This window comes from Mytilus edulis, chromosome 4 (assembly GCF_963676685.1).
Source record: "Mytilus edulis chromosome 4, xbMytEdul2.2, whole genome shotgun sequence".
Classification (NCBI taxonomy): Eukaryota; Metazoa; Mollusca; class Bivalvia; order Mytilida; family Mytilidae; genus Mytilus; species Mytilus edulis.
The window spans coordinates 80,412,945-80,473,892 of NC_092347.1; the positions used below are offsets into that span (position 1 = coordinate 80,412,945).

General features: G+C 31.6%; 1 protein-coding gene across 1 annotated transcript; it reads left to right on the forward strand.

Moving 5' to 3' along the window:
• The first annotated feature begins 18,067 nt into the window (after positions 1-18,067).
• On the forward strand, positions 18,068-60,731 carry LOC139520675 (zwei Ig domain protein zig-8-like). The gene is made up of 9 exons (XM_071313532.1): positions 18,068-18,503; positions 37,450-37,574; positions 42,291-42,501; positions 44,129-44,152; positions 47,921-48,223; positions 49,114-49,137; positions 52,994-53,150; positions 58,945-59,010; positions 59,613-60,731. Exons 1-7 carry the CDS (start codon positions 18,407-18,409, stop codon positions 53,137-53,139), a joined length of 930 nt encoding a protein of 309 aa, XP_071169633.1. The 5' UTR covers positions 18,068-18,406; the 3' UTR covers positions 53,140-53,150; positions 58,945-59,010; positions 59,613-60,731.
• Positions 60,732-60,948: the final 217 nt, after the last annotated feature.

The window sequence follows — 60,948 nt, forward strand, 5'->3', positions numbered from 1 at the left end:
ATGTTTACGTTAATTTATTTGGTTTGAATGTTCCTGATATAAGTAAAGCTAAAACAGTTATTCGACCGTAAAGAATGTAATTTTTTTTTATGTTGGAGAGTTCTTTTTAAACATGGCGTCATTATTGTAGTCATCGAATTTGTTACTCAAATATGAATTCATAAGGGTGGATTTTTTTTTAATAACACTACGTTACTGTGCTGGATTATAACCAGTTTAACTTTAGCAATTAGTAAACATGTTTAATTGTAAACATTCCAGCTACTCAACTTTGTGTTATCAAAATGTAATAACTTGCAACCCTAGTTTCTTAAAATTTCTCCCGAGTTATTTTTGATACATATGGTATTACTGCCATTTTGAAATATTCATTCTGGAATGGAGACACTACCAGTATACCAGTTAATAGATTGTAAGCAAGCAAGATATAGATACGGATGCATATCCCTATCTCTAATAGATTTCTAGAATTTTTAAAACAAAACCTCGGTTTTTATTTCAACAAATGACTAACCTTCGATGATTGTTTGTGAGATTTATGGAGTCCGACGTATTATATCAAAGCGGAAGTGGAAAAGACTGTAACAAATGAAAAATCATTGAACGTTATTGTGTATACAATGAATTATACCAGAATTAATGTCACTGATTCTTTATGACCTGATGCATCATAGAAAAAAATGAAGCTCGACCTTTAATTGCACAGTAATTCATCTGTAATTAAATGATGATTTCAGTAAATTGAAACTTTGAATGGTTTCCATTTCAATGATAAATTTTGAATGCGTCATATAAAACGTTTAGTCTTCTAAACAATAAAACAGTTTTAATTTCGTGATCTTTATCAGTACCTTTTATTTACATAATTACAGAAATAGAATTAAGAGTAGATTTCACAGCTTGAGTAATTAATTTAAAGAGAAAGATTTGCATACTAAGCAGTAAAAGTATACTATAGAACTTTGAAACTTGGTATAAGTTATAATGTTTACAATACACAGCAGTAAGGGATCATCTGCAGGCGTCAGGGATCATCATTACTTTATAACAAGCATTTAGCGCACCAGTACATATAAAGGCAATTAAGTGGAATTTTGTAATATAACTTTACTTTCTACTTGTCACATAATAGATACCACAAAAAGGAAGATGTAGGCCAGAGTAAAGGTAAAGGAGACTGGACATTTGTTATGGGTTATCCTTGCATGTGTGTTAGCAATTGTGTGTTTAAAAGTAGCATAACTAGTAACGGTTGTGGTCCTAATGTTGCGAACAATACTTCTTTGCTAATGTGTTCGGGAAAAATTAAAATAAAAAACAAATACCGATCGCAGAGAAAATTCGAAACGGAAAAACCTTAGCAAATGGCAGATTGGAAAGCTCAAACACATCAAACAAATGGATAACACTTGTAATATTCCTTACTTAATAAAGACATTTTCTTATGATGCCACTGCTGGTGGAGATTTATTTCCCCGAGGGTATCACCAGCCCAGTAGTCAGCACTTTAGTGCTGACATGAATTATCATTGATATGGTTATATTTATAAATTAACTGTTTACAAAACTTTGCATTTTTGAAAAACTAAGGCTTTTCTACCTCAGGCATAGATTACCTTAGCTGTATTTGGCAAAACTTTTAGGATTTTTGGTCCTTAATGCTCTTCATCTTTGTACTTTATTTGGCCATTTTTAACTTTTTTGGATTCGAGCGTTACTGATGAGTCTTTTGTAGACGAAACGCGCGTCTGGCGTATATACAAAATTTAGTCCTGGTATCTATGATGAGTTTATTTATGTGAAAGAGCATAATATAATGAACAATGACAAAGGGAAAACATAACAACGAATAAGGAAAAGCTCTGCCCAAAAACAGTGGTTGATATACACAGTAGAAATAACAACACATTAACTTCCTTGCTACATCGGTATTCAAACACCCAATTGTTGCTAAAAGTTGTAATTCTTTTATGAGAAAGACTTAAACAATAATACGTCTGTTTGATTATCATATTATTCAACTATTTACTACGGGTATTATGTATTTAATATGGAATTTGAATCAAAACATATACTTCCAAGACTTTACCAAACATGTCCGTTTTATAATCTTTTGTAATTTCAACCAACAATTCTCAACTTTTGTAAGGCTACATATAATATGATTCCCTCTCCTCATGATCTGGTATAAAAAAAACTCTTGAACTTACACAAGTAGTCCTGATTCTAAACTTAGATATATTTAACGTTGTGAAATACACTTCATGAAAAATGGGAAGAAGCTAGCATTATCCTTAATTTACAACAATACAATGACCTTAAAAAATAAAGGATACCAGATATGCAAAAATGTCTTTTCTAATATTGAATCATATATAAGTATTTGCAGAGAACATCGTTCGAGAAATTAAAATTTGCAAAAGAAACTAAAGTTCAGATTTTCTATTTGTTAACTTAAGTTTGAGTGTAACAATATTCAAGCAACGACTGCAAATAGGTTAATAACTCGCAGCTGCTAAAATGATCCAGCAAAAATATTTTTTCCAATCTAGCAATCCTTTACAAGAGTTCGATATATAAAATGAAATTCAAAACAGTGTGGCTGTGGCCATTGATTGACACATTAAATTCATCCATTGACTGGGACAATTTACGTGAACGTTTGTCTGTAACGACCACTGTTCACGACGTACCTACGATAGACATTTAAACTCAGGGGTCACCAAGGTTTCTTAACGCCTTTTATTATAAAATAATTCGAAAAATTAATCAGAAATAACCTTTATGTTTTGATTTATATAATTGATATAAATCAAAACGTCGTACCATTTAAGATTAATTTTTTCGAATTACTTTATTAAGGTGTTGAGAACCTTTGGTGACCCAATAGTTTAAGTGTCTTTAAAAAGTACATAGTGAGCAGTGGTCGTTACATACAAACGTTCACCTAAATTGTCCCAGTTAATGGATGAATTTAATGTGTCAATCAATGGCCACAGCCACACTGTTTTGAATTTAATTCTATGTAAGTAATGCTCAATTTAAAGTAATCCCCTCGAAAAGTTTGCAGGAGCCAAAATGATTCATTTGGACGTTATGTTATATTTATGAAAAGCATTTCAAATATGTAATAGAAATATACTTTCATGTGCTAAAGATCAAAGAAGTCAAAATTTTAGACATTTACTTTTCATTTTCGCTTCTTGTTTTTTTTTTTTAAACATTTCCATCTTTTGGATAGACGCACTTAACTTTTTTTTCAACAGATGAACACAAACAGATTTTTGTAAACATTATGAAAATCTTCTTTACATAAATATGCTCTTAGTGTATACAACAATTCTTTCGAAATAATTACTTTTTGACAAAGTTTCAAGAGTTCAGGGGAAAATCCAGCATTTTTGCGGTATGTTTTTTAAATTAAAAAAAAAAAGTCAACATGCATGTTGACTTTTTCATTTAAATTGGTACACATTATCTCTATACGTAATCAAACCTTATGCTATTTTTAAAAAGAGGGTCCTTGTACTCGTTTTCAAGATCTTCAGTTAAAAGCATAAACAAACCAGGAAGTTTTTACAAGTCATCAGTACCTGAGATTACATTGGTTCGTAGTGGGAAGTGTGTTGTTAGGTCTTTTTTCCTGTGTAGTGACCTTTTAGTTCCATCGTTTTTCTTTTGGCTTGGTGCTGCCTGTTTTTTTTCAACGTTGGTTTCTGGTTGTCTCGTTAATGCTCTTCAAGTTCGAACTTTATTCGGTCTTTTTAACATTTTGTTTATTCGAGCGTCACTGATGAGTCTTTTGTAGACGAAACGCGCGTCTAGCGTAAATATAAAATTTCAATCCTGGTATCTATGTATTCGTTGTTATTCTATAGTTAGTCACAACTTCAGTTTAATCATGTATATCTATTATATAGTCATTTTATATAATTTACTGTTTGCAAAACTATGTATTATTCTTGATAATAATGATTTTATTGTCCCAGGCGGAAAACCCCGGCCTCACAACTTTTTGAAACTTTTGGCCCTCGGCGATCTTCAACTTTGTAGTTGTCATGCTTTCAAACTTTTTACAACTGAGCATAGTTTTGTGTGGACGTAGCGCGCGTCTGGCGTATACAAATATTTTTTAACCTGTTACCTTTTGATGGCTATTATTCGTTTGTTTCTCTGTCCTATATTTGCTCCCATTTATCTCTTTATTTATTGTAACCCTGTCGTGTAATGTTGACATTTTAATGTTATAATTAACACTGCCATTTAAGCGGGAGGTTTGGCATGCCACAATACCAGGTTCAACCCACCATTTTTTCATAAAATGCCCTCTACCAAGTCAGGAAAAAGGCCATTGTTACATTATAATTCGTTTCTGTGTGTTACATTTCGGTGTTGTGTCGTAGTTCTCTTATATTTGATACGTTTCCCTCAGTTTTAGTTTGTAACCCGGATTTTTTTTTCTATCGATTTATGAATTTTGAACATCGGTATACAACTGTTGCCTTTATCTATGATGAGTTTGTTTGTTATGATATTTTCCCTTTTATTGACTCACTGCAATTTTATAGGAGGGACCCATGTGGTTGGTTCTGTTTTGAGATTAAGCCACAGTCGATATCAGGCTTTAACATTTTAATTCTTTTGAATGTATTACTTTGTTAAATCACCGACTTTATCCCCGAAAATGTGAACCTTTTATGGATCAAAAACGGTTTTAATGAAATGAATTATCATTAAAATTGATGTAAAAATTTATTATCATAAAAATGGTATCGACATTAAAAAGTCATTTACAATCTTTTCGTTTTTAAGTTTAATAATCTGACCATACTTTTTACTTTATATACAAAGGGTGAGATACGACAGGCCATTAAAAGGATGGTTAGAAGTAATCAAAATAAAAAAAATATTTGTCTAGACATATTTATTAATAGTTTATTGTGTAACTGATACAATTTGACCAGTGACACATAGTTTGAGAGCACAGCAACCTATTCATTATCCACAGGTTACAGACGCAATGTGGGATACTTTGTTTCATTTTATAGATTTTGTATTTAGGGTATATCGAACACTTCTATATTTTTCAAGTAATCGTTTCTCCCATTTCATGGCTCATACGTAAATACAGATCTTTTTATATATTTAGAAATAAACAATAATGTTCCTCATGACATCTTTTAAGAATCATTTCATAAATCATTATGGATAACTAAGTCAATTACAAGTATTTTTAACAGTGATTATAATGATTTTTGTACCGAAAAGTCAAGAAAGGGATAACCTGAATACACCGGCAGTAAGCCAATGTTTCAGGTTGTCAGTGTTAACGATTGTTGTTAGCAACATTTTGATAGTAATGGATTTGTCGTTCCAATAAACGACATCTAATACAAATACCAAAGTGTAATTTGACATGCCTTGACTACCGCCGGGTTGAACAAAATGTAAGAAACTCGTCCCCAATTTTAGTTGGCACACAATCAAAGCGTTTGTTTTATACCCCACAAAATAAGTTTGAAATCTGTATTACAATTTAGATAGCTATCAATATGTTTATACAAGTTACAGTATAGAAACAATATTAGGTCAATGTCAGAAAAAAAAGCAACGTTTTTGTACTCGGCGCAAAACTGGGGAAGAGCTCGGTAGAACCTCGCCCGTCTCCAGTTTCTCAGCCTCATACAAAAAAGTTAATATTTTTCTGACATTGACCTAATATTGTATATTTATACTGCAATTAGTTGTGTTTATTTCCTAAATATAGTAACAGAGCTATATTTTGTGCAATGTCAATTTCATCATGAGACACTTTCGCCACAATCAGGGGTTCATTAAGGGATGAAAATAAGTTTGACATTTGTGTTACAATTTTAAAAGCTATCAATGTATTAATTCAAGTTGCCGTATAAAAAAAAAATTAGGTCAATGTCAGAAAAATACAAACTTTTTTGTACTCGGCACAAAACTGGGAAAGGGCTCGGTAGAGTTTACATTGGTTTGTGGTGGAGATTGTAATGTTTAGTCTCTTTTTTCTGTGCTATGACTTTTGGTTTATTTTGTTCTTTTAGTCTTGGTGTTGCCTGTTGTTTTCTAACTTTGGTTACTGATTGTCTCTTGGAATATGCTCCTTTCTATTGACGCACTGCGCCTTTAGAAGGAATCCTTGTGGTACTATTTTGAGTTTAAACAACAGTAGAAGTCGACTCGATTAACTATTTTCCCTCGTAAATGTGAACCTTTAATGGATCAAAAATGGTTTGAATGAATTTATTCATCGTTAAAATTGATGTAAAAATCTATTTTCATAAAATGGTATCAACAACAAAAAATCTTTACAATATTTTTTTATTTTCTATAAGTTCTATAATCTGACCATACATTTTCCTTTCTAAACAAAGGGTGAGATATGATGGTTCATCAAAAAGATGGTTAGAAATGATCGTGAAACATATTTTGAGAAACCAATTTCTTATCCGCAGGTTACAGACTTAATGTGGGATACTTTGTTTCTCTTTATAGATTTCGTATTTTGGGAATACCGAACACTTCTATATGTTTCAAGTAATTGTATCTCCCGTTTCATGGCTCATACGTAAATACAGTCTGAGCTATTGTTATATGTTTAGAAATGAACAAAATTGTTTCTTATGACATTTTTAGAACCATTTCATAAATCATTCTAGATAACTAAGTCAATAACAAGTATCTTTATCAGTGATTATATATAGTTGTATATTGTATATCAAAACTTGTTTATAATCGTAACTGAAATAGGAATCTAATCTGTTAATGATAGGAAGACATTATGTTTTTTTGTACCAAAGAGTCAAGAAAGTTATAACTTGAATACAACGGCAGTAGGCCAATTTTTCAAGTAGTCAGGTGTTTTGACGAGGTGCTAACGAGTGTTGTGATAGTAATGGGTTTGTCGTTCCAATAAACGACATCTAATACAAATACAAAAGTGTAATTTGACATGCCTTGACTACCGCCGGGTTGAACAAAATGTAAGAAACTCGTCCCAATTGTAATTGGCTAACATTCAAAATGTTTGTTTTATACCCATTGCAACAACGATGCGGTACAATGTTTTTACCTGTCCGTCTGTACCTCAGTCCATGTGTCATCACAACTCCTCTGAAACCAAACTACAGAACTTACTAGTAACTGGCTTTTAATCAAACTTAGTCATGTTATTAGAAACCTGTAGCCGACAAATCGTTGTGTTCTTGATAGTTTTATATTTGTGTAGTTTTATTGCCATGTTTGCCTCATCTTTTGAGTTGTTTTGTATTTTTTAACGAGGCCCTTCGATAGATTACTTTACGGTAATGGATATTGCACATTGGTGGTTGACCGTTTTTTTTCAAGCCTGAGACTATTGTTTTTTCTCGATTTAAAAAAAATATTAATATCAATTTACCTTGTCTGTTAATATTGACATCAATATCTTCACAAATAAAATCTTGTGTAAACTTTGAATCTTTTACGTCAATATTATTTATTGTATGCTCCATTAACTGATTGTATAACTTGTTAAATTCCTGCAGAATGTTAACATAGATATATTGTGCATGTTTATTAGGTACTCAACAGTCCTCGTAATAAGACATTATAAGCTTTAAAAATATTGCATGAATTTTCGGCTCTTTAGATCTGGAGACAAACATTTGTACCAAAAATTAAGATAATTTTGTCTAAGTTAAACTTTTGCCAACCAACAGATAAGGCCATTGGAATAAGAAATCACATATGGCTAAATGATATGATGAGATAGCAACCAAACGGTAAAAAAAACCAAGACATGTATATATATATTTATATTAACTTATTTCTTCTGTTTGTCGTCGTGAATTTCATAACAGGCTTCATTGAAAATGATTTAGTTAAGGTTTAATTATAAAATTACTTCGTTACATGTACCTATAGCTGGCTTATATATATATATTTGTTTAAAGTATACTAACGAAGTTCAATTTTGTACATAATTATAAATATTGTTTAAATAGGAATCTCCCAAAACATTCATGGGTTCGCATTTCCTTCGTAATATTGACAATAAATTGTTATCACATTCTTTCTGACAGTGACATCATAGTCACAAACAAGCTGTAATAAAATCGGATGTAATAAAGAAATATCGTACACAGATGTTATGAATCAAGACATCAAAATAACACAGTAACTTGTCATATTTATGTATTTATTATGCATTACAGTGGGTCTGATAAAGTTCTCCGCTAATTAACCAATAAATTGCACCTCATAGGAACGATAATGTAGTATGACATAGGCAATACACACTGTATCCCTAGCCAATTAGAATCGATCCTATAAACAAGGTCAGTTACCCTGGTGCTATCCTATCTCAATGTCAAATCATTGTAAGGTGTTTGGTGTTTGGTGCTAGCTAGCAGCCTGTTCTATCATCGATGTCCGACAACCATGCATGTCCAGACCAATTACGCCTTCAAAATAAAATGAAGTTATGCGAGAAAGTCTTTTTGTACAATTTGCTCTTATTTGAGTTTTTGTTTATGCTCGAATCCTGTTTTTTTCTTCTAATAATTAGAGACTACAAGTAATCATTTAAAGATACAGCGCTTTGAACTCCTATTACATATAAATTCAGAGATTCGTATACATATTCTATGATCATGAGTTCCTGTAATAATAGTTTCGTTGAAATTCAAGACTGACCGAATTTAATTGCGATTAAATTATGCATCCTTCTGCATAATCTTTGTTTTACTAGTAGACATTGCACAGTATTGTGTTTTGTTTTTATTAGAATGTTAAAGTTATATTTCTTTGGTCAACTTGATCCAAAGCACTGCAGCTCCTACTAAAAATCGATAAGGATCTCAGGTTTATCTAATTTACAACACCAAATGAATGACGATGAGATTTTGAAATAAAATGGGGGAAAACACATTTAAAATTGTGTCACAAGGTTGGTCATAATAATGTTAAAAAATAGAAATCAATAAAATGAAAATTATTGATGACTTTAATATTTGAGTCTATTAAATATGTATCTTTGATATTGTAATTACGATATTTTTTTTTACTGTTCTACTAATATTTTCAACATTGTTGCTTTGTTTATTGCATTGATGTTCAGGAATACTCTCTATATTTCTTTTTTTCAAATCGTAGAACAAACTTTAACATGGACTGGCAACTTTAATATGTTGTCTTGATTCGAATGACATTGCTAAATACTATGCTTGTTACATTTGAATTAAAAACAACAGTTCTTTAATTATGACCATTAGAAATTTAAGGAAACATAGCTGTACTGTTTTAAAGGAAAAGCGTTATTAAACAAAAAAATTAATCATCTATTCAACCATTTCGTCATTATTAAATTTGATTAAATTTCGATTGCATCCGATTTCAATTCAAACGACTCAATATTAGTTGCCATCTATTACATCTATATCATCTCTTCTCTCATACAACATCATATTACCGATCACACAGAAAACACTAAACAACAAAAGACATATTGTATTATAGGATAACGAGCATTGCAAATGACAAAGAAATTCAATATTGAGGTTTATAGATGTTTCTATGCTAAGAACCGTGTCAATAAATAGAAGAATGACAGGACAGATTTTATTGCATTAGATGACTTATCAATACTTTATCTTCTTCTAATACCTCGACTTGTTAGTTAATGGATCATTTTCTGCGACATCGGCTGTAAAACACAATCTGTAATGAGCCTCGAATTGATTAATTAATTTAAAGATTCTTCAATGGATTGATATTTTACAACGTATAAAATAAAAATGGGAATTAAATTTAGTTTATAGGTTAATTATCTTAAGTTTTGCTCCTTGAACATAATGGTTTATGTCGTATACAAAAAGACCTTATTTTCTATTACAATGCTTTCTATAATTCCGTAAACAAATTACCGGTATCAGTTACCGCGCGAATGTTATTTGAAACGATAACATATATTATTTGTCGTAAACTTGGTATCAAAATTAACACTAAATGTACAATACATACGTCAACGGGGACAGAAACATGTTTAGAACTGTTATTTCAGCTATATACAAGGAACTAATTTAGATAATCATATTTATCTATTTTAGTTTTGTGAAGCGAGAGTTTGTTTTTTTTTGCTCAGTGTTAAACCTCATTGTGACTTTGAAATGAAGAACCGCAACACAAGCGCTGTTCCTTAGCCTATTAAGTTTTTGCTGTGCATTTACTTATATTGTGTAATGAATGGATACCCAATATCATTTTTTTTTAATTCTGTTTAGTATTTATCTCATTAGCTATCATGACACATCTCTATAAACTTACTTCTTGCATCCCTGTCTTCAGAATTTATTTTAAAGATCACAAAATATCGGACAGCGTAGTCCTTATTTGTTATATGATTTCAACTTTTCCCACTAGGTTCTCTTTGCATAATACCCCAGTCCACTAGGCCACGATCGCACTACGATCTGTGAAAAAAAATGCAAATTTTGATGATCGTAGTGCGATCGTGTAGATCGCAGTAAGGTCGTATCACGGTCGTGGTGAGGTCTTCAAGATCGTGAAGAGCGTAGCCAATTTTGAACATGTTCAAAACAATCGTGGCGCGGTCGTGGCGAAATCAGGTCGTAGTAGAAGCGTAGTATTAGCGCACTAAGATCGTAGTAAGATAGCAAAGGTCGCTGTACAATCGTAGCGAGAGCGTAGCGAAATCGTGATTCTATTCGGAGAGACTGCGCTACGATCGTAGAGCGACGTTATCACGACCTCACTACGACCATCATGTTCTCACTGCGACCGAACTACGCTTCCACTACGACTAAACCACGCTGTTCACGATCATAGTACGATTCTTGCACGCCCTTGTCGTCCTTATCACGCTCTTCTTACGACCTGACTACGTTCACACTACGACCATCATTCTCATTGTCATTTTCACTTATAATATATAAAAAAGCTCCCTAGATTTTGTTTGTTTGAATGTAATTATCCATTTGCTCTAACGGCTCAACCATGCTTCTCGTTTTTATATAGATTAGACCGTTGGTTTTCCCGTTTAAATGGTTTAACACTAGTAATATTTTGGGTCCTTTAAAGCGTGCTGATTGATGTGAGCCAAGGCTCCGTGTTACTTTTATAAATTGTTACTTGGATGGAGAGTTGTCTCATTGGCCCTCATACCATATCTTCCTATATATATTGATACATCTATGTCATCTCTGCTATCGTTCACTAAAATATCGTCATTGAGCTTTATGGACCAGCAATAGGTTCTAATTTAGGTTGGACTGGTCTGTCCGACATCTCTGCTTGATCAGGATTCGTTACTTTGCTACCTCTGCCTCTACATCAACTCCTACCACCATGCCCACGTGTTCTAGTAGATTTTGGTGGCATGACTGTATTGTTTCCGAGAAACCTACGATTAAATCAGAAATAGAAGGAATTAAACTGTATTGATATGGAACACGATGTTGACGTTATTGCTGAGAACGTAGTAAGATCGCGCTATGAACGTAACTATAATCGTGGTAAGAACGTGTTATAATCGCAGTAAGATCGTGTTGCAATCTGATAACTCGTGGTATGGTCGTAGCGAGAACGTGAAGAGCGTAGAAAGATCTTGATAAGCGTAATGAGGTTGCAGAATAAGCGCGGTGAGAATGTGGTATAATCGTAGCGGGATCTTTGTAAAGCGTAGAGAGGACGTACATAGTAGCATCGTGAAAGCAACGAAAATTTACATTTTCATGCCGCTCATACCGCGACCTCACTACGATCTAAATTTATTTTAGATCGCGGTGAGCGTGGTGCGATCGTGGTCTAGTGGGACTAGGGCTTAATAAAGGCTTACTTACAATCTTTTAAATTTGAATTACAACTCAGTGACATCGTTATATAGAAGAATTAGTAGAAATCAAACAGTAATCATTTCCTGGCAACGAGTCCTGAAAAGTTTGAAAAAATATTAATGTACGCACAAAACGTGTTTTAAATAACCACCAACAAGTACGCTCGTGACAATATGTTTGAACAGGCAATAAAAAACGTTTGAGATCATAAAACCATAAGTGTCTAGATAGAACTAGTACCAATCGAAACAGTTATCTTTGATGCCGTAGTGTCCGTGAAACAATCACTTCAACATGTTCACGAGGATTTATTTGAGAGAGTGCATACTTAACCGTATGACTTACTTTTTTTTATATCTATGTTATCAATTAACCATCAGGGCCGTAGCGTAATGGAGGCAAATGAGGCAAATGCCTCACTTTTGAAACGACGATCAAACTTTAGAAGTGTCATTTTTTTTTAATTTCATGTATTTTACATTATCAATATGCGAGTTTCGAGTTTCAAACTATCTACCGGCACACTTCATACAGTGTTTCCAATCTGCAGCAGCGATTTTGAATATAATTATTTTACCATAGCGGTGACGGTAAAAAAAAATAAGTGTCCCGATTACAAATCAAAATACAAAAATTGAAACAGATCTTATTTATGTCGTTACAAAACTGGTTGAAGACGGGTTCTTTAAAGAGAAAAAAGATGAAAAGGGAAACTCATGAGTATGCTGGCTTATAACTTTCTTGGTTTATTTTTTAATCTACCAATGTTTACACACTGAACAACAAACATGCTGCAAATGCAAATCGATAAAATAATTCATTGACCCAAAAATATAATGATTATTTATAATTGATTTACTGAACAAAATCATGAAGCGCCGTTTTCATAAATATGGAAGTCTTTAATGTATAAGGCAATTCATGATTTTTATTTATCTTTAATAAAAGTATGAAATATATTTTTGGTATTGTTTGAAAATATTTTTTTCGTGTTTCTTTTTTTCTATTATTATTATTAACATTGTCTGGTTGTATGCTAGCGTGTTCCATTGATTCTATTGTAGTAGGCCGTGGGTTCGAACCCCGAAACGGTAGGTCAGACCAATGACTTAAAAATTGGTAGAATAATGTGTCCAGGTAGGTTGACATGTGTTCCAGCGGAATGTTTACATTTTTACAGATAACTTTTGATCACTTGTGACATTAGAACGTCAAACATCTGGTTGAGTAACAATGTTGGTCTAGTCTTCTCTGTACCTATTCTTATGGTTAATGATTATGTATAATAAATGTATCCTAATTGATGCTTATAATATGTTCTGGTCTTTTAGAAGCTTATAACTTGCTGTTGGAGATAAATATATATGTATATACATCAGAAGGTGCGTTGAAGCTTTTTAATAGTACAAATCACAGGAGAATCGTAAAGTTTTGGTTGACCAACAGAGATTAAGTTTAATATTGAAACTCGTTTTGTTGCTTACTAAGTTAGCTAATAAAAAAAATCCGCATTTCTGTTATATTTTTATTTTTTTTATTTATTATAGATAGTAATGCTGAAATAAGCTTCTTCCGTTTCATGCATCCGACCCCCCCTAAAAAAAAGGCCAAAAAATGCCTCACTTTAAAAGGACATGCGCTACGGCCTTGACCATATTTATAAAAAGAGTGATACCAGGATTTAAAGACTTGTCAGTAAATCATAACTTTAAAACTACATCAGGTCAAAATGGAGAGTAGAACATAATGCCTCGTGTAAAGAGAGTGTCACACCATGCAAATTATTATTGGAATGTTCAGTTATATTAGAGGCGCCTGTAGTTGACTTGATGCTCCTATCTGGCATAGTTAAAATTGTTTACATATCCCATCCGTCGTCCCTGTCGACCCCTAGGCAGAACCTACATATTGTATTGTATTGTATTACTTGTAATCCGTTTCTGGCCCTATATAAACATGAAATAATTGCCACTGGGTGTCATGTCAGCAACAATCAGCCACTGGGTGTCATGTCAGCAACAATCAAACAACAATTTAAAGCTTTCCGATTAGAATGAAGAGTTTTGTGAGGCAAGAGGTTTTTTTTTGCTCAGTGTTAAACCCCATTGTGACTTTGAAATGAAGAACCGCAATACAAGCGCTGTTCCTTAGCCTTAGTTCTGTTATATTAAATCCTCCACTATTTTGAATTTTCACAATTTTTGTTACATACACTTTTGCACTCTTGCATCAAATTGAAAAATAGTCTAATGTGATTAAACGGCTGTGTCTTAAAAGGTCTAGTTATTATGATATATGTTATTCAGATGTGCATATACTTGAACAAGGCTGTTAATAACAAAGAACATTTATGTTCTGCATTTCACATTTTTATATATTCTACATGTAATGGAAATGGTTTACTTTTACAAATTGTGACTTGAATGGAGAGTTGTCTCATTATCACTCATGCCACATCTTCTTATGTCTATGTAATAAAAAATAAAACAAACTCTAAGGTTTAGATTTTCATTTTTGCCTCAAGCATCACAGAAGAGTCATTAAATTTCAAAAATGCACAGCTCATTTAGTCAAATTGGTATCGTTAATCATTTTTACAATTTTGCAAGAAAAAAATCATTAACAATCAACAAACGGCTGTAGAAAACTTAACAACATTGTGTATTGTACATCTTATAAATATATGCAATTATTTGACGAGAAAGCGATGTCTATGCAACAGCACATGGCATTACTTATTTACCTTAATCTTCTTACCGTCTATTACGTTGCTTATAATTTACAAGGTCTGAGCATGGAAAAGGTTTTTGGAATCTATTATTGATATTTCAATCTGGTGGGCATGATGTGCTATATATCTTTTTTTGTGTTGAAAGATGCTATACGTGTAATGTTTGTTCTACTGAAACACGTCGTGTGTGTTATACCTATTCCCTTGTATTTTCCATTCCTTCATATTTGAAGAGCATACATGTAATTGACTTAATTTCCAAATAATATCGCTATATTGCTCTTATATTTTTTTAATTCTGAATTACAATCGCCAGCTCTTTCTTACTGTGATTCCCGGTTTTGCTTTCTCAAGAATTCATACAAAAATTAAGTTGCTAGTCATTACCAAACTTAAACAGCAGCGTTCACCAATATAATCCAAAATAACAAAAACTAATCAAAACAATTGTAAATATGTAATAACTTTAATCTTATTGATAGAAGGCATTTTTTTTCTTTCTGGAAATAGGATACGGTAACCTACCAGAAACAAGTGGTTACCGCGTAAATGGTAATGTTTCATATGCTTTATCCAGTCTTTACCGAAATCGGTATAACAATATTGAACTCTATTTCACATGTATAACAGATACATGCACAAAACCTATGATGACATAATTCAATATATTGAATTACACTATTCTGATATCACTGCATTCGATAAACAGAAAACACAGATGTTCTGATAAAGCATTACTTGTTTTATCTGATGAAAATGTTTGATCAAATATCAAGAGAGCTGGATTTTTTTGCTGAGAAAAACTGCAAAAAACGTAACGGTTTTTCATTCAAAAGAAGCATTAATTTCATTCGTTGTAAGGCAATACAATAACATCATGGCTATTTCCATATAGAGGTGTTCTGGTACAAACGTAACTGAATGATTTGCATATACCCAGTTGAACAATTTGTTTATACTAGTAGTACAGTATAGCGGACAGAAGGTGATGTATTTATAGTACAGGATAGCGGGCAGAAGGTGATGTATTTATAGTACAGGATAGCGGGCAGAAGGTGATGTATTTATAGTACAGGATAGCGGGCAGGAGGTGATGTATTTATAGTACAGGATAGCGGGCAGGAGGTTATGTATTTATAGTACAGGATAACGGGCAGGAGGTGATGTATTTATAGTACAGGATAGCGGGCAGGAGGTGATGTATTTATAGTACAGGATAGCGGGCAGGAGGTGATGTATTTATAGTACAGGATAGCGGGCAGAAGGTGATGTATTTATAGTACAGGTTTGCGGGCAGGAGGAGATGTATTTATAGTAAAGGATAGCGGGCAGGAGGAGATGTAATTATAGTACAGGATAGCGGACAGAAGGTGATGTATTTATAGTACAGGATAACGTGCAGGAGGTGATGTATTTATAGTACAGGATAGCCGGCAGGAGGTTAATGTATTTATAGTACAGGATAACGGGCAGGAGGTGATGTATTTATAGTACAGGATAGCGGGCAGGAGGTGATGTATTTATAGTACAGGATAGCGGGCAGAAGGTGATGTATTTATAGTACAGGATAGCGGGCAGGAGGTGATGTATTTATAGTACAGGATAGCGGGCAGGAGGTGATGTATTTATAGTACAGGATAGCGGGCAGGAGGTGATGTATTTATAGTACAGGATAGCGGGCAGAAGGTGATGTATTTATAGTTCAGGATAGCGGGCAGGAGGTGATGTATTTATAGTACAGGATAGCGGGCAGGGGGTGATGTATTTATAGTACAGTTAAAAAATGTAATACAGCACAAAAAATAGTTTAAATTAAAAATTCATATAATGCATACAATGAATACAAAAGTCAGTAGATGTTTCCGGGATAACAAATATCCTTCACCATGCAGTACAATCTAACGGGTATAAAATGACGTCTCAATTTATTTTGGCAACCAACATGCATTTTGACGAATTTTAATATTCTATTCCAGTCAATATGACAGTTCTTTCTCCCGAACAAGTATTCATCATGCTATTGTTATTCCACATCCTTATTTATGATTGTTGTTTTCGGCTGACAAGCACTTAATTTTATCACCGAACAGTGTATGCTTGTATTATAGCTAGGACTTTAAGATCTGTTTTTACTGTATTTCATTATCGAAAGCTAAGAAAGAAGCAATCCCTATATAGATATATTTTGATGGAAATGTCATATATGGAATGCAACATATATATTTCGTATGAAGTATTATAGATCTGTTTGATTTGTATAAACGAGGTACACAAAAGTTGGCGAAATGTGGCGGCAATTTATTATTTCAATCAAATTTTAAAACGATGTGCATTGTCTGTTTTCATTGGTACTTCACTTCTCATACAACATTAACTTTTTACCTTAAGAATTACAAATTATGTTAAAGACTACTAGTATTAGATTCGTATGACCGGGAGATTTCATTTTAACAAAGGCAATTCATTGAAAACTTGAAATCGATCTTTCTTCTTGCCATGTTACAACTTTGTCCATTATTTAAAATTCACATGCTTGTATGAATTCAACTATAAATACTTCTGTGTTCTATGCGAATGTATACATGATGAAGATAGATTTGAAAAGTCTCTAAAGAACAGACATTTAGCACTTTTGGGAAAGTATATTCATTAGCATGCAGTGTCATTATAGCAATCTGAAGTATCCGAACAAAAATCGGTATATATGGGAATATTTATGTATGTCCAATTTGATGTAATTTTCAATTGATGTTTATTCACCCTTGCTAAATATATCATAAAAAGCCAATCAAGGATTTCCAGTGTCAACATTTCATAGATATACTCCAATGGAATTATTATTGATTGAGGCTTTTATCTTTATTCCGATATGATAGGTACTTGTCTATGGATTAATCAATTGTAAACCTCAGGACTCACTTAACAGGTTTTTTATTACTCGTTTCAGACTTACTCATAACTTTAAACAAGTTACATCAACTTGCCGCTGTATGAAGTTCATTGGAGAAAGCTTGGTTTAATATTCATCGCAACTTCGTAAAGGATTTGGAGTCAGGACGTGTTTCTAGACAAACTTTGGAGTACTGACAATAACGCAATTAGATTATATTGTCTGTTGACCACTTAATGGATTGTCTCTATTTGTAAAACAAACAGCCATATTGATGTTATTTTAGATTCTGGAAGAATTTGAAATATATGCGCCCGCAGTAAATGTCAGATTTTTTTCTACAGAAAAGGTAAATCGAAAAGAGAATAAAGTAGAAAGTGATCTATTTCATTTTTCTGCTCTAGGATGAGAAGAAGCGATTTATGTGCTTATTAGTATTGTAAACGCCAACATAGAAGTGAATTATAGACAAAGAAGAAAATTAAGTCTGGAGATGCGATTGCCTATCTTGTATTGGTAGTAATTTTGTAAAAAATAATCAAAGCGTTTGTATTGCTGTCAAGTTTGAAAAAGCTCAAGAAAAATACTATAAACAGTAACAGTAGAGGCTTAAGCAGTGTTGAAAAATGGTCTGTTTATTCTATAAGATTGTAGTAATATAACAACCGTTTTCAATAGATATAAATGTGTTTCTAATTATTAACATAAGACAAGATCTAATTAGCACCGATGATATGTGAAGGTATTACTTTTTGTGACATAAGCATGCGTCCATTCAGAACAGTGCTGAAGTAAGGTCACGTCTTATGATTTACAAATAATACTTTCACTGGTGTTGTGAATTTTTCATCTCGCCTGGAATTTATGTGAAATGAATATTACATTGTGCCTGAAGATTAATATTAAAAAGTTTTCTCAGCAATCATGACAAGAATGAAGTGTAGATTTAATGACGTTGGACTTTGGATAATTTGGAGGTCGTTCTATGATGCGTTATTGATTCAACTTTTATTTTGCTGTGGTAAGTAATTTGTATATTATCCACATCACATAGTCTGGTAATTATCTTCACACATCATAGAGATTAACCACACATAAGAGTAATTATGGCATTAAAAATTAAACTTGTTTTTCTTTGACAGTTAAATTGTAAACCTGATTAAGCACCACTTAATGGCTGCGTTCGCTATTTTTATGCGAAGACTACTGGTTATAAAAATGTTAGCATCATTTACTATTGAGCTGCTACACACATTAACACGAAAACTTCTAAGCTATTTCACCGTGTAATACTATTATGGGGTGTTTATTTTTTAATATACCAATAAACATACATTAAATAAATAAGTAAATAGCTAAAAACATGTGCTGGTTTCCGGCCTAACATTGTAAATGTAATGTGAGTAATGTTTGCGAAGTATCTAAATCCAAAATTATTGTCTTATTTCATGATCACATTTCATGTATTCATTATATATGCATTGGTTTTAGCGTGAATAGTACATCAACCAAACAAATCAAGTTCACAAAAAGTAGCCATCTACATTTCAGCATAAACAATCGTTGAAATCGCGCAATCTGTTATTATCGCTTGCGATAGAGCAAACTCTTAATCTTACTTGTAACAACTGTTTGACGAATTCATCAATGACAGTGAATATATATGTAAAAAAGTACAATTATAGACAAAGATGCCTAATAACTTAATACATGACTTCCAACCTGTACAGTTATTATAAGACAACACAGAGTGGAAAACACAAGAAAAACCACACAAGAAAACAACTTATTAATAACATAATATATCAGTGTTACCAGACCATAGGTACTATATTAACAGCAATGATACATAACACCGTATAAAATGTTTTTCTTTGATTTTGTTGTGTTGATTTTGTTTTAAAAAAAAACACATATTCTCATGACCATACTATAGTGAGTCTAAACGTTAATAAAAAGATAATTTAGACTATTTACTCAATTTACTCAATGCTTGTTTCTACAAGTAAATTTACCATTTATCGCACGAAAGGAAGAATAACAATTTTTATGGTCCTTTGAATCGTAAAAAATGTTTTCAGACTAAAGGGATACAAAAAGTTATGTTACCAATAGAAACAATTTGTATACGCAGACGTTTGAATGTAAAATATCAATAAATACCAAACAGAAAACAAAAACAAATTAAGGTTGAATGAACCACTAAAAAATACAGGGCATGCTGTACACCCAAAAAAGGTTACTGTGTTATACGATGCGCATGAAGTATTTTGCGATTAATTTATATTCAATGGCAAAGAATGAAAGAGAAATGGGATTGTCCCTTTTGTAAATAATGTATTTCTGTGGTCATCTGGGGCATATATATCCTATAATATGAGGTCGATCAAAGTTAAAATGGTGTCAGTTAAAGTTTTGAAGCGACGACTTACACGATTCCATGTAATCCCCTTGTAAGTAGGTTTCTTGTAAGCGGAAACTCTCTATCAAGGATTATACAAGCTCCTTCATTGTTCTATCAATACTGGAATATATCTACTCTATATGCATCTGTTGCTCAAATGGTGCAATTTAAAATGAAAAGTTAATAATCGAAAGTTGAGGTAATCTCTTTTGTCGTATAATTAAGTTCTCTATCGACCTAAAATCTCTATCGATTTCTAGGTGTAAGTCAACGTAAGAAATAGACCAACTTTAAGTAAAAACTTTCCGTTAAATACGGAGATTCTTTTGGTTTATTTGCAAGGCCATTTGATCAAAATAGTGAATTTTACTCCGCCATTTGATCAAAATAGTGAATTTAACTCCGATGCCCTGGTTACGTTGAGTGCTACGCTTTGTGAACGTGAAAACGTCATGCAAAATCTCTATGAGTGGAACGTATGTGGTTGTTTCGAGGTCATTTGTCTGCCTGTATCAAATTTACCCTCATTTTCCAGTGGCAGGCTTAATTTCCGACCTTTAATCAGACCGAGATACCTTGCAGTATCTAGCTTTAATATTTCATTGTTATTTGTTTTCTCTCGTCCTGAATATGCATGAAATATTTATCAATTATGGACTTTTGACGAGGTCAATACGTTATATATGGACCTGTTAAGATTATATTGACCTATAGGACGAAGTCCCTGTGTCAATATAACGTGACAGGTCAATATATAATGTATTGACTGAGTGAAAGACTTAGTCCTTAATTTCTATATTACATATGTAAATAGAGTATTAGAAAAATTTCAATATTCTTTCTGAGTATTTTTTAATTGTATTTTACAAGAACTTTAACATGTTATTGTAATGTTGTTTTTTTTTAAACTTCATAACTTGATGCATTATCATTCTTGTATTCTTATCGTCTGCATTTAACATAAAACTCTTGAAAGCTCTTGATAAACTTGCAAATGTTCTTTTTCTGGTGCGGCGCTTCCTCTGTGGTTGCTATGTATGACGTCACTCATCTAAATTTAGTAACATTTTAATATTGACCACCAATATACGTATAAATAAAAACATAGCGTCAATACACGTAAAAATAGAAACGAGGCGTTAGATACGTAAAATAAACTTTGAAACACGTGATCGTCATATCCAATGAAAACAATTGAATGCTACACCATATACATGATCATACATGTAATATTTGACAGTAAACGTTAAGGATTAAGTGTGAGATGTGAGATGACATATTTGACCGACTGCTGTGTAGTAAGTTGCCATTGCTTACCACGACTTGCCTACTTGATTTTGAACATCAGATTCTGCTCTCTTCTAAATGTAGTTTACCTTTACAATATCGTATGCGTTTATTTTCCAATAGTAAACTAATTACTTACTAGGCTAACATTCAAATGTGTTTTCATGTGAATGTATTTTTAATATAACATATATGTCTTACAGTCTAGCTAGTCAAACAGACCATAAAAGTATACGAATCTAGCAAGAAAATTTTACCACTGTTGTAAACATTGTTATTCTTGGTTTGAAATGGACAAAGCCAAAACAGCACTTACTCAGTAATACTTCTTAGAATATAGGATTGTAATCTTACTGCTGATTACCTTAAGAGAAATAAATGCTATAAACACTTACTACGGTAATTCTGATCAATGACTGGCCTTTTATTCACTTTGATACGTCATCCATTACGATTAGGTACTATGAGCCAGATCGAGGCTGTTCTCGACATGATGCTTCCTTTTAAAATAAATTCATTTACTACCAGTACCATTAATTTTCCACAGGCTGAGTAGCTAGGAAACTTGATTAACAATATTATGATTGATGAAAAATAAAGTGTTACGAATGTCAATATGGTACAATAGCAAAAGATTGGATCATGTCTTTTCTTGATATCGAGTCTTAAAGTTTATTCGATTTGTGCATGTTAAATATTGGTTAATAGACTCAAATTCTAACACAATTTAAGTTTATCTATTGTGGTACTGATCGATCAAACGCATTATCTTTCAATCACCTTTTTAAAATGTTTTTAACTTGTTTAACATAGATATAGGAAGATGTGGTGTGAGTGCCAATGAGACAACTCTCCATACAAATAACAATTTAAAAAGTAAACCATTATAGGTTAAAGTAATGCCCACATTTAGTTTGTTTAAATTGATACATTGTATATACCCTAGAATATAATGAAGCAATAGGAGTTACAAGCACATAAATCTAAAACATCATCACTATTTTCAATACTCTATTATGAATGTAATAATTCAGCGAATTTTGAAGTACAATGTCATTTTTTTGTCAGGTACTATCACCTTTTGTTCCGTTTTTTGCCTGTAATCAGATTTCACCTTAATTTAAAATGTTGGCATTGTTACTTGGAAAATTTTGTTGGTTTTAGCAAAATTAACTATCTAAAAATATAGAAAATCTAAAAATATAGAAAAGTGCGTTTTTAATGGGTGTTTTTTTTCTTTGTGACCTTTTTCTATTCAATGATTGAAATGTCCAATAGGTGCGCATATGCTAGAAAAACAATTTATGAATTAATTTTGTACTCAATTTAACCAAAGACATGTATATATGTTTCGGATTTAACCATTTCAACAAACAAAATAGGTTAATTTAACTTAAAAATAGCGCGAAAATATCAGAACAAACAAATGTCAAATTACAATTATTTTAAATTACCATAGTATTACGCTATTTTATGGTATACGCACATTTTTCATTTGGCGGGCAATGTAAATCTTGACTTTTCTTGTGCGTCTCATCTTTTGTTGCATAACATTTTTACTTGTGAGTCATTCGCTGAGTAATCTCCCTTCTAAACATGATTTTGTTAATTTATACTTCATGTTACCGGATATAAATCAAGATAAGTGTCATTTTTACATACAATATAAACATTTTACCATGTAATAGAAAATTATAAATCCATTTAGAATTTTGTTTTTATTTAGTAGACTTTTGCTGGGTGTATATTAAACATGTCTTTTGCAATGAAATATATATACAAATAAGCTTTCATTTCAAGACATGGCATGGACGAGTAAATCATCGATTTTTTCGTTAATTGGTTTTACATTTTCTAAAGCTTGTCATTTAAAATGAATGGTGTATTTCCTTGTTACCAAACATGTCGTAAATTTTACAATAATATTATCATACCGTTAAATAAAACAGGAAAGAAGAATAGAACGGATGCGTAAGATCTTTTAGCCAATTTCGATAGACAACAGCTCACACAAAAAGTAACATGATTTTTATTGACAGTGAATTGAGAAAGCACGAATGATTTATGTTGCTTGGGCAAACCCAGCCAATAAATTCGCTATTGATTAACTCTAAAATCAAAATTATGAAAATTGCTTTTCTTTCTTTCGGAAGAAAATATAGAAAAGAAATTTAGGCATAATGTTGTTGTATGAATATTGAATGCTGATTATACAGTACGCTCTATCGAGTTTTAAAGTTAATATACAATAGATTAGTTACGTAATAAACTTTCGCTCAGTCCGTTCTTACTTCAAATAGTTAAAAATGCTTGACCTTTTCATTGTGTTTGTGATATTTAACATTTTCCTCCTATGGTGTGATTTTTATTTTCCATATTGATCCATAAAGTGCTTGGGTACATAAAGTTAAAAGTATTTCCGTTTGTTGTCAGCATAGAGAGACCGTGGTTTTTTTTAATTGTCGTAATTATGCTTTCGATCTGTCTCGTTCTTAAAATTGTCCTCTGCCTTGATTCCTACAGTAATACATGTAATTAATAATTTATGCTCCTGAGGAAAAAGTCATATTTTAACTGCAAACTTACATTTAACGCATCAAAAAATCACTAAAACAGTTGTATAATTTATATTTTAGGGAAGGCATGTTTTTCTTCTTCTCTTTTAACAACAAGAAAACATACAGGAACTCTATGCCCTTTCGCTAGCACTCACAGAGTTGATTGTATGCCTCATTGTCATTATTTTAACGTCTACATTGTTGCGAAATATAGCATGTTCTGCTTAATGTATGCATTCTCATATTTTCAAGTCTTTTGAATTATAGTTGTAAATATAAGAGAATTGGTTTCGGCTAACCCGGGAAGAAGGTTAACGTTTTATGCATTTCCCTTATATCTAGCTAAGAGTTGCTGTTCGATCGCTGTACTACAAATGTACACAGACACTTTAACTACCCTGGCGGAAATGTCGTGTTCTGTGACATGATGCAAGTGCTATCATAGAATTGTCTTGATTGAATCAAATAGATATAATCATACCGCGGAGGGATTGAAATTGATGTTCAGAACTGATTACATATTTATTTCCACATTTTATCTTTCCTTAGAGGTAAACATACAATTATTTGCCTTCAACAAAACAATTTTGAAAACGATTGTAAAAATCTAAAGACAATTAATTGCAAAAAAATAAAATTCATTTATTCACAGCTGATAAAATTGGAATTGGATTATTACGAAAGTGCAGTCAGATATTCTAATTATTTATTCCATTTCTTCCAAACTGTCAGAACTTCTATGAAAGAAAATGATACATCTGAGACCCAAATTGAATTATATACCAGCTAAAGCAAATGGCCATTAATAGAACTGTAAAATCTCTATGGACTTATAAAATTCCATTTAAGAAATTTTTGTTATTATTTCTGACAGTTGTGTCATATGTTCCGTAAATTATCTATAATACACACATCAAACTAATCAATTTTCCCGATCCAAATTCAGCCAAATACAACCGTATGTTTACAAGACAATTATAAAGTGTCCATATTCCTGAATTGCTTCAATATTTGACTAATTAAGAGAAAAACTACAATAAATGAATTCAAACGGTTCTTGAAATTGTTTTTCTTCCAACTTTTGATCTCTTATACTTATATATAACCATTAATAGACTTGACGTTTTAATCTTGCATTAAAATGTTGCAAGGTGACCTTGAAGGCCAAGTGGTCTAAGTAATTCATCTATCCATAGCCTAGTATCAACACTGAGGTTGGGAGTCCGAACCCCACACGTGGCATATGCATTAAACTTCAATCGTAATCAACTATTATGTAATAGTTACTAGTTTTCCTGCCGAAGGTTGTTTGTCTTCTTCAGGTACACCGACATCCCCCACCAGTGCAATTTGACAGCGACGATGTAAAGAGAAAAGCTGAAAAATGCGTTATACACCAACAACATAATATATATAAATCATAAATTTTCTTGATTTATAGCAATATTTAATCAAAGTACAAAGTGTATTCGTTTTGCCATAACTTTAAAAAGTGGAAGACTATGAGAGTCTAAGATCAAGACAAAAGTACATGTAAAATACAATTTTGAATCATATCGACGTGAAACAGTGTTTATGATCAAATATAGTTTACAAGTACTTGCTGCTACAAATTCATAAAAAAGTAAAACTAGAAACAAATGTCGGGGTCTTAGAATTAAGTTAACCATTAGGTTTTGTTCAATGCTATAAACCATACGTTGACCTACATGTATAGTGTCACACATCAATGTTATTTGGACTCTTGTGGTAGATGTATCATTGACAATCATATCGCATTTCCATATTTTTATGTCAATAATGAAACCAGAAAAAATACCTCTCATTTAATGAATGGAAACGCTTAGTGGTAAATTTAATCAAATGTTAGCTCCCGAAGCTACAAAAACTTGTTTGTGACTTAACATGTGTACTTTTACTCTAATTCCTTAAGCATAATGATTTCTTGATAGCGATTAACTTGCCTTGTAACAAGCAAATGATATATACAAGTTTTGTTCCAACAGGGTTAAAATGTACTTGATCATTATCATGTAAATGATGCTAAGTATCAATAGAGCACAATTGAATGCTTGGTTCTCTCTTGCAAAAAAAAATCTAATTGTTACATCAAAGCCAGAAATGAGAGGTATATTGTACTTTGTCCATCTGCTTATTGGTACTTTTGACAAGGGAAAATGCATTGCAGATTTATTTAGTAAAGTAGATGTTATGTGAATTATCAGGAAAGGAATGTTTTATAATTGACTGAATAATCACTGTTGGTTAAATGTAGCAATTATACGATTTTTTGAACTCTTCATCAAACAGAGCTGAAATTGTTCAGTTCCTAATTTTTTGAGTTCAATACAAAAAGTCATATTCAATCGATTCGATACATCTTGAATAACCTTCTCAATCTTTTTTTTTTTTTAAATTTAAGTTTTTATCTAAAAATGATGTCATCATATAGCAATCAAACAATCAAACAGAACAATGCGTGTATTGCAAACAAAACCAAAAAAAAAAATAAAAGCCACACTGTCGTAAAAAAAAATACAAGATTCAAGATTCAATATTTTATTAAAGTCTCACTCCTTGCAATACATAAATATACAGTACATACAGAGTACATACAGAGATTATACACAATATAAAACAGACAATACACAAATATAAAATACAAGTACCATTCTATTAAGAATTATGATGGTCCTGACTTTGTTCAGGCACAAAGTATGTGTAGTTTGAACCAGTTTAACGTATGCATAAACATCTCATATTTTTGCCTGTCACGTAAAAATAAAACACACAATTTAAAAACCTGCATATTGCAGTTACCAACAGGATGACCACTTAAATTGGATTAATTGACGGCGCATAACTAGGAAATGTAACATCGATCCTTCAAAATAGATAACGGGATTGATTTTCTAACTGTTGACATATTCAGAGTTAATGTAAACTTCAAAAATTGTATCTGCTTTTCTTAAAAGTTTTAATTGTGTTTGGATATTGTCTCAATATCATCTGCTTTAGATTCTGTCATGTCAGCTGAAAGAAACAGTTGGAAACGGATATTGTAGAACGTTAAATTGGAATGATGATGAGAAAATATTGCAGACTGCTGTTCTGCACTAGTTAAAAACGCCTCAAAAGTATTGAAACAAATATACCATTCCTTGGAATATATTTGTTAAATCTGATTAAACCGACTGAAATGTGAATGGGTGTATCCATGTATTAAAAGTATTGTTGTGTTTTCTTATAGCAGTGAGCTTCACATATTCAGAGTTTACGACATTTAAAATCAGTACTTTTAATACTTTAAGTGCAATGTTTTCTGTATTTATTTACAGGACTAAGTGCTTGTGCATAATAAGACGTTCTAATAATGCTCTAAAATAACAGTTGAATAAATGAGTATAATATAATTGTACTACCTATACTAACATATTTACCTGTTAAAAAACGTGCGCAAATGTAATGAAAAGCTGCGCGCAAACGTAACGATTTTGCGTGCAAATGTAACTGCATCGATTTGATTATGATACCCTAAAACAAAAAATAAAATTAAAACGATTTTTTTTTTCACCCATTGTACTGACATCCGTAAAATTAAAATGTTATGCCAAAAAAACTTGTTTTTACTAAATTGTGTATCAACGGACATAAATATCTAAAATAAACTAACCATACAACACTTGGTCAGCACCTCATAAGGAAGTGTCATGTCATGTTTGTTTTCATTCCATTCGGTGGTTCTTCAAAAGAAAACTTCTTTGCATGTGTGTCAAAAAAATGTCCTTTTTTAAACTAAGTCCCCTGCTGGCAGCCATCTTGGACGATGATTCAGCTACAAAGCAACAACCCTTGGTCAACACCTCAAAATTAATATTCAGGCCATGTTTGGTTTCATTTCCTTCAGTGATTCTCTAGACAAAAGTTCAAAATGTATAAAATTAACAAACGACGGACCACGGACGCCAAGTGATGAGAAAAGTAAAGTTAAAGTGAACTAAAAAAGTGCATGTTCTATCTTTAGCCTTGTAGCCTATTTTGCTTGGCAAGGGAGGTCGTCGGACACATTTTTTAAAACTTGATACCCCAATGATAATTGTGGTCATGTTTTATTTAACTATGCACAGTACTTTCAGAGCAGACGATTTGTCAAAATTAACGACGACGACGGACGCCAAATGTTGATAAAGTGTTGATAGAGCCAAGTGTCACTTGGCTCTTTAGGCCGGGTGAGCTAAAAATGAATGTGTACTACTTTTTTGCGTTTTTAAAATGTTCACGATCGATATTACCATAACAGATAACACAATTGTGTGAAACCATCATTTTGTGTATTCTTAGACGCTATATAGTGGTTCTTGACTTGATTACATGTAATGCCTTTGGTTATATTTTATGTACCATATTTAACAATCTGTTTCACTAGGATCATACTTCATAACAGCAACGGAATGTACGATGGACGTACATCGATATACAAGTATAAATAAGGAGAGAGAGAGGTATGATTGCCAATAGGACAACTATACCAAGTAGAGTCCATAATGATATGGACGTTACCAACTAAACCATCATTGTCATGCAGATTTTTAAAGATAGTGAAGCTCTAAACCTGATAACTTGCACCGCTCAATATCAATAGAATTTACTTGACAAAAATAACGCCGTCTTCTTAACACGAAGAAGACGCTGGAATAGTAATTGGATTTTAGCTGTCGCATATTATTCTGTTTAAAAGCTAATCTTTAAATCTTATTGGTATTTAGATGAAATGCAAACTGGCATGTAACATGAATTTGACCGCATATCGGACGTTAAGTCTAGAGGGGAATGAAAAATATTTTCATGTCAATTATCATTCATATGCTGAAAAAATTTGTATTTTTATTGATACCAATCTGACAGAAATTGAGTGATTATTGTATTTTTGTCGACGATACTAAAATAGTCATTGCAGTTTTAAAACTTATACAGATATGAGACAAGCAGTTTAAAAAATAAAGCTCTCGTTGATGGAATCCCATGAGGATATTCTAGCAGCTAGAAATTTCCCTTCACCCATGCGAGATTTCAGTTTCACAAATTCTAAATCGGTTTGGTTAGTTGAAGGACGCGTTTTAACCTAATTTGGCAAATAGTTTTTGTTTGTAAAGATAACCATTACACAAGATTAAGTTGTATTCGATGAAGTTAGTGTTGCGTCGTCGTCGTCGTTAATTTTGACAAATCTTCTGCTCTGAAACTACTGTGCATTGTTATTCAGTTTTTTGTAGACTTATTTTTTCTATTCTTAGTATTCGTTTTTTGACTGAGTGTTTTCTGATTCTTTGACGATGAGTTTTTAATGATGTCATGTTATCTCCCGCCACTTTTTAGAGAATTCAAACATATTCTGGTTATTTTGAATTCTATTGTTTTTAAGACGACAGACGACAGGATGAATATATATTTTTTCATATATGAAAATATTTTTTTCGACCTCAAAATAAAGCGATGTGAGGTAGAATGAAATTCAAAACAGTGTGGCTGTGGCCATTGATTGACACATTAAATTCATCCATTGACTGGGACAATTTACGTGAACGTTTGTCTGTAACGATCACTGTTCACGACGTACCTACGATAGACATTTAAACTGTGGGGTCACCAAAGGTTTCTTAACGGCTTTAATTCGAAAAAATAATCAGGAATAACCTTTATGTTTTGATTTATATAATTGATATCAATCAAAACATCGTGTTATTTCTGATTAATTTTTTCGAATTACTTTATTGAGGTGTTGAGAACCTTTGGTGACCCCATAGTTTAAGTGTTTTTAAAAAGTACATAGTGAGCATTGGTCGTTACATACAAACGTTCACCTAAATTGTCCCAGTCAATGGATGAATTTAATGTGTCAATCAATGGCCACAGTCACACTGTTTTGAATTTCATTCTATTTGTTTGATTAAGATTTCGCTTCCATTGAACATGGACACATATGTGACCATTCCCTCGGCCCGTCAAATTATGTACGAAGGCATCCACTGTATAAGTATAATTATGTCTATACTGATTTAGAGTTTTGATAAGCATTACATATAAAATATAGTTCATAATTCTTTGCTCAAACCTGATAATTAACCATATACGGTAACATTCAGTCGGGATTTTCTACAGATTTTACCTTTTACGTCTCTGTCTCAAACTGAACTTTTTCTCCATATTACTTTTATAATTGCATTGTACATCACATTTCATATCAATAGTAATTAATTAACAACCAATAATGTCATAATAATAAATTATTCCCAAATCTGTTTGTTTCTTCAATTAATATGTTCAACATTTTAATATCAAATCATTCGTGTGACATTTGTCACTGGCGCTTATATGCAGACACTGATTAAAATACGTAAATCATACAAATGACATCAAATTGAGCAGATTATTTTGATATCCATTCTTCACTTGACTGAATTTTTATAATTGAAAAGGTCATGCATACCGTAAATTTCCGAAGAAAATTCAATTTTCAATTTTAGATAACAGAACGTGTGACCAATGTTAAAAAGTTCTCTGTACTGCGTAGGCATGTTTAAAACTTCTCTTTAAGTTCAAACTCTTTTGGGACGTTGATATTTTAACTGCCATTCAAATAAATATGTTACAATACATGTACAAAAAAATCTATGTACATGTACAACACCAATTAACTTAAGGAATCGGCATTACACGTGCTAGCTCATAAGATATAGCATAGCTGTTCGCTGTAGATATGTCGCAGTATTAACTCATTGCGAACTCGTCTTGGTTTTTTTCTACATTTACATATGTAGCGAAGAAGCAGTAAATATCAATTGTATTTGTCTTTAAATCAAGAAATTTGTCCGCTATCCCTATATTTTTAAGTTGGGTTTTGTTTTTGTTTTTTAGGATTATTTTGCTTTTTTTGCCCATCATTATTTTTTTGGATTTTTGCTTTGGAATTTCTCATATAAAATCGGCTGTAAAATAATGAGTACGTACATTGGGTGTGTTATGAGACTTATCTGCATCTATTTCTGACATAATAAAAGAGCAAGCCTATTTCACTCCATTTATAACTGAACAATTTGTGTCACTCTTACAGATTAATTGTCATTCACATTCATCAACCATTCATCCTATTTCCGCGAATAGGAATCGGCGTATACTACAAAGTAATTCCTTCCCAAGGCTAACAGACTGTAGTTCCTGCATGTCAGTAACGAGGACGGATATACATTGATTGAAAAACACAGGATTTGTAGAAATAGATACCAAAGTCCTGAATATGACCCTTGCATTAGGAAAGTTACTACTATATTACACTCTAAGGGAGTGTAGAAATCAAATACATGAATTAAAAGAATATATATATATCACGATATCTCAGTAGCATGAGTTCGAATCCCGACGAGGGAAGAACAAAAAATTTGCGAAAGCAAATTAACAGATATAACATTGTTGGGTTGATGTTTAGACGAGTTGTATATACAGAATGTACACAGCCATGTATCATCATCACTGCTGGTGATCCGATGGACAAATCTGTTGTAGAGTTGTCACTGGTTCAGACGTACTTAATATTATATAATTATTTCTTTGACTGTATCTTGCATTAATTTTTAGGATCCTTTACTATAGATAATTCTGCTGATCTGTAACAATGACATCTTCATGCCTTATATATCATGTAAGTGTATTACGACGCTAGATTAAAACTGACGAGGAAAGGTAACACCCGGCCACCGAAAGCTTTATTTTTTATGAAGCCAAGGTGGTCTTGAGGTCTAGCACGCTGGATACAGTGCAGGCGATTTGGTAGCACGATATCTTAGTAGCACGAAATCGAATCCCGACGAGGGAAGAACAAAAATTTGCGAAAGCAAATTTACAGATCTAACATTGTTGGGTTGATGTTTAGACGAGTTATATACAAATACAAATGTATATCAATCATTTGTAAGTGTCATCTGTACCAAATGGGGATTTACTATTGATATTATATATTCTGATTGAAAATAAACTCCTCAATTATAATCCTCTTTTTAAAGTTGCACTTTTAAGCTAAAGCCCGATAGTCATAAGGTATGCTTACATGTACATGTATCTTAAATTCGAAGAAAGTTATGTCGCGTAATGAAAAAGGAATAACAAGCATTATCGTTTTTTTTATAAGAGTTATATAGTGTCTTCGGTTTTTTACCTCGTTATGTTCAAAGATTCAGACATTTTATACAGTTCACGTTTTGCCATGCTGCTAAAAATTCAGACTATTACTATTTTCATGTATGCACTATAACAATTAGTTATACGGGATTCATGGTTTCAGTTAAGATATGCAAAAAAAAAAAGCTGTTTTTTTAAACAAAAACATACAATAGATTTTTTGATTATTTTAGTGTGGAAAGTGAAGTGTCTCATGGGGGTAAAACTGTAAAGTACAATTCATCGCATAATTCTAAAACGTGTAAGAAAAGGAATTGGTGTTACCAGAGCTGAATCACACTGAAACAAAGAATTCTTGTAATCATTATGACTTAAATCTAGCTCAGGTTGATATTTGTATTAAAAATGACGTTTTGAAAGATTTCAAGATTCAATTATTGCATTTAAACACTCAGACACAAATACATGTGTACCATCAGATCATTTATAACAGCATTATATAAACATGACGAAGTAACAATGTGGTATCAATAATATAGATAGTATAGCATATATATGTAACAATATTTTACAAATATGTTTTTCAACATTGTTAGAACATATTTGCAATGTTGTTGATAAATACAGAAAGTCGTTCATACATTTGTACATTACATATTGAAAGAGGACCTTCAATTTTTTTTTTAATTAGGATTCACTGTGTAATATCATGGCAGAGACTTTTACCTTAATGCAACAATATTTTGATCAGTACAATAAAATAACAAATGAAATTCATCATCAATATTACTCCTACACAAAAATCATATTCTATCATGCCTCGGTATATTTTGCGTCTACTCGTCTACTCAACAGGCAGACGCAGATTTGAACACTAAAAGAGTATGATCTAAAGCCTGCAATATTCAGGAAGTACCCCTCAAACATAGACACGAAATAATTTAGAACAAACTTTAAAAGCATTATACAGCAAAATGTTGTTTTAATATTTTGTTCGATCTAACATCCATTTGTCTATAAGATTATTGCGTCAAGGGTAATGTTATCAAGCTAAAATGAAATTCAAAACAGCGACAAATTAACTTAACTTCCAGCTTTTTTTTTTTATAAATGCAATTTTGAATATTAAATTTAAATAATGCACTATGATGATCTAGGGTATGCTTGTGTTGGGTTGAATGTGCTAACTATTATTTCAGTTTGTTTCATGTCGAAACTCGTTATTACAATTGTAATCATTGTTTTCTATAAAGAGGAATCAAGATAAACTCAACTTGAGAAAATTCAAAAAACCAAAAGTATTTGAAATGTTTTTCAATAAATATAAATTTTATATTTCAACTATTTAAAAATGTGAAACAACCCTGCATAGTAAATCAGTTTATCAGCGTCTTTCTAACGATTGGTAATTAAATTCTTCTCGCAATTCATAGACTTTCGTCTTGATATAGCCATTACAAGAAACAAATATTGAAATAGCTAAGACGAAGTCTGCTAATATCGTATACAAGTTTAAATAAACATATAACAAAAATTAAGCACAACAGTGTTACGAGCTGAGAAAATATATCGTGACAGATAAAAAATAAATAAACTAGGTTTTATTATCTGAGTAAAAGATAGCGTTAGCGTGTTGTAAAATAGCTAATTTAAATATTAACCCTGACACACTATCAGTGGCTTCATTCGGAATCTTGGCTCCATCCCTTAGCTACTTCTGGGACAAATATAAAATAATGTAAACCAAGGCTTTGTTGAAGGCTGTACTGTTGTCTATATACATCCACCTCATTTAAACTGTGGTGGATATATAGTTGTTGCATTGGCAGTTACAACTTATTCTTAGAATGAAATTCAAAACAGTGTAGCTGTGGCCATTGATTGACACATTAAAATCATTCATTGACTGGGACAATTTACGTGAACGTTTGTCTGTAACGACCACTGTTCACGACGTACCTACGATAGACATTTAAACTGTGGGGTCACCAAAGGTTTCTTAACGCCTTTAATTATAAAATAATTCGAAAAATTAATCAGGAATAACCTTTGTGTTTTGATTTATATAATTGATATAAATCAAAATATCGTGTTATTTCTGATTAATTTTTCGAATTACTTTATTTAGGTGTTGAGAACCTTTGGTGACCCCATAGTTTAAGTGTCTTTAAAAAGTACATAGTGAGCATTGGTCGTTACATACAAACGTTCACCTAAATTGTCCCAGTCAATGGATGATTTTAATGTGTCAATCAATGGCCACAGCTACACTGTTTTGAATTTCATTCTAAGTATATCGATACAAACAAGTGTAATCCTGGTAGTTGTTTAGATTTTTCTTACATGTGTCTTAATAGTGTACAACATCAACCAACTTATCAATTAAACTGCAAGTTTCCATGTGACAAAACATTAAAATATTTTAACAAGACACACGTAGCAGCCACCCAACTTCGTATACAATGGTTTGATGTAATGTATCAATGATTAAAAAGAATATAATTGTATACATGTACATGTATCTCACCCACTTATTAAGGACTTTTAACCAAAATGATATGAACTGTTCTTTTTAAAACTTTGTTAACACTGAACTATAAATTAATTGGGGATGTTCAATCATTCTGTCAATCTCTAGACATATTCAAAGCAGTAAATTAAGTAATATTCAAACATCTCGTCAGCCAGTCAATTTAGATTTCGATTTCAGAAGTTGTTACAATGTATTGATAAAATAAATATCAAACAATAAATACTGAATTGTCTGACACTGTTCTTATAACATAACTTGATAGACTGCATGTAAACACATGTGAACGGTACTTTATTTTATCTACAAGAACATGCATAGAACTAAAAAACTGACTTTGAATTTAAACTTTATAACTTAACATGTCAAAATAGATATCGTTGGTTATGAAAAAAGCTTACTAGCATTATCTACCGTCATTCTGATGAAGAAGATCTAGATCGAGCAATTTCTAAGTTACGCCTTTTTGTGTAATGCAAATTAGAAATTGTATGCTAATTCGAATTAATAATACTAGTACTGTACATTAATGTTAGAAGAATAAGCACGTGTAACACTTTCAAAAGTCTTTTAATGGCCATATTCCAAGAAAATCTTGTTATAGTTCTGTGGTCAGTAGAGTGGTCACTGCAACACACAATTGCAACTGTAACTACAATAATAATTATTGTTTAACTAATGTGTTGTCTATCTAGAAGTTATACAACATTAATTTTTTGTCACTCAGGAATTAGAAAACGCCAGTTAGCTATGTTGTCGGAAATCTCTGCATGTCTGCATTGACAATTTATCTTGTACTATAATCAATCTAAAAACCAAAGATATGCCAAAAATGTGCCTCGCCGCTACTGATACTCTTAACAAACAATGCCTTATTGCACGAGACAAACAACATAGTGTCAAAATGGGATGTAAACATGTACTATGATTACTGATTAATATCGCAGAAGTCATTTTCCATTCTTTTTTTCACTACTTGTGCCAAGTCAAATAACCAGGTAATATAGGTTGGTAGTAGTCTTTGTTTTGGTTAATTAATAATACATATTTCGTGTAGAAGATAGTCGTCAGTGATTGGAACCGTACAATCACAGGTACTGAAAGATTTATTATATTAACTTCAGTCAAATAAAGACTGTCAGCCAAAACGGAAGATTAACTGGTGTTAATGTAACTTATAACATCATGTTTACCCTTGTTTCTGTTGTTGTTGTGGTTTTTTTGTGTGTGGGTATATTGAGTACATTTATATGTACCGATCCAAGATTTGCTTATTAAAACCCAATGCTTATATCTTTTGATGTAAACGAGTCATTAATTCGTGTTGTATATGCCAAGGCTGTGTTTAAATCTTACTGTTTCTTTACGCATATCCGAATTAGGTACAGTTAAAACTGGGACAGCTGTACAAAGATATGTACAATCACAAATTTCAATAACTCGAGTTTATAAACTATTTAAAAAATGTGTTATTATGTTAATTATAAAACAAATGTAAGCTAAATATCATTGTCATTACATTAACATACTTGGAAACAAGTACCATTCATGAAACTAAGTCACGTTCTTAATTTATTGGATGGGGGGATGCTACATCGATACATTCACAAATCTTTATTTAGACGATTGTAATATATTTCAGACTTAGTTTATTTGCATATTGTTCAAATTAGCATTCCCGTTTCAGACTGAATTTCTTTTAATAGTGTGCTTCCCGTTTTAGACTGAATTTTATTAAAATATGGCATTAGTTATGTAACTTATGTACCACAATTTGGTTGTAATACAATTTATTTGTTAGTATTTATGTAAAGCATGGTGATAATTTTATGATTCCTCTTCGGTTCAGTTAATATGATATTGGATACATTGTATCTTAGTGCTGTTCGAGGTTGCACAATTGCATAGATAGATGTAACACCTGTGTGTCGTTTGCATCCGAAAACCTCTTTTCTTATATTGTCGAATTGGCAACAACAAAAGAGCGGTTTAGTTCATATTTTGTCAGGTCCAACGTATACGTGTACTTTCATTATTCTATGAGAGTCATCTACTTACCTGTATCCTTGGTATTCCGCTATTGAGGACATGCTCCATGTTAATTGATGTTTTGATAGAACCTAGTTTTATTCCAAATATGCTCGAAATATTAGACACTGTACCTTACTAAAGTGTATTGCACTAATTATTGATGCATATCATGTACTGCTACATTTTGTAAATCAAATTAAATTTTCCGAAATTTAAAACTATAAAAAGGGCAGATATTTACAGAGACTATGATAACAGTTCAATAAGTAGACTAATAGAATGATTTCTTAGATAACAACCAACGCGTCTCAAAAGCAAATTTAAATAAGTAAGTAAAACTTAATTTTGAGTTGTCTACTTCCTTGTTTCTTAAGCAAATAGCTGAGAGAAAAAACTCAGAAAAAAATTTGTATATTTAATTATGTATGGGAGGAGATAATCATCTTAGTTTTTCGCAATTTCTTTTATTTTATGTACAGATTAGGTCTTTAAGAAATTAGGATCATGAATAAATCATCAGTGATCGTCTAGATTTAACGATGATTTGTTTTTATCAAGTATAACAACATATAAATGAACTGTGCTATCATTTCCTAAAGCAACTTTTTTCTAAATATTTGAAACTGAAACGTCAGGAATTTGCATTAGAAAACGGAATTAGTAACAGAACCATAAGACGTTCATTCCAACTTTAGGTGAACACCAAGACACAACATATAGTATGTACTATAAGAAACGATAATGAAAATGACATTAACAAAAGTTAGTTTCAATTGAATTTGATTTTGGTACATACATTTTTATGAATGGACTAAATGTAATTGCATAATCTTGGAGTTGTAATAATCATTCTATTTTTGCCCAGTTCACATATGTATGTATTACAGACCTTTTCCGAGTGTTCATACTGTTTGTTACTCCGTATTTCCGATTTCATACATACAGAATAAGTTCAATAATATTTCACAATTGTTCTCTTTTTCAGTGTGGAGTGTCACATCAATGGCGACAATAAAACCTGTTTTCAATAAAACTCCAGTTAATGTAACATTTTACCGAGGTGAAACAGCGACTTTACCATGTTCTGTTAGTAATCTGGGTTCCAGTAGTGTAAGTATAGACTTATTATTAGACTTTTCGCTCTTTTAAGTAATTATAAAAAAGCTCAAATTTGTCACTGATATTTGATAAGAGTTATCTACCCTTTCCGGTAAGTGCAATAAAGAGAAGAGCAAATTGGAGAAGATAACAAAGTGTAAGTTCCTTCAAAGTACAAATTTGTTCAGCTGATTATAAATAACAGATGTCAAGAAGTAAAGAAATTTACTAGAACCAAATCTTTCATGAAAAAATGATATAGATAGAAAATGACTGCTTCGTTGCCATTGTTCTTCTATTAATTTATAATTAAAAACTTACGAAATGCTGTTTTTTTTGGGTTTTTTTTTTTTTTTATGAAAAAGCAACTATTAACTTACATTGCACGAGGTCATGTTTTTCTCTGACTGATTTTGACGTCTTTACACTAAATCCATTGGACGTTGAATGTGTATGGATTGATAGTTTAGTCTTAGATGCATGATTTTTTTTATTAGTTGTTAGTGGCTTTGAAATAGCTGTCAGATAATTGCAAGTACTCTCAGATCTGTTCCTAGTGTCTTTTTTTGTTGTTGGGATGTACAAGTACCCGGCCACGTCCACTTGTATTTTTGTCCATCTGATAAGTTAAGCCTTTTTCAACTGATTTGTATAGTTAGTTCTTATGTTGTACTGTTATACCACTGTCCTAGGTTAGGGGGAGGGTTGGGATCCCTTAACATGTTTAAACCCGCCACATTATGTATGTATGTCCCTGTCCCAAGTCAGGAGTCTGTAATTCAGTGGTTGTCGTTTGTTTTTGTGTTACATATTTGTTTTTCGTTCATTTTTTTTTGTCATTTCGGGGCCTTTTATAGCTGACTATGCGGGATAGGGTTTGCTCATTGTTGAAGGCCGTACGGTGATCTATACTTGTTAATTCTGTGTCATTTTGCTCTCTTGTGGACAGTTTTCTCATTGGCAATCATACCACATCTTCTTTTTTATATTTACATGTACTTAACATTTAGTTGTTAGTCAGTAAGTTATTGATTATCAATATTCTAGCTTACAGTGCATCTCAGGGGAATATTCTTCTTTTAGATATACAAAAGATCATTCAAAAAAAGGTTATTTCATTGACTATGATTATATCTTATTTTATCTCAAGTTTGTCTGCATTAATTGATCTAGCGGGTTTTTTTTTTACATTTTAAGAAAACAATCCTGTTTTTAAGTATGCTCAATGAAACTTGCATTATACGTTCATATTCGTAATATTTTATATCCATTCCAACCTACCAGTATATCAACGTATTTACCACAGACAAGAATTTGTCTTATGTTATGCCTAAGGAATGGACTATAATGATTTATAGCTTCATTAATATAAATGATCAAATAGTCATGAGATCAGACACCTTTAATTGTAAATAATATATATCTAACAAACATAAACAAAATAGAGTTATTTTTGGCTTTGGTAAAACGTAATTAACAGGTGCTTGTTAATTTGTGCATTTTTGTTTTTGTTATGATCTTTCATACCGTTAATATAAAGTGAAGTGCTTTCTTTTCTTTTTTCTTTTTATGTTCTTTTATTTGCCATTTGCCATTACATTGATTGAGATCAAAAGTACTATATTTAGATCTAAAGAAACCTGTTAACCCCGCCCTAAATGTCCGTGTTATGATCAGCAACGATTACAAAACCTAAACTGTGGTTGCATTTTATTATTATATTTTAATAATAATAGGAGTTTAAATTGGTTGGTAAAGTTTTCTGTTTGCCTTAGCTTTCTGTTGACCATAACGTGTATATTTTCTTCGATGTATGGTTTTGATTGTCACCTTGGTATCTTGTTTTTATAATTGTTTATTTATTGTATTTCTTGGACTATTTGATGTTGATTTTGTCTGCGTTGTTTGGTTTTTATCTGATCGACGTGTAAACCCAATATATCTTACCAAAATAAGCAACGTCCAGTTGGAATTTTTTTTTTAAGGTTTTGAACATTTCAAAAAGTCAAATGTCTTTTCAAGTGAGACGTTATGTTGCTTAGTCGGAAGCCAAACTCCACATGGTCGCAGGATGCATTTGACAACGTATGTTTTTTGTTGCACTTCAGTGTTTCTGTTGTTTCGTTGTTTTCCTCCTATAGTTGATGTGTTTCCCTCGGTTTTAGTTTGTTACCAGGGTTTGTTTTTTCTCAGTCGATTTATGACTTTCGAACAGTGGTATACTACTGTTGCCTTTATTTGAAGCCATTAATAACTTTGATTACCACTCATCTTTGCATTTGCGTCTGTATATCCATTTTTCTTTAAATGAATTAATCAATTAAAAGCTGTGGCCAAATATCGCCTTAATGTGTTTTTTTCTTGTAACTATGTTCATTTGAGGTAAATATGTTGTTCCTAGATTTACAATATTGTACAATGACGTGTATTCTTTTATCCTTTCCCCCTCTTTTAATTACGCTAGATGACCTGAGCACAAAGCTTTCAGAAGGATACCTTTCGATCCAGTATACAGCAATGAAAAGTCTATGATCTGTTTATGGACACCCTACTATCAAATCAAAATCGAGTTAAAAACAAAATAGGCGATGCCTAATGGAATAATATGGTCAAAATATTGAAAAAGTGTCATTAAAACTGATTTTGGGATTGAGGATGAGCAAATGGAAATGTGTGATGTATAGGGTGTACACATGACAAAATCCGTGTTATATGCAAAGTACAACCCAAATAGCAAAAGAAGCAAGGTGGGTACATCATGTTTCAAAGTGGTTGTGAATACAAAAGCAGAATGGGAAGAAAATTAGTCTAAACTATCACTGGCGATATACCCTACCCCAGAGAGCAAATGGTTTTGGAGGGTATAGGAATTTCATATTTTGTTTAGGTTAAAACAAGAAAACTCGATTCGAATTGACCTTTCTAACCTACAATGCTGAAGATATAAATTACCGAATGTTTTGAAGAGTAGTAGATTCAAACATGACATAGTCAAAGAATTTCCAGATATATGTCAATATATACGTTGTGGCTTCATAACATGTTACTGTATTGAGCTAACGTTGTGAAAGTTTTGTATGTGTGGGATATAGGGGTTTGTCAAAAATGAAACGATTGAATTTTAGTTGAAAATCGAATTCTAACTTGTTGACTCTTTTTGTAGACTCTTCAGTAACGCAGTTTAAAAATGTATAGCCCGTCTAAGTGTAAAGTGATATAATATTTCATGGCATAGAATCACTAAAATATCCTCGGTTATTAACTAATATTCAGTTTGAAAACCTGATTGCATCTTCTGAAATCCAAAATGCAGCCATGTACGAAATTCTTATCTGACAGCTTGACACTTTGCGAAGAGATGTCATACTGAATTATGGCTTTTGAGATACATCTGTGTTTGTTTTTTGTTTTTAAAATATCAAAATTAAATTCTTGACATTTAGGTTTTGAAGTTTATAACTAGATTATTTTTATAGTAATACTATGATAAAATTAAACCCGTTTAACTGATGTCATAGAAGATATGCTTTTCTAAATTATTTCTACGCCCAATTGCCCCTTTAAAATGGATGCAATTATCTCAATCATAGTCGTAAATATTACGCAATATAAATTCGATACAATTATATAAATTGTTGACAATATAGCGGTATCCTTCGCTTACAATTTGACACACGATGAAAAAGGCAGCGATCTCACGATGACGAATTACCTTTCAGAACTATAGATGTTTTCAAATACTAGTACCCGTAATATAAATGAGAATACAGGTTTTGTCAGTGTTATCAGTAGGATGCATCAAACTTACAGGCATTGTCAATACAGTGCTTTATTTCTAATGAGATTTTTGTTTAAGATTGGAACAGAATTAAATTGAAAAGTAATGTTTATCCATGACCTATTTCAGATTAATTTCCAAAGTAATTGTGTACTATGTTACATTATAATGTAGATTATTTATTTGTACCCTTCCACTTCTATATATGGAAATGCTAGGATAATGAAGAGATTAGATCAAAATAATGTTTTTAAGTATTCACCTTGACACAAACGTTCTCTGTGGATATTCTGTGAATTGACAAATAACGTATATCCTTATATTGATATATACCATGTTACATCTATTATACAAAGAAACAATGTTCTACGCCATTTTCTTGATAGAAGATTCCTGCCACGTCTTATTTTGAATTGACGTTCCTGTTAAAATAAATCTCTTAACATCACTTAGCCTTCATTATATCGATGTGCGGTAAAAGTGTCTACGACAGTAATCTAAATATGAACCAAGAATCTTACAACCAATAGATCTGGAGACCACGGTCGAAGATTAATAAATGGCATTGACAACAAAACTTTATAAAAAGTAAAGTTGTTTCCGACCATAAAAAATAATAAAACAAAAATACTGATCTCAAATACATATTCAAAAAGAGGAATTCCATTAAAGTTTACAAAAATAAATAGTTGTCAATCAACTGATCGAGTAAATACAGCAGCTATCATAATCCTGACTTGGTACGGGCATTTTCCTAAGAAATGGTGAGTTAAATCTGGTGATATCTAAATGTTAAAACTGATACGTTATTTGTAACGAGAACAACTAAATAGTGTAATTGTTCATGTACCAGAAATGGTTTGATTAGTCCACTTTTAATTACTTTAAACTATTTGTTTTCTTTTACTAGTTCTTCGAATTATGAATTCACTTTCAATTTTATTTAATAGGTGGTATGGAAGAGAATAGACGAACCACACGTGTTGACAGTAGGCGAATTTGCTTTTGTTAGTGATCCGAAATTTAGTGTTAAATACATTCCATTCCGAGATGAATGGAATCTAATTATAGATCACGTGGAGCCAAAACATTCCGGTCGTTATGAATGTCAAATAAGCACAAAAGATGATATTGTCAGATATGTTGACCTGAATGTAATAAGTAAGTATTAAGACCATTTTGAAGGAAATAATATACCAACACAATTACGTACGGTTTGTTGCTTTGCACGGTTTTACTATTGCTTTGGTATTTTGTCCATTATTTTTACCGAGTTATTCTTTGAAAACAATCGTGTTGGGAAATATACATGGAGTTTGGCAGTAGCTTGTATTACAATTTGTAAAATTAGCTTCAAATTTTCATTACTTATGTATAGTACCTTTTATTTCTTTCTACATAAAGATAGTTCGTAAGATGGTTTTTAAACAACAGAAAATATAAAACATTGGCACGATATATCATTGAAAAGAACCATCAACATGTATACATAAAGTTATATAAGAGGTATATTTGGGCGGGAATAGTCAATAACATTAAAAAGTAAAATCACAAAAATACTGAACTTAGAGGAAGATCAATTGGGAAAGTCCATAATCACATGGCAAAATCAAATAACAAAACGCATAAAAAACGAATGGACAAGACATGTCATATTCCTGACTTGGTACAGGCATTTTCAAATGTAGAAAATGGTGGATTAAACCTGGTTCTATAGCGCTAACCCTCTCACTTTAATGACAGTCTCATCAATTTCCGATATTTTTACATTGATGCGTTAAATAAACAGACACAATAAATAAAATAGTCAAAATATGGGTACATCAGTCATCATCGTTTAACAATTTTAAAAGGAACAATTTAACAGATTGAACACAGAAACATCTACTTTCTACGAACACATTTATTGATTTGAGTGTCTGACGTCAGAAAATTTTATACGTCACATAAATTTGTCGTTCAATGTGCGTACAAACAATTTTAAAATTTTCATGGGAATGTTAGCATACAGGGTTAAAAAATCAAAAGTATGTAAGAATAAATTTAAGAAATAGACCGAGATTTAAACTAGTCCAAAAGTTATATATAGAATTTATAAGAATCCAAAAATAGTTAATTCCACTACGCGATTGAATGATTTTGACGTTTGTGGTTCAACGTATATTGTAATTCATAATAGAAATATATCATAATGATATATAATAGAACAATATCATATTGACGGGATCTTTTAAAGTACAGAGTCACGTTATAAGAACAAAAGAAATACAAAAAGTCGCAAATACAAAACAAACCACAAAAAAATGAAAGCCAATACAAACACATTGACGAGATGTAAAGTACCGAGCCACGTGAAACGGATATCACATGAAACCATTCAACAGTAAAAGTAATATTAATAATAGAACAAAACCATCAACGGATAAAATTATCTCATTAAAAAAAATCCACACAAAATTGTTGATAATGCAAAAAAAATGTCTGATCTTATATCTTATCTCAATTATATATGGTTCAAAGTTTCATTATGAAAATAAAAGCGCTATTGGGTAAGCGTAACAGGAAGCTGTGCAAGCAATATGCCAGGAAGAATATCCTTCGAAATAATTGCCATGCTTGCCGAGCAAAACAACCAACACATTTGTCAGAACTGTTTGAAGTTTAAAGTATCTAATTATTCTGTAGACTGTAAAAGATATGAAATATTGTTAAATGTTTGTGTGCTTTAAACGTAATCAATAGAGATGATTGAGGACAATATTAATTTAGATAATTGTTCTTTTTACAGATGAACCAGGCCATGACAGCAAACGTAAGTCAATTTATCAAGTGATGAAATTATGATATAATTATACCTTACATTCATTAAATTCAAATATAAAATGACAGCACATAACTAAAATATAAAAACTGAAAAGTTGTTATAGATTATAAGAGCATTTATTTTCGCAACATTAAAGCACGGTGCAATTTTCATTATACATTTATCATTGAGAACAAATAAGGAAAAATAAGGCATATGGTGTATAAATTAATGACGTAAATTTTCGACTCTAACTTGATAAAACCGAGTGTGAAGAATCATGGTCTACATCGGTCAAATTAATTTTCCTGGTATGTACTTCATGCGATGTTTCAGTTGATATTTGAGCAAATTTTTTATTTAGATTTATGTAAATGTATGCGCATTTGTAGTTTTCCTTGACCAATACGAGAATAATTTTCATTAATACAAAACGTATGAATAAATAATTTAATTATAAAATTTAAGAGCACAAAACTTGATGTACAAAAGTTCAGATGTTGCACACTAAGTAATTCGTGTATGTGGCAGGAAATTATTCCTTTACTTATACAATGTTTGTGAAATGCCGTCTATAACGTTTACATTAAGGATGCATATGACATACAGATAGGAAAACACCACTGTTTAATTGTACAGTGCATTGACATTAAGAATAAACTACATATATGCATTAACCGATAACTGTTTAAAGATTAACGCAAACCTGAATGTTCTCATTGTATAACTGATAATTTAAAGAGGTGTTTATGAATGCACGTGTACCAAATGATACGAAACTCACTTACAACATTTAATATGCAATTTTTTTCAATTGTCGTTTCACTTTCAACCATTAACTGTATTATTGGAAAGTTATTAAGGTTGCCATTTCTTCTTACTGTTCTTTATTTCAAAACAATTTTTTGACAATTCTTAAAATCTCAGCATCAGTCGTTGTAGTCTTAGTTTCTTGATATCTCAGAATTAGTTTTAATAATTTTACTTCCTTTAAATCTTAGCACCAGTCATGATAATCTCAGTTCCTTAAATCTAAGGCCACACCAATTTACTTTCTTGTTCTACGGATTTTTGGACTCCAAAAATTGGGGCGAGCGAGCGATTTGAATATTTTAACAAAAAAATATAAATTTGCAAATTTTTGAGGCGAAGCTTTAAAAGTAAAGGCGAGTGATTATAATTTTTTTTGTAAACTTAAAATGGTAGGTTTTGACAATATTAAACTTGATTTATCACTTGGACTTAATTTATGAAGTATTTGTTCCCTGTTCACCAAGAAATAATTGAATAATTAAATCTGGTCTATGTATGTGTGACTGACAATGAGACAATTCTCCATCCAAGTCATAATCATGTTGGGAACAACCCCTTAATGTTATGAATATCCCTTTTATGAGGGGTCAATATAAGTTATATAAATATATTTGTTTTGTAAAAAAACACTTTTTAGTACAAAAGGGCTCATATTTTCCCAAAGAACTATATATTTATCTAGTATTAAATGGTCAAAACATGTCCACGAATTTTAACCATGTTAACAAATTTACTTTAACAGTTTAATATTATTCAAAATAAGTTAACCCTCTTTTAGAAAAGTTGTTTAAAATATGATGTTTTTCTCCTCTTTTGGTGAAAAAAGTTCTAAGTTTTCAAGGTTTTGTATATTAGCACTATACAAATCATTGGTATTTCTATTTTCTTCAACAGTAAAATGACCCTTTGTCTGAGGAAGGGTTGTTCCCAACCTGATTATGATAACAAACACAGGTCAAAGTACGGCCTTTTACACAGGGCTTTGATCCAGACCAAACAGCAAGCTATAAGGGACCCCATAATTATTAGTGTACACAAGTCGAACAGGAAAACCAACTAACAGTTGTTGGCATGACACGGGTTATGTTCTTCTCATATATGTTATGATGGTATGATACTAAACCCCTAACGGGAAGGATTGTGCCTGATGTTCATATGATGAAATCATAATCTTTCAGTCAGTTTAATTGAAGTCTGGAGCTGGCATGTCAGTTAACTGCAAGTAGTCTGTTGTTATTTTTGTATTATTGTCATTTTCTTTATTTTCTTTGGTTACATCTTCTGACATCAGACTCGGACTTCTCTTGAACTGAATTTTAATGTGCGTATTGTTATGCATTTACTTTTCTACATTGGTTAGAGGTATAGGGGGAGGGTTGAGATCTCACAAACATGTTTAACCCCGCCGCATTTTTGCGCCTGTCCCAAGTCAGGAGCCTCTGGCCTTTGTTAGTCTTGTATTATTTTAATTTTAGTTTCTTGTGTACAATTTGGAAATTAGTATGGCGTTCATTATCACTGAACTAGTATATATTTGTTTGGGGCTGGCTGGGGGTCGCCTCCGGGTGCGGGAGTTTCTCGCTGCGTTGAAGACCTGTTGGTGACCCTCTGCTGTTGTTTTTTATTTGGTCGGGTTGTTGTCTCTTTGACACATTCCCCATTTCCATTCTCAATTTTATCTAATTTATATATCCAAACGGGAAAATACCAATAAACTAAATCAACAAACGACAACTGCTGAACGACAGGCCCCTGAATCATGCAATCAGGACAGGTGCATAAACATGCAGCGGCTATGGATAGTTTTGTTTCACCAGCATACAATATAATTGCAGTTGAAGGCAAATCCTTCAGAAGTTCTTTGTACTTTATGTTAACAACGAACATTTTTTGATAGGTTATATAAGTAAGGGGGAAAGACCAATAATTTGTGCTCTACAGGTATTACCGCTGTTATATATTTATATCGGAGCATGCTGAAACAAATATTCTCAAAGATATTTACACAGGGAGGTGGGGTGATTATACTTTTAAAATCGTTATATACAGGTTAGACTGTGATTTTTAAAACAAATGTTGATATCTTTTTATAATATTTACAAAAAAATGGTGCGGAAAATGGACATGATTACATTTCCGGATGCGGGAAGCGGGAATATATATAAAAAAATCTGTTTTGAAAAATAATAGGTGCGGGCGGGTCCGTCGAACAAGGAATTAAATTGGTGTGGCCCAAGTATCACCTATCAAAATCTCAGTTATGACAAAAGTGGTGAATTGGCTAATGTACAATTGTTTTTGGATGGATACTTGTTTGTGATAAGAAATGTTATATGTCTGTAGCCTTTCTTGTTTTCTTGCTGAATAGACATAGGAAGATGTGGTATGAGTGCCAATGAGACAACTTTCCATCCAAATAACAATTTATACAAATAAACCAATATAAGTCAAGGTACGGCCTTCAACATGGAGCCTTGTCTCACACCGAGTGCCAATGAGACAACTCTCCATCCAAATAACAATTTATAAAAGTAAACATTATAGGTCAAGATACGGCCTTCAACACGGAGCCTTGTCTCACACCGAACAGCAAGCTATAAAGGGCCCCCCAAAAAATAGTAATGAAAACCATTCAAACGGGAAAACCAACGGTCTAATCTATATAAAAACGAGAAACGGGAAACACGTATAAACTACATAAACAGACGACAACTACTGTACATCAGATTCCTGACTTAAGACAGGTGCAAACATTTGCAGCGGGATTAAAGTTTTAATGGTACCAAACCTTCTCCCTTTTCTCAAACATGTATATATATATGTACATCTACATGTAAGTTGCCATCCATGCAGTTCTCATCACAGTATCTTAAACCTGGTTTGATCCGTTATGAAACAGGTGATTTGAGATTGAGGCAAAGGAATTTTACAATTACAGATATAATTTTTCTTTTCCTATTTCAGACGTAAATATTGATGGTCCACACTTAGTGGAAAAAGGACATCCTATAAGACTAACGTGTAATGCTTCAGGAAATTCCAGGTCACCGACAGATATAAACTGGTATATTGGTGGCAAGCGCTTATATGACGGTTTGAATCACAATGTGAGGATAATAACATATCCTAGATCTGACGTCAATACGTTATACAGCGAACTACGTATAACAAAAAGTGACACTGAGGATAGCGGAACATACGTTTGCCAAACAACATTTTACAATGACATTCTTAAAGTGGCGAAGCATAACTTATCAGTAATAATTGGTAAGTTATTACTAGCAATAAAAAAAAAGAAAATCCCATTTATAAACTTGCGTTGGAAGCACATTCATGAATTTAGCTTAAACAGAAACTTCAATTGGTCTACAGTACTTGTTTGGATTCGAGACAGTCTTTTTGTAGACAAAAAACTTTTTTCAACATCTTAATCAGGCAATACTCTGGATCATAAATTATTGAACATCTACAATATACACATAGATCTTTACACCGAGATCACATAATATAAGGATTCCAACAACATGCACACATTTTGATGAACTACCTATTTGTTAAGTTTGGTGAATTAATTTCAGCTTACAATCGGTAATTTTATAAGTTTGAATGTTGTACTACTACTGGTTGACTAGTTTTATAATCATATGAAGCAGAATTCATACAGGAACTTTCCTCAAAGACAATTAATTTTTTTTTTTTTAAACATCTTGCAGATATATTGGTGTTTTTCTCTCATTCAATTACTCCCTTCCAAAGCGCTTTTGCGCTTTTTTGTCTCATATATTGCAATGAACTTGATATTTGGGATACTACCGAAAGCATAAGGTCTGCTATATATCTTAATTTTTCCTTGAATGGCACAGAAGGAAAAATGAGATATGAACTTTGGTAAACTTTTGTTGCCATGATTTAATACCAGCTTAATTATTATCAGTGTTACGCAGATTTACTAGTATTTTGTACAATGGAAACTTTTCTTTATTTGGGAATACTTTTCTGCTCTTTTTATTCTTCGTCCGTCAAATTTTATGTGATATTGAATATCCTTATTTTCTCAACATGTGTGGACACATGACAGAAACGAATTATAATATTTATTTCATTTCATTGTGTAACCTAAAAGAATGATGATTTATATATTATGATTTCTTTTTCAGCCGATTCTAATCAAACGAAACGAGGTAGGTTATCTTTAGAATCTGTTTTAAAGTGTTTCAGTACAAAAACGTCATGTATGACGATTAAAAACAATCAACAAAATTTGCAGTGACAAAAACAACAGGGAAGACTTTAAGAATTACTAAACTCTGACGAGATTCATGAGTTAATTCAATTTTGACAGCGTATAAAGGTGTTTAAAATGCAAAAGTAGACATGAGTTGAAAAAAATGTTAAAAGAACGGCCTGCAAAAAAGATCGAACTGACCAAAGATCCTGGATAACAAAACATGAAAAAAGTAACAGAGAAAATTAACAATGTTCATCCCCCATTTTTGTTAGGCCTAAGGTTAGTGTTGCTGTTGTACACCTATTTGTGACATTTTAACCTATTGTGTCTGTTTGTTTTATTCACGCCTCCTTGTCAATATAATGGAATTTGATGAGACTGTTATAAAAGTGAGAGGTTTAGCTACTTTTTAAACCAGGTTTAATTCATCATTTTCTACATAAAAAATGTATGTACCATGTCAGGAATATGTCAGTTGTTATCCATTAGTTTAGTTTGTTTGAGCTTTTGAATATGCCATTTGATTCGGGACTTTCCGTTTTGAATTTTCCCCGGAGTATTTTTGTGATTTTACTTTTTGTTCATGCTAATATAATTAAACGATTACCAATAATGATAGACAGCAACTAATGACAACTCAGAACTTGCCGTCAACTCTTAAAAAGTTGAAGACTGTGATATAGATTGTATGGAAAGACAATAGTCCTATAACAAACTAGGAAATAACCATTTACTTAGATAAACTCATCATATATACCAGGACTAAACTTTGTATATACGCCAGACGCGCGTTTCGTCTACAAAAGACTCATCAGTGACGCTCGAATCCAAAAAAGTTAAAAAGGCCAAATAAAGTACGAAGTTGAAGAGTTGAACAAAAAACTGTTTCGAATCGAAGTGCTAGTCATCAATTTGTTTTTGTGTTCTGTTTTCAGCATTTTGTTTACTCTTCTGTTGTGTATCTTTTTGTCGCTTTTCTTTTATACATTGCCATGTCTTTTTTCTTTTTTTTCTTTTTCAAAGTTTGAATATCAGTTTAGTATTTTTCGCCTCTTGTTTTCTATTCCTAAATCCGAATAATTCTTCCTCTCTTTAGCACTTTGGTTGTAGTGTTTTGCCGCTTTAACCAGGTACACCAATGGTTCTTTTCCGTGTCGAAGTATTGTTTATGAATCACCAAGAGGAATAATGTATAGAACAACTGTGTTATATATCGTATAGTTTTGGTAAAAGTCGATATCAGTAAGAATAACTAATGACTATCGGATATTTACAGTGATTTTTGTAATGAATTTCACAAAAGAAAGAAATTGCACAAACTGATTTCCTATTTTCAAAATGTTATCTACTCTTTTTTATCAAAATGTTATTTTATCATGGATTTCATTTCATTGAATTTCTTATCAGTCCCTTTTGACTAATGCATATCAATCGTGTTTCACTTTTCTGTTGGTATAAACTAAGTGGGGAAAGAATACAACTTCTAATCTTCTATTTTGCTCATTGTAAATAAAACATAATAATTAAAATAAAGACTTACTTCCGTTCGTATTGGCAGACATGACGTAAAAGACGAATGTCCGATTAGAGGACATTGATATCAAATATGAGAACTTATTCTGACACCGCGGAATGTTTGCAAACCTCATGTTATTTTTTTTAAAGGAAAGGAAGTGACGTGTAGAAGGGACAGTAGACTATCATGACAAATTAAAAGCAATGATACATGCATTCATGTATATGTTACAGTAAATAGGTGAAATTAGGAGTTACATGTAATTAATAAAATTTAGGAATTACATGTAATTCCCGATGCACGTAGTAAATACAAGTAATTCCTAAAACTGCCCAGTTATTACCAGTAATTACTAATTTTTAAATGATATTTTACACCTATTTACTAACTGTTAAAACAATATTGTAAATTGGTCAGCTGATCAAAAGTTATGGTAATACCTACTAGAAGATCAGTGAATACTCTTCGAAAGTGATCAACCTAAAATGTTCTTTTTTGTTAATGGTGCATAATTAAGCTACGAAATATAGAGCAAATTAAATATGATTTTTGTGTTGTTAAGTCATTAATTATAATGAAATTAGAATTCACTTATAGCAGGCAATCTCACTGGTTCAATTTTGTTAAATATGCTGAGAAACATGGTAGATGAGTTGTGCACTTGTAAGTTAATAATTGGACCTCTTTGAATGTAAATTAATGTTAACTTGGAAAAAACTAAGATCAGCTATAAGTAATATACGATAAAAGTATTATTTTACAAACTTCACTTCAAGATATTATCTTATGATCATAAACAGGCTTCTGTCCAAGTTTGATGGAAACCCAGTCATAGTGAAAAGTTAATGTTAAATGGCATGAAAACTACAAACAAGTTCATTATAATATTATAACATGTATAATAAAATGCGGAAAAAAAAAGATTTCATTTTTACATGATTTATTTACCTCTTTTAATATTTGTCTTATGATCATAAACAAGCTTTTTTTCAAGTTTGGTAGAAATTCCGGATAATTTAAGAAAGTTATCAAAAATTAGCAGCTGATGACGGAACATAGGTTGGTTCGCTATGTCTCGCGTTTTTGCGATAAAAGTCACATGCATGCTCGACAAAAACGAAAATAATGTCAACAATTTATTCATCAATCATGATTTATATTTTTGAGTTATATATCAGTGTTTGTTGTAAATTGCTGTAAATTGCTTTTTTTTTTTTTTGGTCATATATGCCACAAAATGAAAGTTATGTAGAAAATCATCAGATATAAACAAAATTTGAACTTGATCTGCAATTTGTCAACTTAATACCAATTCTGAAATCAATATTTACAAGCATAAGGGGTAAGTGTGGAGTTAATTTTCAAAGTTCAAGGACCACAACTCTGTACAAAATCATCAGCCTGAAACTTCCAACTTCATCCATAACTTGTCTGGATAAAACTTTTTACCAATTTTCAAATCAATATCACTTCAAACTTCCCACAAATGTCTGTCTAAATTTTGGATTGATATCAATGTCTTGCATGATGATTTTTAGGGAGTTTCAAAATGTACTAAACCACCATTTTCCGGTTTCGATTCACAAACTCTAAAGAGTATGCACTTTTGATGTGCCTTATATTCCTTAATCCTTAAGGATAAGCCCTAAAAATCCCCATCCCTTTACTTTCTTGTTTGGTATCTTGAATTATGTCTTTAATTTTAAAACAAAAAAATCAAGTCAGTAAATAGCTGTAAAAATGACAAAAATAATCAGTAAATACCAGTAATTACTGAATCAACTAGTAAATACATGTAATTACTAAATTGGCTAGTGATTACAGGTATTTACTGAAATGTTTAGTAATTACGTGTAATTCCTAATTTCACCTATTTACTGTAACATATATATACAAATTCAAAATATAAACATCACACGAAACATTTATAAATACAAAGTACGCATGAACTAGAAATGAACTTTTATCTGGAAGGGAACCTATATCCTGATATCAGTGCTGATGACAATGGGATGACAGAAGTTCTTGAATTATCTAAATTTAATTGCGGTGTATTGTTCAGAAAGACTAAACATTTAAATCGATGCATTGACAAACTTAATACCATCGCACGGCCAGACATCAAATGTGTGAAATAAATTCACAATTTTAAAATGCATAACATTCGCTGGTTAAAATTTTAAGGCTGAATGTACTCAATAGTTGATAGATATTGTTGATGTCTACTTAGATTGCAACGGAAGAAATAGTTTTTTTTCCAACCTTAAAATTATTGTATTTATTTCTATTTCAGGAACAATGGCAGATGGTTCTGTCAATTCAGTGAAAGACAATAAGCGACCTTCTTCTCGGAATACAGGAAATACATCTAAGAGATTAGAAATAGCTTTTTTGCCTTATCTTTTCACGATTTTGGTGGCATGGTGTTTTACTCAATAATTTTGTAAAAGGTAACAACTATATTTCTTTACTCGAGATTCTCAGAAAATTTTAAAAAAGACTAATTTTTTATTCTAATATAAGGATGTTAGTTCCTACTTTTCAAATATTTGTCCATTGATTTCTGCACTAGGTCAACGATTTATACTAAAATTAATCATTTTGAATATAAGATGAAGACCATCATGCAGAAAATATTCGCTAGGGCAGTTGTAATTTGAAAGACAACAACAATCGCATTATGGTTATAATTTTTTTTCAATTGAATATCATGACGTAAGATTTAAATTAAATATTGCGATAACAGTTCTTAATCAGTGTTATTCATTGTTATTAAGGTTCGTTGTAATTAATTACTGAAAACTTAAAAAAATTTAACGTTCCTGAGTAAAATTATGGTGTATATGGTATTCCGCATGGCATTTACAACGTAGAAAGTATGTACTAATGAATACATGGAAAGGTCCTATTTTTCCGAGTAATCAGTTGTATACGACGTGTATGTAGGGTATGAATGAAAGCATATAAAAATATAAACTATTCAGATTAGTGTTTGGGAATACCGAAAATAAATATACCACTCTCGTCCACGGCGTTTGAGGTGGTTTTTTTTTAATTTACTTTGATCGGGAACAATCAACCGAATCAGTTGAAAGCCAGGGATGTATAGGAACAAAGTAAAGTATAAAGCTACTAGCACCTCACGACTGAGAATGGGACCTTATTCAGTTAAGGGCCGCATTTCTTTCAAACAAACATTTTGTAAACGTTGTGTCGCGTTTTTTTGTTGTTTTCTAAACGCTACAAAAGTAGAAACAAATACATCGTTTAATAAGCCTTTATTGACATGTTTGAACTTTCATCAATAATGCATGCACATGTTGTTGGTAAACAGACTTTTTACAAACGTATAAACAAAAACTTTGTTTAATCAGGTTGAAGTTAGAAACCAATGTAACGTTTGTACGAACAAACGACAAACGACAAACTGCAGACGCATTTTTAGCGTTTGCATAGTTTGTCAAAGTTTATGTAAACTTTGCAAACGTATGTTAGAAACAAATGATCAAAACATGTGCGCGCTTGACCGTTTGCGTCGTTTGTGTTAGATAGAAATGCACCCAAGGTAAACTTTCCCTAGGGATATGTTGAAATTCGTGATATTCTATCTTTTCTATTTGTATCTCTTTTTCTTATTTGGGTTTGCACTATGGTATTCCTTCTCTCTCCTTTAAAATAATATTCAGGTGAATTGACAAGTTTTGAAAATGAAAGATCTAAATTCATTTTTATACATGCATGCAGTTTTCAGACAAAACAACATTCATACTTTTTTCTTTTTGTAAAAATATTTGTGATTTTTCTTTGAATGAAAGGTCTGTATGACAAAGCATCACCAAAGACACCAACATAATTTAGCACAAAAGTCAGGTCATATCTGTATATGTAATTTGTTGTTTTGAGAATTTGGTGTTATTTTCAATTTTTTGTTTTGTTTATTGAATCACTTCTTTTGTCAACTCTAAATTACTTGTTGATCTTTTAATAAAATTGAGAATGGAAATGGGGAATGTGTCAAAGAGACAACAACCCGACCAAATAAAAAACAAAAAACAACAGCAGAGGGTCACCAACAGGTCTTTTAATGTCTTTTTTGTTTGGTTTCTGTCTTTTTGACGTACAACCAAAATAAATTTCTGTTCAAATAAAAAACACCACAATTTATTTTCTTGTGGTCTTTTATAGTAAAATTCCCAGTTGACCCGAAGCCAAATAATTCAGATAAATTGACAGGTTGGACCGCCATAGAGCTATAACAAGACACATATATATATATTACTTATATACTAGGTAGTGTTCTCCCTGTTATATTTGTCTTGATTACTTTTCACAGCATCTATTACGTCAGGTACCTTTACACATCATTAATCAATCTAAAAGGAACGTTATTGATTTCCCAGTAAAGCAGAATTCTCTAAAAAATGCTTTGTTTGTAATTTACCGATGGTTAATGCAACTGAACCATTTATGTATTTATTAATAACCGTATTTTCCTTTGATCGTGTTCACTGGATTAACCATAGTATCCGATATTATGGGGTAGATATGACTAACAATATACTTTACATGGTAAAAGATCCAAATCTTTGTCCATAATCATTCATTATAAAACTAATAAAAATAACTCCAGGCCACCTTCTTTAAAGTGATGATGGTCTTGAATAGAGTATTTACTTGACAATTGTTGGTATGGATTTTTTTGACAGAACAAGGTATGTTGCCCTATATGTGTCTTTTTTTCAACTGTTGTTGTCTTATTGACGCATAACCTTAAAAATATGTATTCATTTATCGAGAAGAAATAAAACATTAAAACAAAGTTTGTCATGGCGTTTTATAATAACATTACTGATGAATGCACAGATTAATCAGCCTGGTTAATAAAACGCATTGAGATTGTGACCCCTTATAGAGCTTTAACACGAAAGGCGCCTTTATATTACTTCTTAAGGTAATTTTTTTCTCTGTATCTGTAGGTTCATTATAATTGTCTTGACTACATTTCACATCTATTACGTCAGATACCTTTACACCTCATTAATCAATTTCTAAGAAACGATATTGATTCGACTATAAAATATCATTTTTTTCTTAAAAGGCATTACTTGTTTTTGAAAATTATTGTTTGTTCATTTATCGATGGTTAATGTTACAGAACCATTCATGTTTTTATTAATAACCTTAATTTTCTTTGATCTTGTTAACCGGATACCCATTATATTCGATATTGTGGACCAAGTGTGACTAAGAAGAGACTTAAATTCACATTTTAAAACTTTGTCTAAAAACTACCCATTTATAACTTGAAAATAACTTCTTAAAAGAAATCCTTTAATAAAAGTCTTTAAAGTGGAGAGAGATATGATGTGCAATTTGAGTATAAACTAAACAAATAAAATCGTGATGTTTTATTTTTACACTGTTCTCTTGATGTGGACTATGTGTGGCCCTTTTTATGTCTTCAGTTTTGTTGTTGAGTTGCTATCTTATTGAAATATGTCCAACAACTTTTTTTTATTTCCTAATCAGGAAAATGTGGTAAGAGGCTGACATAAAAGTTTTTATGGAGCTTTATAATACATCTCCGTAAGAACGCGCTTATTAGTCGTTCAAATAAATAAAATTCATTAACAGTGTGAGTTTTAATTTAGCCTTAATAAGATAGACGCTAACATGTACATATATCACTAATGTGTGTAGTTCTATCCTATATCTGTAAAAAAAAAAAGTCTCATTATATTTGTCTTGATTACAAGGCACAGCATCTATTACGTCAGATACCTTAACACATCATTAATCAATCTCTAAGAAACTTTATTGATTCCACAATCATGTATAATTCCTGTTTAAAGGCTTTAGATGATTTAAAAATGTATTTATTGCAGATATACCGATTGTTACTGGACCATTTATATGTTTATTAATAACATTCATGTCCTTTGATCTTGTTAACTGGATAAAACATTATATCTAAAATGTTGAGTCAAGTACAAATACCAATGGATTTTCCATTGTAAAACTTTGTCTAAAACTATCCATTATTGACTATTATATAACTTGTAAAAGTTTGAAAACATAAATCGTTGGAAAACAGTCTCTTGAGTGTAAATTTTCTTGATATACGATACTAGTATTTACTTAACACTTTAAAATTAAAACTTCATCAATTTAATGCGTCCGAAAAACAAGATGTATAAAAAGACTTTTCAACAAAATAGTCCATTGTTCAGTATTATTCGACGGTGATGAAATATGTTCTCATATTATAACTCGACGTTACATTCCGATATTGTTGATTCGAAATGTCATAGGCATCAATCTTCAGGACAATTTGAGATGTTGCTACTTTACCGCATATATGAAGCATATGAGTGTATAACACAACAGTCAAAACAGGTGCAAAAGCTTTTATAGCTACTTTAGTCATTACCGTTCAAGAATGTGTGGCACTTTACCAAAAAATAAGAGACGAATTGTGTTGATATGAACAGCATGCTTTCAGAAAAAAAAGTAGATGTGGTATGGTTGTCAATGAGACAATTACCTGCCAGTGACCAAATGATGGTTAGTATTGTTCTCTGAAAAGGTCAAAATCAATGAAAGTACTTATAATAACCTATGCCAATTATACTTTATATACATCTATTTACTCTATTTTCATGCAGCTCATCAAGTTAGATATATATGGTCTACAAGGGTTGCTGCTCACAAGGAAGCTATTGAATCAGGGGTTTCTTGTTGTACAAATGAAGTCACCCTTTTGATTTTTTTTTTCGTACCGCAATTATGATTTAGGTTTAGGATTTATTTCGTATCCGGAATCATGTCATATTTTCCTCTATTACACAATCACCGAATGAGACATATCCCCTCTTTTGTACTTGTCATATGCAACACTGCGTGAGCTAATAGACTGGTTAAATATGCTTATTTTACTATTCTAACTAGACTAAATTTGTTTTTTAATCGTTCTTTTCTTTTGTTATAATATGGTCGCTTTTTCTTCAATTCATGATTTACGATTGTCAATTTCTTATCTTCTGATTCTTTTCCTTTTTGTTAATTCATTTCTTTAGAAAAAAAATCTATAAAGCTGAGGACTGTGGTAAAGGTTCGATCCTGGCACTTTTTTTTAAAATATATGTGTTCTCTAAAATGATTGTTCGTAATACAAATAAGTACATGTGTTTAGGTAACATGTCATTGCAATTGCAACCTTCTCATAACAGATATCCTCCTTGTGAGAAGTGTAAAGTAGTCATCAGTAAATCATCGAAAATTGTTTTGACTTTAGGCGACGATAGTCGTCACCGTATCACATCGTCGAATCCGATTTCTCTACTAAAACTTTCGGTTCTGAATATAGTGAATGACAGATATCGATTATGTAATTTTTCATCATTTAGTCTATCTCGGTCGCTGTTTCCGTACGATACCATATTGGTAGTCGTCGAGGTGTTACTTTTACAGGTCTATCAGTTTCTGTAATAATAGAATGTTCCACCAATGGCCTTTCCTAATTTTCCGTCGGTTCGACAAAAACGTCAGCATATTAAAATATAACTTTCCCAACATGCAAACTAGTTATTGAAGATATTGTAAAATTTATATATTATAAGATATTACAAGATTTTGATTTCAGCTCTGAGCGTTAACGTTTGGTCGCTTGATACTGGTGTTTTAGTATCTGTGTTTGTGTTTGATATTTGGTTTTAGATTTATGTATTCAGTCCTCTTATTTTGTTTGTATTCATCGGTGTAATTTCATTATTACATACAACAATGTACAACACAAACGTTTTAGAAAAGGCCCTTATCTATATAACTATAAAACAATTAGAATGATTTTTTTTTAATTTCATTCGTCAGAAGCCATTTTCTGAAATTTAGGGACTCTCAAAGCCGAATATATATTAAAGCCAACGATGTACAAAAACCAAACCAGTTGAAAAGCTTTAAGACCAAAATAAAATAAAAAATTATAGCCAAATTGATATAAGGTAAACTTTATATAAAATTCAAATATCATTAAGACAGGTTTGTAATAAATCATTTAATACCGAAGTACTAACTGCAGACGTAAACAAAACCTAAGTTATTGGTTCATTATCCTATGTCGCCTTTAACATATTGAAATGAGACATCACTATCGGAATGTACTTTCTTAAGTGTTGAAGTTCTATCAAGAGTCCAATTCCTTTAGTGCATTTGTCTTAATTACATAAATTTTGTTCACTTTTGCAGATTCGTTGTTAACTGGAACATTAAATTACATCAGTGTTTGACTGAATACAGTATACATTTAAATTGGTAAGTATGATAAATATGACAAATATATATCAGACAGTGGTATGTTATAATTAAAGAATCTGTTTTCGCAATCCCTTTAAGGCAGGCAAATTACAGAACTTATGCAATAGACATTACTGTCAAAGAATTTTTCGTGTCATTAGTCTGTTTTCAAATATGAAAGTTGATATATTCTACGATGTGCAAATATATATCGAATTAAGCATTTAGTATTTTATGAAGTAATAAACGTAAATGTTAAACTATCAAACAACACTTCATTAGTCAATTTAATGCGAACAATTCTCAAATCAATTATCCCAATTGTAACATATATATGAAAAGACATATTTTGAGAGAAGTAATAGTATAATTAGTATTACAGTTATGGCCAAGCATTAAAATTTTAAATAGCAAAATTATCTAACTTAAAGGAAAATTCAAAACGGAGAGTCGTTTATAAAATGGCAACATCCAAATCTTAAACACAACAAACACATCAAACGAATGAAAAAGAGATGTCACATTCCTGACTTGGAACAGCCACTTTCTTATATAGAAAACCAAGTTTCTCAATTCGCTCACTTATTGCAATTGGCTTATTATTTTTTCATTTATTGCAGAAACATTTAGTTCCATGAAAGCATTACATTGCCTTTGACAGTTAAATCAGTATATATATATACATGTATATATAAATCTTGTTACAGAATAGCTGGAAAACGGTTGAATCACAAACACATGTATATATTTATCATTAACATGTACCATGTATTACATCATAATGTATTGTGTATAAACATGTATCACAGTATCTGTAAAAATGTCTTATAAAAAGGAAATATGAAATATAAATTGCAATTGATTTGAATTTAAGGGGCATTCGCCACGAGTTATAAAAATATTGAATCATGATTGTTTTTCTTGTTGAATACTAAAATGAAAGTGATATAGTAAAATACTCGTTCCCTTGAAAGCTAGTCTGGTTCAATCACGTCGAAATAAACCAAGAAACATCGCTGATGGAATATTCACTTGCAAGTGCATAATTTGGCCTAAAATGTTTCTATCGAATTATACGACATTCGGCAGTCTCCGGAGGTCATCTCAATGGTAAACCTCATTGCGACTAGGCTAAAATTCACAAGATATTCTGATATATTTTATCTTGCTGCATGTGATATCATAGCGTTACGTTCTAAACTTCAAATAAATTCATTACACACCGTTTTGCAATAAATTTGTTTTTAGGAGACCTCGTCCTACACAAAACAATAGATTTTTTTGTAGAGCATAACAAGTCCATTTCAAAAATATCACAAAATAATCCGTGTACAGTTCATACCTTTTAAATCGTTCTAAAAGTTCACAAGGGTCACAAATTTAACTGAAACCACTTCACATCTCCCCATTCCTAAAATCTACTTTACATTAGGTTACCTTTTATAGATCTTTATATTACAATATGAATAGCCTGATTACATTTTGTAGTAAACCTTCAATTTTTAAATGTTTTTGACTAAGGCTATACAAATTGTTGAAACAGGAATTTTTAAAGATGTATCCAATGGCATACGTAGTTACACTTGCTTACATTTAACCAAATGTGTCCCTTGTACAGGTGCTCTGCATATAAACTGATGTCATAATTAACGTAATTGTCTATGCATATTGTCAAACGAATTAAAATTATTATGTTATATTTTTATATGATTATTTTTTAAATAAAAGTTGGTAAAACATACTTGATAACTTATAATAGACTATTCTGATTTTTGATTTATACATTTGCATTGTTTGAAACATGTTTTAAAATCTCACTTTGACCTGAAATTATGATTGATTTTGAAAAATGTGTTCACAAAAATGACAATGACATGATTTCATATATAATTTATGTCATTATATGGTCGAAATATGGTATGTTAAAGTTTACAAAAGAGCTGTTTGCAATTTAGG

Excerpts from the sequence above, each read along its gene's own strand:
- LOC139520675 (XM_071313532.1), top strand. The coding sequence starts at position 18,407 with ATGACAAGAATGAAGTGTAGATTTAATGACGTTGGACTTTGGATAATT. Across the intron at positions 18,504-37,449 it reads TCAACTTTTATTTTGCTGTG|TGTGGAGTGTCACATCAATG; the intron begins GTAAGTAATTTG and ends TCTCTTTTTCAG. Across the intron at positions 42,502-44,128 it reads TGTTGACCTGAATGTAATAA|ATGAACCAGGCCATGACAGC; the intron begins GTAAGTATTAAG and ends TTCTTTTTACAG.